This window comes from Carassius carassius, chromosome 16 (genome assembly GCF_963082965.1).
Source record: "Carassius carassius chromosome 16, fCarCar2.1, whole genome shotgun sequence".
Classification (NCBI taxonomy): Eukaryota; Metazoa; Chordata; class Actinopteri; order Cypriniformes; family Cyprinidae; genus Carassius; species Carassius carassius.
The window spans coordinates 16,907,305-16,979,393 of NC_081770.1; positions in this window are offsets into that span (position 1 = coordinate 16,907,305).

Below are 72,089 nucleotides of genomic sequence, written 5' to 3' on the forward strand. Positions count from 1 at the left end.
CGGTATGCATACAGAAAATGTGCATACTTGAGAAATGGTACAAGCACTATTAGGGCTGCCAATGCTCTCCATTGACTTTCTATTGCGGGAAGTTGCATTTTTTGGGGGGGGTGGGGGGTCGAAGTAGTTCCTTTTTTTAGCTTGTTTACTGTACACCTTGTCACATAGCAGATTTTAGGCATTGCTCTGTTTTTTATTTTTGTCAGAGATGACAAGAAGGCAGCTTCCCACAATAGAAATTCAATGGAGAGCATTGTATTGCCCCCCTCCCCCCACATTGGTGTGGGCGTGGCCTAAATACAGTCTGTTTCTATAGCGGTTGCTTTCATTAATTCAACGTGACTAATAAACAGATGACTGTGACAATATATGTTTATCTGAGTTTGTCTTATTATATATTTTTATTATAATAATAAAGTGTATAAGAATATAAGAAAAAAAATATGTTATTAAATGTGGTATTTTCACGTGCTTTCAAATGGAGCAGCATTCACTACACAGAGCCATAGTTCACTGACAAGCTCCACAAACAGCTTTCATAATAGTCCTGTTGCTCTATCTGAAAGTACGTGCTGGAGATTTACTACTAATCACAGAACCAGCTTTACTGACAAGATACGCATGACAATCACATTCGATTAATCGTGCAGTGCTAATTGACAGAAAACAAGGTAAAATTTGTCATTATATTTATAAATATATATAAATACATTTGATAAAAATATTGAAGCCAATATTTGGTAATAATATCTAATAAATTCTAAGCAATTTTTTGTCATTTGTCAAAAGTCATTTTTGACTCAACAAGTGTAACAAGATGGGGGTACAAAAGTTATCCTGATTGATTGATTGATTGATTGATTGATTCATTTTTGTGAGCAGTAAGGTTAGTCAAATGTTAACTACAATCAATGGGACAAAGAAAATCCACTCTGAGTCAAAATGACCAGAACACAACATGAGGTTTTAAAAAAGGTCATGTGATCCTGTTAAATGTGAGTTTTGTCCAATTATCATGATGATTATATATATTTTTTAATTAAGTTTTTGCATTTTTCAATTAATTTTGTGAAACAAAATGTCCTAGCATTTGGTCAAAATCAAATCAAGGGCATTGCATTGTCATAAACAATACTCCATGCTTTATTTTCTGTTGTATACCATACATTTTGCCAAATTTACATACATTGCATAGTATACTCTATGGGAATAGTAAGAGTAGTATCCTAAAATGCTATTCCGAATAAATCCATGGAAATGAAGTGTGTGCATATTTGCGAGAGAAAGGAAGCATTCAGGGTGTGAAGATTCAAATAGATGGATCCCATAAAATTTCCCATTCACCACGTCCTCCCTGTTCTCAGTTGAAACCCTGCCCGTGCTCCCCCCTCTTCCTCCAAGGTTTTTTTTTTTTTTTTTTTTTTTTTTAAAGTGCTGCAGCATTTGCTGATTGATGAGAGGGCGCAATTGGACTCATCCATCATGACTTGGCCAGGTTAGGTATCTTTCTCTCACTCACACCCTCTTTCATTCTCTCTCCTGCTTACAGCCACATGTCTTGATTGAACCTCGGAAGAAGCGGATGTCAAACTTTTCGCCTCTTGTCTGTTCGCCTGCTACATCTCAGCATCTATCACCAGACCTACAGCTCAAAAATGTAATCGCCGAACCTAAAGCAAGGCATCTTCCTTCCTTTCATCAGCTTTTCAGTCTTGCGCTCTGAGGAGAATTCGTAGTATTCATGCTATCGGATTCTGTATGCTTGCTGGAGTAATGCGGCAAATCATCGGACCTCATTAATAAAACACAAGCTTAACGAATTCATCCATAAATCCTCTGTAAAACCATTAACACATTAATCATTGAATTACGTAATAATGGTTTTTGAGAATGATTCACAGAGAAATTTGTTCTGCTCGTGTTTCATGAATGAGACCCAAGTGGGAGATATGAGGGTTGCTGCCTTAGTCTGCTTTGACTTACTAATGTGTCTTTTAATAATCCACGTTATTCAAAGACAAAGTGTTTAGATGCACAATGGGCTAAAAATACTTAAAAACTATGTATTATTTTTAAATTCTATAAAATAAAGTTTTAGCACACCTGCAGAGATGCAAGACATTTTTCACATGTCCAGTCTTTTTTGTGCATGTTTCATAAGTGCATATTCTAAAATGTATTTGTCTTTATAGTCGTTCATCAAATTTTTTAATGATTTTGTATTTCAGCTTATATAACCATTAGAATTATATTATATTCAGTTGTATATAAACTATTAAATTGTTTTAGGCTACAATAACATATTTTAATTGTTAATGCAGTTTCATTTAATGTTGGTTAAATATGTTAGTTTATGTTGAGATATATGTATGTTAATATAAACATATTAGTTATATATAATATGTTTGTTGCTTGTTAATCAAAATATCGACTTCTCTCTGGACTTTTTTTTTAACATAAACCTCATCCCTTTTTATTATTTACTCCAAGCCCGCATTCAAATCTCCATTCATCCAGTCGACCAATGCACAGAACAAAGTCGTACAAGTATTTGATATTTAAAATAGTAAATACAATACTAAAGAAATAATTGGCCACTATTTCCATTACATCCCAACTTTAAATTCTGGTTTATTCCTCAAGCGAAGCTATCTTTCTGAAGACTTGGAAAATATTGTAAGTTGTATGGACCACTTTCGTGATACAGTGTTTTTGCATATGAAGGTAAGTAAATTATGACATATTGTCTATATCTTTTTTTAATGGAACCATTCCTTTAATGTGACCAGATTTTATTTCCCATCAGGCAGTAATAGAATACTGACAGCAGAATTCGTACAGACAAATCTATCCCAGTGTGCAGTACCTGTCAAACGTGTAAACATAATTTAAAAGCTTGGCAGTATGATGTATCATTCTTTTCCTGCATTAAACCGATAGTGTCCATCAAACCATGGTCCATGTGGTAACCACATGACCCTCTACATCAACCTAAAGCAGCAGGAAAACAAGGGTGTGATATATACAAGAGGTCGAGATGGAGAACAACTCCATAATAAAGGCACGCGAAGACAGGATACATGAACACTCCTAGAAAAAGATGACCCAGCTTCCCCATCCATGCCTGACGTTAACAAAGCCAACGGCATTATGGGATATATGGGCCAGACAATGTAAAAAACCTCAGCCTGGTTTTCTCATTCCCATCACCTGCTGCTGTCTCAGGAGGAAAGAGGTGCTGGTTTTTACCCCCGCGTGATGAATGACCCTCGCTCTCAATTTCTGCCCACGCATCACCTCTCAGTCACTTGGCGTCAGACCATCATGCGGCTGGCAACGAAGACACCTGGGGCGGTGATAGACGGAGAGGTGTGAGCCGAGAGGAGGATGCTTGGTCAATAAATTAATCTGTCACTTTATTCTCCTCATTTCTCTTTTTCGTTTTACACCTAAGGGACGGGAGGCATGAATACATAACGGGCGAAAAGGGCAGCCAGTGCGATCAGAGTTTGACAGCACAGAGGAGACCTCTGATGCCCCAGAGATCCCCACAGATGACTCTTGTTCGTTCCAGGTTTTAAGGTTAAAAACAAGGGGGATACTGTAGATTTGCATATATTCCTATGTCACAGTCCTAATCCGTGAGCTAGCCTAGACATGTGAATGTGCTTAACATTTACCCAACATGTTCGACATCCTTGTTGTTCCTGAAATGACTGGGTTGAGTACAGGGGCCTGAATTAAGTCTGTCAACCTGTGCTTGCAAAGATAAGTAGTACTATTACTATTGCTCAGTAAAGATTGCAGTTTTTTTAACTTCCAGGATGTTTCCATTCACTGTTCCTTGTCGGTGGAGTGATCTACCTAACCGTATCCAGAATGCCGGATCCTTTACAGTATTTAAGAAACATTTAGGGGCTGTTTACACCTGGCCACTTCATGCGTTTTCTCAGATCGTATAGCTATCTGATTTATCAAAACGGTTCCATTTACACCTGGTCACATGAATGTGTTTTTGCGAAACGGATTTAAATCCGATCTTCAATTCCCGCGCTATATGCAGATTTAATGGAGTGCACGTCACCGAAAGCAACAGATATAAGCTGCATTTTATTGATCATCAGCTAAAATTTCAAAATCAAAGACAGCAATAAGAGAGAGCGGCAACAGCACTGGTAAGATCATTTCGTTTCTCTACTATTAATGATGATGATTGTGTGTTAAGCGTTCGCGACTTACTTTCACTTTGATTTGCGATAGTTTGCACGTTGGTTTAATGAATATATGCTCAGCTTCTCATCTGGTGGTGCGTGTTCCAGTAGCGTCGTCATATCTGGCTATAACATTACATATAGCCTATAACACGCCCTCACACGTTTATTTTTCTAGCATTTTGGGGAGGAGTACAATTTACATATGTGGTTTTAACAACCAGATGCATTTACACTTGTCTAGTTTTGTCTGGAATGCGGTCCAGACCACCTCCTGAAGTGGTTTGAGCGATCGGATTCAAATCCGTCTCAAATTCGTTTCGGAGGGCATTTACACCTGGTCTTTTCACGATTGGATAGCTATCCGATCTGAGAAAACGCATGAAGTGGCCAGGTGTAAACGGCCCCTTAGAGGCCGTGAGCACTTAAGTGCATCCTGCAAAACAATTTCTCATTTTATTGTGACTATTATTATATTCCTCCGTCTAGTTAGTAAAATTCTGGGGTGTGTTTCCCAAAAGCAATAGGGTCACAAGTTCCATCATTACCAATAGAGTTTGATGGAACTTTCAACCATAGTTAGCTAACAATGCTTTTGGGAAACACTCCCCTTGGCAGTGTTTGAAACTTTACATTGTTGGCACTACTCGTGTCTTGCCTCATCATAAAACACTTTTAGTATTCCACATTTTTAAGTTACTTTTGATTAAAGCCTCTACTAAATAATGAAAGTTTTACCTTTTTTGTAAAGGCCTTTGGCTTTCTTTGCATGCTCACTTTGTAAACAATGGGTCAGTACTTCTGCCTATATGCCTTAGTGCTTGATTACGTAAAGCTTTAGCTAGTGCAAGATGAGCATTTGTGGTTAAAAATTATATAGATTTGTATTTTCTTTACTTCAGTTTTTCTCTGGCATGGTATACAGGCTGGGTGTTGATCGTGTCGCAAGAACAATTTGATGTGTGTTGAGCAATGAGTTTGTAGTAAATGTCATAACCTGTTCAAGGCTAGAACTTCTCTCACTCTGGGCATGGGTCTGAGGGTGTTCAACTGCATCAACACATTTTAGGCATGATCCAGGCAGTTTGTTTTCTTGTTGTGTGGATTGCGGTTTTGGTTATTTATTTTGAGTGAGAGTAATCTTATTTTGCTTTACAGATTTGCGGGAAAGTGTGAATTTTTGAGGGTTCTGTTTTTATTGAATTTATTGGGGGTTTCGGTTTCTTTCTTCTCCTCCCCAAATGTTGGATTATCCCAAGGGATATTGATATTGTCAAGATACATCATTACAGGTATTGTACAACAGTATTGTATTTGTGATGTGTATTTTTCTAACGAATTAGTATTTTTTTTTTCATGATTATATTTTTAAGTAGCGGATATTTAAGTGTCAAATAAAGAAGACTGTTTGTGCACCTCTGTTTGGAAAACCTGTAGTTGTAGAAAAACATCTACATTACATGTGTTGCATCTTAGGTGGCATTGGCCCCCGCTCACATTTGTATGGTCTGTTTGTTCTTCCACGTCAACTCCTGTTGGCAGATCAATAGTTTTGAGAGAATCTTACTGAGATAGTTATGTGTAAAAATGCATAGATAGTTAAATGACAAGACTCAGTTTAATGGCAACAGATATTTGAAGGTAATTGCCCCTAAAGTACTGAATATAAATAGACTTTTTCTAGTCTCGCTCCACACTAATCTCACTCCACACCATTTTATACAGAAAGGAATTGCAAATCATAAGGAGACATGTGCTTTTACTTTTTATGTGACCTAGAATGGCCAATTAGACTTGCATTGAAATAGGGACCTGACCCATATCTTGGGGCGGGAATATCATAGATTGGACTCTTTCTGGGCTCTTTTTGACTCATGCTAGCAAGTAACCACCTAACAACCACCCAAAACACCCTAGCGAACAAATTGCAACACCCTGTCAACCAACTAGGATGCCTTCGAATTTTGATGGTGAGTTTTGCATCTGCAAGAACTTGTTGTCCAATCTTAAAAAAAGAAAAAAGAAAATCTGCTCATAGATTTTTTCTGTACTTTGTATTGTAATTTTAGCTATGAGTGTGTGACTTTTTTCAAGGATCACGTCCTACTTGGGTAAATAAGGTAGCATTTCTGTGCAATTAGTCGAAAGATGACGAATTGGATGGTTCCATCATGGCGTCAGTGTTGAAGAATCCTGGCTGACTGTGGGTCTGGACCAATGACCTCTTCAATTTCCCTTGGTCTTTAGTATGATGGAAAGCAGCTTATGGTTTCGCACTAACACACACACATACGCACACATTTCGACATCTCACCCACTCCATCTCTCTTTCACACACTCTCTCTCCATGTCTCCCTAGAGTTTACTCTGTCCTTGCCTGGAGCTTTCTTGCGATCGTCTCACGCAGTAAGTGATGACCTGAGAAATTAATCCTGCCAGTGGCTCATAGGCACCAGCTTTCTCAGAGCCCCTGAAATACTGGCTGGGGCATCGTTAGATATGGATGTTTTAGACAGATGAAGATGGAGAAGGAAGTTTGTGTAAACATACTGAACACAACTTAAGATGTAGAATTTTATACGCTATACTGTATTTTTTACATTTAGTTAGCTTATTTTGCACCCACTAGTGGTTCAACAAACTTCTGAGATGAATGGGAGTGGTAGCGATCAGCTTTTTTTCCAGGTAGCAGCTGAAAATAATTGAAATAAAAAAAGTTTAGCAGTGCAGCATTTTAATGAAACATTGCAACCACAAACATTTGTTTATTCTTGAATAATGTGTCAATTGTTCACAAGAACAACACAAATATGCATTGGTAAGTAGAATCAATTTCGATTTCATGTTGACTTAAATGAGTAAGCTACAATTCACAGCCACTTGCGGAAAAGCACCACAGCTTTCAGATTTGCTACATTACGGCTGTCACATATTTAATGTTCCTTGCCCTGATGAAATGAACCTTGTTTGGAAACCATTATAGCACAGGGAACATCAGCTCCCCGGGGGCGTAGGCATCACAAAAAACAAGCAGTGGAGATATTAGCGTTCCAATAACACAATATCGGCCACACCATTTAAAACTAATCAATTCATCATCAACTCCTTCATTTTACCATATCATCCCTATTCAACATGACAGTTTGAACATTTCTTGCAAGACCGTCAAATCAATGGCTAGTCCCATTGATTGTGTAATTTTGCAAGAAGTAACCATGCATGCAGCAGGTGGTAAGTATCCAAACCGCAGGTAAATGATCAATGATCATTTACAGAACAAGGGAGCGTCTTTACCCATAATGCACTGCTGTGAATACATAGCCTTGTTATGTTTGTCCCATTATTTCTGCATTATTTTTATGTTTCAGTGAGACATAAACGTCTCCTTGGATGGGCTGCCATGGAGAAGCACAACATTATTAATGTGTTGCAATGCATTTCGTGCGTTTCCATTTGTTTTATCTTTATTTGGCAGTGAAGCAACCTTTCAGCGGTGGTCTTCATAATTAGTTATCTCCAGGAAAACAACTCCGTGAAAAACAAGGCCTTGGTTTTCACTGAAACTGACATTGCTAGTGTGTTCCAAAAGCTTAATGATGCTATAATGTGCATATATGCCTCCACCGCACCAGAGAGATCATGAAAGATTAATATTTGAGTATCGTAATTGAGTGAATCATCAGTTGACGGTGTCGTTTTTTAATTAAATTTGAAGCATATGGTTCATAAACCTAGAGACCTTGTTATTACCAGAAACAAGGAATGTAAGAGTATCTTCTAAGTACTGCAGATATTGATATTTTGGGTCATTTTATTAAACAGATTTCTTTTTAAGTGTAAGTTTTGATCAGACAAATAATGTGCAAAAAAAATAAGTAAAAATATCTATCTGAAAATGTATTTACTTGAAGCAGCACTGCAAAAAATATTTATAATGTAGATTGTATCTTGGTGTATATAGCTTTTCACTTCACAAGATGTTAATTGATGGACTGGAGTTGTGTGGATTACTTGTGGATGATTGTGATATTTATATCAGCTGTTTGGACTCTCATTCTGACGGCACCCATTTACCGCAAAGCATCCATTTGTGCACTCCAAATCTGTTCTGATAAACAAACCTCAACCTGTAACTTTAAAATACAAAAAAAGAAATATTCAGAATAATGATGCATTCTCTCAGAATCATACAAAACAAGTTTTAATAACTTATACATTGTTACTTCTCTAATGATCAGGTTTCAAGGATTTTTTTAAATAGTTTAATTGGAAAATGAGCCAAAATACTCAATACACAAGTCGTGGAAAGGAATACATTACAACTTCTCCTTAAATAATTTACTAAGGCCAAAAACAAAACAAAAATTAATTAAATTGCACACTAGAAGAACACAATAGAATATATGTTGCATATAACTTGCAATTTCTATATTTTAATGACTTTATTTCTTAACTTTTAGAATTTTCACAGATCCTGTTCATCTGCGTATGGAACATTTTGTTAAACATCTTCCACGAAAGACAAGAAACACTGGGCAACATAAAGATGAGTTAATGGTTACAGATTTCCAGGTTATTCCTTCAAAAGAACAATTTCTTTCTATTTGATCTGAATTTTACGTTCCATTCCATTGATTCCAAACCTGTAATTTTATCAGTGTAATGATAACCCCCTGGCAGCTTTCTGACCTTCACCAAAAGGGTATTAAGAAGTTCTATCAAAGAATAATCTGGTATTGTCAGTGCAGGTCCACACTTTCATTAAAATCAATTACTTTCATTCACTTAAGGGGCGTTACTTTGTCCTAGAGTCATCCTGTAAATCAATTAAACTCTGCCAATCCATTAAAAACATCCCTGGAGAGCCAGGGCATAATTGTATGTTTAGCCTACGTATGTTGACGCATATATGCAACATTTATATTGATGGGTCTCCAGGTCCCAAGACCCGGAATGACGTTCCAAGTTGTCCTTCTCCCTGATGATGGCCCCGCTCGACCGTTTCCCAAAGCTACGAATCACTTTAGTGCAAAGCATTTATTTCTTGTGTTGTCCACTGACAAAAAAGCCAAACCCATCTTCACGCATCATTAAATTTCATTACCATTTTCGAATTGCCTCCCGACTGCATGTTACCTCTGTCTCTCTTTAATCGCACAAACGCGCAATCAGTCCCCGCCTGTCCTGCCGCGCCGACTGTTTATCTTGTTATTCACTGCCCGTGATGGAGGAGGTTCCCCGGGGACTGCTGAATAGTGCTGATAACACAATTGCCCATATTTAGATGCCTTCAAACAGGTAGGGTTGAAGTGTGTTTGTGTACATGTGCATCTTCAAACATTTTTCATCATGTTTAAGAATCTCTCGCCCAGACGGGAATGTGAAGGTTACAGAGTACTGAGGCCTAGTAGTTTCGGGTTGCTTGATATGATAAATAACAGTGAGACATTGCACTATGTGTCTTATAAATGTTACTGTTATGTACGCGGTGAAGAACAGATAAGAAAAGTACAGTTCAAAGACACAACTATCTGAAATGTAATGATTATCTCACAATATAAATAATGAATGGGGAATAATTTATGCAACAAATTGACATTCACCATAGTAATAACATGGTATCCTTGGAGGAATCATACCATGCTGTATAGATATCAGTACCATGGTAGTACAAAGTACCTTTTAGTATTACCATCTCTGTATTATGTTACCTGCAGTTTTTACTTTAAAAAAACTTTAAAGAAATTACTTTATAAAAAAATAAACAAAATAGCCTGTCAGTAGTGTGTTACCACTGTTTGTGGATATAAAACTGTGATAATGGTGCAAATGCATTGTAATATTGGTATAATAAATGTATAGTGTGTGTGTGTGTGTGTGTGTGTGTGTGTGTGTGTGTGTGTGTGTGTGTGTGTGTGTGTGTATGTGTGTGTGTGTGTTTTACCATACACCAAAGCAGCACATACATTTTGGTCCATTCTCCAATTTGACTGATTTCAATTTTAAACCAGATCCAACTTGATTGGCTCAGTACGTGCTGTTCCTAAAAGGATGATGATCCTGTTACAGTGCAGATAATGATAGACCTGTCCTTGATTCTCTCACACACACTTTACTCCCCATAGCTTCAGTTTCTCGCATCAGCTAGGCAAAATTGTGGTGGAATATGAAATCATCTTTTTAATTTCACAGATCATCTTGCAGTTTGTCCTAAAAATGTATGTGTAGTGAGAAAAGAGAAAGCAAGCCTGAGTGAGAATCTGTGACTCTGTGAGAGTGCGATCGTGGATGCTGACAGAAATGGCGTGTTTCGAGAGAGAGAGAGAGAGAGAGAGAGAGCGATGAGCTGGCCAGAATCTATCAGCTGCTGCTGGGTGCGAGACATCTGGAGCGGCCAGATGCCTGTCCAGTCACTAATCACACCAACATCTCATTATGACCACTGATCAATCAATCTGTCTCACCAGGCCTGCAGACCGCATGTTTATGCTTTACCAACAAGGGTGGAACGTCACCTCAAGATTAAGCAATATTTATTTGGTTTGCAGGGAGTATTGTGTTTCAAGGATTTTAAAAAGCCATTAAAGCTTTTAGTAGTGGGGGATAGTTCTCAGGGGACCATCTAAACCCAGAGGAAAATGTGTCTTGCTTTTTCATGGCTCTTAATGGAGCCTTAATAAAAGTTATTTTTCATTTATAAAACATTGTCTCTGTTGTTTTTGCTGAAGTTCTTTAGGGGAAATAAAATAGATGCAAATATGGCATGCAGTTATAGTATAGCAGTAAATCAAATGGTCTACTTTTATGATTGTTTTTACCCTTTAGCATCCTCACAAATGGTCACTGAAATGAAATAAATGCGCAAAGACAGGTTTTCATTTTTGTTTACTTTTTATTTTTTTTCCTGCAGAGGTCACCAAATCATGACATAGAGTTTACATTTTTGCATTACCAAATTGAAAAACCACAAGTCATCCATACCAAACTGCAACTAGATTTAAGAAAATACCATGAAACACGAAATTTTACGGCATTGTGTTTTAGGGTATTTGCATTCGGAAAACATTCCAGAAACGATACTAAAGTAAACAAAAATATGTGACCAAATCACAATGTGCATTGTTTGATTTTGCATGGCCAAAAATCAATAATACCAAACTATTATTTGAGAAATGTTTCTTCATTTTATGTATCTTGGAAATGAACTTTAAAAAGTGGCCTCAAAGTGTTAATATAACATGTTTACTGGATAACCAAAGCCAGACCAAACTGTATATATAGCAGCATGCTGTTCTTCATTAAATCTTAGTGCCCAGAGACAACTGAGATATTGAAGAGATCTAATTTGTGATTTTCTTAGTAGTTGGACTACAGTAATTATTGATTTGAGAAACCCTTTATTAAATATTACTTTCTAAGTTTCTTCAGGTCACTGAAAAGAGGAATCAAACCAGACTTGTGGGAAAGTCACCTCGCATCAAACTCAAATTCATGAACGGGGGCTGAATGAAGAATGCTTGATCTAATGCCTCACCTGCCAGCAGCAGTTAGAAAGCACAGAACAAGGATTGGACATTTGCTTCATGTTCCAGGGCTTGATCTGTTGGGCACTGTAAATACAAGCTACAGTTTCAAGAGAGACGCACAGAGCTTAGCCTGCGGCAGGGCCGATGTTTTCACTCGTGTGCAGAGGACATAGCTGCCCACAGCAGGACATGAAGTCCCCTGAGATCCAGCTTTCATTAAAAAAAAAAAAAAAGAAAATACTGCCGGAGAGCCTGTTATTATAGCCCAGGATGATACGGTGGGTAATATCAACAGGTGCATTCATATCCTGTGGGGGAACAGAAAATAAGTGGAAAGTGAGTTTCTAATCGTAGCTTTATTAAACCATTCATTATGCAGAAACAATGTTGTTTACTGAAAAATCACAGCAGTTCAGTGGAGAGAATACAAATACTACCACTCCAGATATCCAAAACATAAAATTAAAGGGATCGTTCACCCTAAAATGAAAATTCTGTGATCATTTACTCACCCTCATGTCATTCCAAACTCAGATGACTTACTTTTATTCGTTAGAACAAAGTTAAGAATGAACATTGTTTATAGGCATCTTTGGTTTCATGAAGACCCTTTAAAGGTATAGTCCAATCAAAAATGAAAATTCTGATGTCAATTACTCACCCTCATATCTCTCGTATAAGTGCAACATGCCCTTTTCTCAAATCAAGCTGATTTCAGATCTCAGATGCCTGTCTGTTTTACCTTAGACTCGCCCTGAGTGCGCTGTTATCCATCCTCCATTGTTTCACCGTCAGAGCAAAAGAATGTCTCCAATGCGATTGAGGTGTTTTGTTGTTGAATGAACATAGCATTCGTCATTTAATCCTGACATCTCAGCCGCTGAAGACGCAGTGGATTACCTTTGTTTTTGGAAGGAATGCATCATCCAATCTGCCTAAATGTGCTTATGTTCGCACAAATAATTTGTGATCCAGCCTAACCTACAGAAGAAGTGAATATAAGGTTCTTTATTAATTTTTTTTGCAAATCGCCTGTCCTAATAATGTGCTAGTTAGTAGTGATGGGAAGTTCGGGACATTTTACTGACTCTGACTTTTGAGTCTCGTTCAGCAAAATGAACAAAACTTTTTTCAAGTCATTTAGTTCATTTTAGCAAAATGTAATTAAAATGGTACGTGTTACTTCCCTATGGTTTCTTCCCGTACACATATACAACCCGAATTCCGGAAAAGTTGGGACGTTTTTTACATTTTAATAAAATGAAAACTAAAAGACTTTCAAATCACATGAGCCAATATTTTATTCACAATAGAACATAGATAACATAGCAAATGTTTAAACTGAGAAAGTTTACAATTTTATGCACAAAATGAGCTCATTTCAATTTTGATTTTTCGTTTAATGATGCGCCAAATGTTCTCTATAGGTGAAAGATCTGGACTGCAGGCAGGCCAGGTTAGCACCCGGACTCTTCTACGACGAAGCCATGCTGTTGTTATAGCTGCAGTATGTGGTTTTGCATTGTCCTGCTGAAATAAACAAGGCCTTCCCTGAAATAGACGTTGTTTGGAGGGAAGCATATGTTGCTCTAAAACCTTTATATACCTTTCAGCATTCACAGAGCCTTCCAAAACATGCAAGCTGCCCATACCGTATGCACTTATGCACCCCCATACCATCAGAGATGCTGGTTTTTGAACTGAACGCTGATAACATGCTGGAAGGTCTCCCTCCTCTTTAGCCCGGAGGACACGGCGTCCGTGATTTCCAACAAGAATGTCAAATTTGGACTCGTCTGACCATAAAACACTATTCCACTTTGAAATAGTCCATTTTAAATGAGCCTTGGCCCACAGGACACGACGGCGCTTCTGGACCATGTTCACATATGGCTTCCTTTTTGCATGATAGAGCTTTAGTTGGCATCTGCTGATGGCACGGCGGATTGTGTTTACCGACAGTGGTTTCTGAAAGTATTCCTGGGCCCATTTAGTAATGTCATTGACACAATCATGCCGATGAGTGATGCAGTGTCGTCTGAGAGCCCGAAGACCACGGGCATCCAATAAAGGTCTCCGGCCTTGTCCCTTACGCACAGAGATTTCTCCAGTTTCTCTGAATCTTTTGATGATGTTATGCACTGTAGATGATGAGATTTGCAAAGCCTTTGCAATTTGACGTTGAGGAACATTGTTTTTAAAGTTTTCCACAATTTTTTTACGCAGTCTTTCACAGATTGGAGAGCCTCTACCCATCTTTACTTCTGAGAGACTCTGCTTCTCTAAGACAAAGCTTTTATAGCTAATCATGTTACAGACCTGATATCAATTAACTTAATTAATCACTAGATGTTCTCCCAGCTGAATCTTTTCAAAACTGCTTGCTTTTTTAGCCATTTGTTGCCCCCGTGCCAACTTTTTTGAGACCTGTAGCAGGCATTAAATTTTAAATGAGCTAATTAAGTGGATAAAAGTGTAAAATTTCTCAGTTTAAACATTTGCTACGTTATCTATGTTCTATTGTAAATAAAATATTGGCTCATGTGATTTGAAATTCCTTTAGTTTTCATTTTATTAAAATTTAAAAAACGTCCCAACTTTTCCGGAATTCAGGTTGTACTACTAACGCAAACGTTGATCGCTCTACAAACAATACAAAACTATAATGCTATAAGACACAGAAAAGATTAATTCAATGTTTTCCTTGGATTTTTAGCCTATGATTAGCTCACCTCACCTCTTATCTGACAAACATTTGGGTTTGAGTCGTTCGTTCATCATGTGATGGCCCCGTGAACTTTAAAAAGATATACAGGTGCATCTCAATAAAATTAAATGTTGTGAAAAAGTTCATATATTTCAGTAATTCAACTCAGATTGTGAAACTCGTGTATTAAATAAATTCAGTGCACACAGACTTCATCTGACAGTTGTCCAGAAGACAATCATTGACCCCTTCACAAGGAGGGTTAGCCACAAACATCCATTGTTAAAGAAGCTGGCTGTTCACAGAGTGCTGTATCCAAGCATGTTAACAGAAAGTTGAGTGAAAGGAAAAAGTGTGGAGCAAAAAGATGTGCAACCAACCGAGAGAACTGCATCCTTATGAGGATTGTCAAGCAAAATCTATTCAAGAATTTGAGGGAACTTCACAAGGAATGGACTGAGGCTGGGGTTGAGGCATACAGACGTGTCAAGGAATTTGTCTACAGTTGTTGTATTCCTCTTGTTAAGCCACTCCTGAACCACAGACAACATCAGAGGCGTCTTACCTGGACTAAGGAGAAGAAGAACTGGACTGTTGCCCAGTGGTCCAAAGTCCTCTTTTCAGATCAGAGCAAGTTTTGTATTTCATTTGGAAACCAAGGTCCTAGAGTCTGGAGGAAGGGTGGAGAAGCTCATAGCCCAAGTTGTTTGAAGTCCAGTGTTAAGTTTCCACAGTCTGTGATGATTTGGGGTGCAATGTCATCTGCTGGTGTTGGTCCATTGTGTTTTTAAAAACCAAAGTCACTGCAAATGTTTACCAAGAAATTTTGGAGCACTTCATCCTTCCTTCTGCTGACCAGCCTTTTTAAGATTCTGATTTCATTTTCCAGCAGGATTTGGCACCTGCCCACACTGCCAAAAGCACCAAAAGTTGGTTAAATGACCATGATGTTGGTGTGCATGATTGGCCAGCAAACTCACAATACCTGAAGAATACCCCATAGAGAATGTATGGGGTATTGTCAAGAGGAAAATGAGAAACAAGAGACCAAAAAATGCAGATGAGCTGAAGGCCATTGTCAAAGAAACCTGTTTTTTTTGTTGTAATTGTTAGTTGGAAACTGCTGTTTATGGAAGCTCTAACTAACGTGACGCAAAATAAAAACAACCCAGGCGGGACGGTTTGGGAGCAATCTTTACATAGATTAGCATTTTATGTGTCATTGTATTATAGCTGATGTTACATGGTGGGCCCTCAAAATTTTGCAAAAAAATACATCTCTTGATTAATGTAGTAATTAAGTAGTTTCCTTTGAGCATTGCCATAGAAATGAATAATTTAGTCAGAGGACATGAACTGTGTAGGATATCCAAGTTATCCTGTAATTATGATAATTCCAACAAGACATGACTGTGGTTAACCGTTTGCACAGAGCAGCTATTTTAGTATAACTATAGCTATTTTGCATTCTTGTTCCACTTTAATGACCTTTAGATCAGAATGCATTAGCATGTTTGTTCAAATTTGCATATTATTACCTCTCACACACAACTGTATACTTGAAAACCACTGTATTCTTACTGTATCATTGTGAATAAGCCATTTATCGAAACGGTGTATATTAAAATACTCCTGTAATCCTGCCACAACATTGCCATTCAGGGGCGATTCTAGAATTTAATAAACTGGGGGGCACAAGAGGAGCCACAGTTAATACAGAGGGTTAATCTTATGTTATGCATTTGGTCACACTATATTTTAAGGTCCAAATATAGCTATTAACAAACCATTAACTATGACTTTTGTCTCAAAAAACATCTAATATGATGCTTATCAATTATAAGTAAGGTAAGTGTTAAGTTTATGTGTTAAGGAAGTAGATGGTCATGTAGAATAAATGCTTTATAATTAATTGTCTCCTTACACTTTACAGGATTTTCTGCTATTTATACTACTTATTGCAAGTAGTGGCAATATATGCACCTCAGTCTTGTAGTACATTATAAAACAGTGTGCAATAATAACTTATTGAGTGTAAATTTTAATTCAAAATATTATTAAATGAATGCCAACTTACTGGGGCAATAAAGCCCTCACACACCTACCCTAACCCTACTCGATATTTTATTTTCAACTTTTTGATTATTTCCTTCATTTTCATTGAAAATAAATGCGTTTCTGAATTTGAAAAAGTTCGCTATTAGGCAGATTCGAACCCAGGTTGGCCGTATCAAAATAAGCTTGACAGGTTTTACTATCTGTGCCACTGAAGCTAATGATAATTGATTGTCTTTTGCAGTTTGAATAGCTGAATCACACGATGGTGGGCAGAGTTAGTGTAAAGAGCCTCTGCAAACAAGGTTTGCTCGCTATCCTCAATCCTGGTTGTTGAGAAGCATCACGGAATCATTAATTATTCAAATGCAAGCTGAAAGATATGTTTTGAATTTTATTTTTTTGAGTGACACTGGGGGGCCAATCAGTTTTCAGGGGGGGCAAGTGCCCCCATGGCCCCTCCACTGTCTACACCACTGCTGCCATTGTAAGAAAATTGTCAGAATAATTGTTTGTTTCAGAAAGTAACTGGCAAACACTTTTTGCTGTGTAATCCTACGCTCATTTCCAACTTCCTCATCTGGTGCGCTTGATGTTCTGCAGTGGTACGTCTGGTCAATGTATGCGAGTCATTGGTCACTTGTGACGAATGGTTCACATTAGACAAAACACCACCTGTTCGGCACTGCCGCACAGCTGTGTGGAAACACCTCAGAAAATGGCCTAATAGCTACTGTTTCTCTTAGATTGTTGTAAACTTAAAATCTCGGACGTTCAGTTTTTTCTTCTTCTCTCAATTGTATGGAAGCCTATTTCCACCACTGAATAATAATATATTTTTTTAATTGCAACTTGCAATTCTGACTTTTTTTTCTCAGAATTGTGAGATTTAAACTCACATTTGCAAGTTATGAAGTCAGAATTGTGAGGGTCTAAACTCGCAACTCTGAGAACATAGTTTTTCCACCCTCAGAACTGGAATTTATAACTTGCAAATGCGAGTTTATGTTTCACAATTGTGAGAAAAAATTTTTTTTACATTGTAAAATTGTAAACTTTGTCAGAATTGCGAGTTTTTATCCCACAATTTTGAGTTTATATCACACATTTCTGAAAAAATAAATAAATAAATAAATAAATAAATAAATAAATAAATAAAAAGATAAAAACTATTCAGTGGGGGAAACTGGCAGTGTGCTTTATGACGTGTAACTCATAAAGTAGGACATAAGAGCAATTTCTTCAAAAATAAGCATGATAACGCTTAAGCAAAATTAAACTGGTGGCTGTAATGAAGAATTCTCTGCCATTACACTTCATTCTGGGAGCCACTCCAAACTTGGATAACCTCAACTGTTTCAAACTAATGCGCCTGGCAAAGAACTCAAACTACTTTGCACATGGAACTACATTGCTGATTAAACATCACATAAAGTTCTGCTTAGTCTGAATGCTGGTAACTGGAATGAGAATATAAGTTTGACAAAAACTCACAAAACTTTTGTGTTCCACCAAAAAAACTTTGGATTTGCTTGCAAAACTCAATGTTCCTCTGAGAAACTTTTGTGATTAAAATAATATGAGTTTGGAGGAAAAGTTATATTCATATAAATTAAAAACTATATTTCAATGCCTTTACGAAATGAATAATAATAATAATAATAAAAATCTCATGGGGATTGCAATACTTTTGAGAAATTTCTTGAGTGGAACATAAAAGTTTGTGAGCCAACACAAAGGCATTGAAATTTTAATTTTCCTCCCATCTCAATTATCATTATGTTTCCTTGTGGGTTTTGTACTACACAAAGTCTAGGCAATATATTAAATATTAACAATATATTTAATTTAAATTTAATTTGATTGTTCAGTTTCTACAGTGCCATGCTAAATTTGTCCATGTATAAATAATTTTTTTATTTGTTTGATTTTCATTTCATTCTAGTTTATGTTTTAGTTGTTTTGTTATGTGGTTTTGGATTTTATAGCTATTATATTTATTATTATTATTTTATTTATTTTTTAAACATACATCACATGTATTGTTCTCACATTAGTTACAGGCCAACATAATTCCTCATAATAGACATATTTATAAAATAATAAAATATACAATAAAGGAAATGACAACATAATTGTGAAATGCTACAAGATCATTTATGATCAATGATGAGTAAATACTGTACCAGTGTACTGTAGATGTTTGCTTCAAAACGGTCAGAGTTGTACTAAAAGCCTTAAAACCCCAGTTTTGATATCATAGTGTGTTTAAAAAGCTTATTGGAAACCTGTTTTAAATTTTAAAAATGGTTCATTATCAGAACTTATTTATCTCCCTTTGTGTTTTTTGGCAATTCAAATGTTCATAAAAATGACAGAAGTAAGCTATTTAAATACAAACCCTTCAATTACTATTTGCAACTGAAAACAAGTGTTTGTTTGCTATGTTGTCTTTAACATCTTTGCTAAAAGATAGTTTTCTTTCTTGGTTAAGAATAATTGTAATTGTTTTCATTGTTGTATGTTCGTTCCTTTGCACAGTTAAGTTTAGCATTTCCTTCCCTAAGCCTTGAAATAGGGCACAAAATCAGCATGGATCAGAACAATTCGTTTTGTGTACCTGTCAAAGAGGAACATCAAGATTGCAGAGTTCATATTAGCATATTTTAGCTGGAGAGGAAGTGACAGGGATATAAAAACTCTCAGTGTTTGAAGAATACATCCCAGCCTGAACATTGTATATAACATTATCAGTTTAGGAGCTCAAGGGTAGCCTGGATGCCCATGATGCAAGGCAGGGAACAAAACAAATGACAGAAGCACGGAAAGAAGTGTACTGGACTTGACACTGGTGAGCTATTATCAGTACCATCAGGGGAAAAAAAGAGACAACTAAGCCAACAAGAGTGGAGACAACAGATAACATGATGAAAGAAACAAAACACGAAGAGCAGGGATCAACTATATGGACTTTTCTCTTCCCTTTTTTTTCTTCTGCAGGTCAAGTCAGCTTTTATAACCTGGCAACATTAGTTACTGGTCCTACTATAAAAATACATACATTTTCGTCTTTATGAATGTGGAGATTTGTTGTTTGATTTATATCTTTTCAAGAACAAACTTGAGCATACCTCACATATATTTGTTCTTACAATAGGCCAACATAGATCTATAGAACATTATTAATAATTAATGGTGCAGTATTTAATAGTCAGCTAACGACTAAAATGGGTACTTCAGTCCAAATCAAAATATTGTTTCTCCCTCCCCATCCTCCTCAGACTCGATGCTTACAAAGGGTTGCCAGATTGAAGGTGTGCAACAGAAAGGAGCGCAGTTGACCCTTTGCAAAGACCCGCCCCCATTTGTTACTGTTGCTATGTATGACAAGCCATGCCATTCTCAAGCCTCATGCAGTGAAAAATACATTGTGGAGTAAAGAGGAAACTGACAGACAAGCAGGTTACTTTTGGTATAAACAAATGTTTCAAATTTAGTCTTTAAATTATTATATATAATTTTTTTTAATCACACAATAAATTCCATTTTGTGGCTCCATAACATGCCGTGACAGATCACTGATCATATTTTCCTCTTTACTAGTTATTACAGTTACGAAATAAACATTAACGAACATCAGAAGGTATCGTACTTCAACCACGGAAAGATGTCAGTACACACCATATTTTAAGTTTAAGTCCACTAAATTTAATCTACTGTCCTGTCTGGATTGTTTGTCTTACAGAAATGGCAAATGTGGCATTATAATTGTTCAGGTCACCAAGGCGAAGAGCCATATATGGTAATCTGACAAGTTCATTTTCTACATTTTAATATTCCACTGGTCATAGAGCTTTTTCAGTTGGGTAGAATCTGCAATCTCTGAGCTTGTTGGTTTGATAGCTTTCATGGCTGCAATACGGTTTGTTTGTTGCCAATTGGCTACCCAATATTACAAAATACTATTGGGTAAAGTGTGTAAAGTGTGTCAGTGTGTAGAATCACAGAGACAAAAAAACAAAAACAAAAAGGACATTCTGATGCTATCAGAATAGCCATAGCATCACCTTTAATAACAATTGGCAGACATTATTAAAAATATTTATATTTATATAATAATATAACATTCTTGGGTCATCAAGCCATCCTTACTTTTGAGTCCTATATAGGGGTGTAACAATTCACTCGTTTTCTCCGTGCATCGATTACAAACCTTGTCGATGCAGTGCATCAATCTAGAAACAGGATTTTTGAAACGTGAATCATCGATTTCGGACAATAATCTATTTAAAACACTAAGAATTGTGATTTCTATACACATTGAATTACTACAAGCAGAAATTAATGGAGACCTTGAATAGTGTTCATACCTCGCATCTCTCCTTCACGCGCTCCACTATTAACCATCTGTGACTGTCACAGGATTGCGCTCGTACTCCGTTCTTCTCACTGACACATTTTTTGCGCAGTTGATGTGTAATCTCTCCTTAGTACTCGTGGCCAGTAATGCTATAGTCAAGTAGTTTTGCTTTTCTGTAGTTTTTAATGGCTCTTGGTCATACCGAAGACATTACCTGAGCAGTCGAAGGCACATTTATTGCATGGACGGAGCAAAAATGTAAGTGTCTAAAGCATATGCAGTTCCATAGAATGATAAAAGTGTTGTTCAACCAAATGTACGAAGGAAACTGTTAAAATAACCACAGGATTAACAACAACCTTGAAATAAGACTGCAAGCTTTATCTGATCATCAGAAAGTATCGTTCGTTGCTATAGCAAACAGACACCAGCGCTTTTCCTTTCAGATTCGACATTCGCCAAGGGACATGAAAGTTAAATAGTATAGCCTTTTATTTTATGAAAATGAGATACAGAAGTTTTCGCAATGAAAGTGATCTCGCGCTCATAGACGTGCTAGGCTATATCTGTAGCCAAACTGAATAAAAAGCAGAATGAGTTGGTGAAACGTTAAGACAATAAACACACTAAATAAATAAAATTCATCAGTGATGCAGTGCTAATTGATATAGAATTGAATACAGTACAGAAACTATAAAGTATATATTTCTACCTTTGTCATGGTTGGTAAACCGTGATCTCGGGGTGTTTGCACTTTGTGGTGAAATCTGTGTGTTTCGCGTCTGCACTGATTAGCTTGTGGGCGTCTCCGTTAATTGTCATCAGCAACAGCTGCCACTCATTACTCATCCACTATATATTGGCTTGTCTCATGTCTTGTGTTTGTGAGATCGTTGTTACTTGTTTGATGTGGTTACCCTGTTCGTCTGGTTTTAGTGGTGTATGCGTTGGATGTCTATGTTTTCCCTAGAACCTCATCCACTCTCCGCACGTTCACTCAGCCACGGACACTTACCTTCGGCTCTATTCCCCGCAGTTCCTGTGCCATCCTCCCCTGCTGCCTACTCGCCGTCATCATCCGGACTACTCACCTTCTCTCCGCCATCATCCGGATTCCTCACCTCCTTTCCCACCACCACGAAGTGTCGTCTCCTCAGCATCTTTGTTTGTTTGTGTATTTGTATTCCTCTCAGCCCATTAAATCTGTTAAACTCGCATCTGCTTCCAGACTTCCTTAATCCACCGTCACAACCTAATTCTGTGCGGAAAATTGATTGTTTGTAGTATATAAAACGAGCATTTAAATAATCCTGTGAATGTACTTAAAGAATGTAGAAATGTAGAATCAAAACGAATTTAATAGTGAATAGAATCTAATTGAATTGTTCTGAATTTATAAAAATTGTTCTTGAATCAAATCGAAAACCTATGAATCGTGAATCAAATCGATTTGCTGTCTTCCCAAAGATTCACAGCCCAAGTCCTATAGCATCAGTTTCTAAGAACTGTATGCAGAAGATCAGAGTGCAGAAAAATGCAGTCACCCTGTCAAAAACTGAGTTTATAAGACCCAGGCCTAGCTGATGTGAGCTTATTAAGATTAAATAAAGGCCGAATGTACTTTAGGTATACACCCGGTCGAGACAGTGCCCGCATACGTTCTGACAGCACAAGAAAAATGAGCTGACTCCAGAGGAGGGGGACTAATTTTTCTCCAGCTAATGTTGGAGGTGACGTTGAGGCCTGGGAGGCCTGTGAAGGTCAGAGAGGAGGTAAGACCAGGCTGAACCCAGGAGAAAAACGGTTGTGGCCCCGGAGAACCGCCGCAGATGAGATGAAAAGGTGACTGAGACAGCTCGAAGTGCTTTGGATTGGACAGGGAAAATGTAAAAATTTTCCAGAGGAAATTGGTCACTCCATAAGGCTATATTTGAAGTGCTTAATATAATACAAGTCATTTAAGGACAAGCTTTACAATAATTAATGCAGGTTCTTTTAGTTTTCAGAATTCATAATGGTTTACTAAAATATAATAACCTAATAAATGTATGCATGCGGAACTCCACATTCACAAATGTTTGCTCAAATTGGGCGACCAGCGAGTTCATATAGCAAAAAAACAACAACAACAGATAATCTGAACGAATTGGCATCAAACATGAAAAGAACCCTAATTTTGGTGTTTTTGAATGATCCTTTGTGTAAAATAATACCATTTGCTACAAGAAGAAAGGCTAAAACAGTATTTTTTAAGTCAAGTCAAATGTATTTATACTGCGCTTTTCACAATATACATGGTTTCAACAGCAGCTTTACAAAACTCATGAAATTGAAATAAAGTGTTTATCATTTCTATATATTTTTTGCAGCAGTACAAGCAATCAAACAGTTGAGATTTGCAATGTAGTATAAACTGCCCTATGCATGTACTGTATATATTCATAATTATATATCCTTCTGTGACGAGTGGGGCGGGGCCGAGGGACGTGGGAGCGAGGCCGGTGGAGTGATTGGAGATGAACTACACCTGTTCGACCCACCGGTCTCGAGGCCCACGGAGGAGATGGAAGGATATAAAACTGGAGCGACGACAGTGAAGGACGAGAGAGGACCAGGCCTGGGTTTTAGTTTGTGTTTTGCTTTTTATTTTGTGCGCATCAGTCGTCCGTGAGGGGCTGGTGCGCTGTTTTGTGTTTATTTGGTAATTAAAGTTTCATTTGCTTGTCCGCCAGTTCCCGCCTCCTTCTTGCCGAAGATTATGAAGATTTAACTCATTACAGTGGTGCCGAAACCTGGGAGAAGGAGGGACGTGCTGCTGAAGATCCCTCGCCGCTGTGGTGAATCCGCTGTGCCATCGAGCAGGCGAGGAGTGTGCCGCTATGGACGCTCGAGGCGGTGGGCTGGAGTGAGTTGCCGGGGACGGGCGAGCTCGCTGCCGGCCGCCCACGATATGGAGGGGCGGCTGCCGTCAGTGAGGGAGCGGAGGAGTCGGCGCCGTTCGCCAGGTGGCCGGAGCCTGCTGCCATCCGCCGGAACGGGGAGGAGCAGGGAACGGGGGACTCCTGCCGGCTGCCCAAAACCGGAGGAGCCGTCGCCGTCCAACGGGCGGCAGAGTTTCGTGCCGTCCGCCGAGGGCCGTCCAGTGCCACCGCCAGGCACCGTGGAGGAGATCACCCAGCTGGTGGAGGGCCGAGCAGCAGTGCGTCTGGGAACCGGAATTTTATTTTATTTTTCTCTCTCCCCTCTCTCGTCTCTGTCGCTCCTCCTTCCATCTCCTTTTCTCTCGCCTCGTCTGTTCTACCCCCAGGTTCCCGCAGGTCCCCGTGAGCGGTCCCCCACCAGAGGGAGGGGGGGGAGTAGAGCGCAGTCTCAGGAGTACCCCCCGGCCTGCGAGGGGCGATGGGGGTATGTGACGAGTGGGGCGGGGCCGAGGGACGTGGGAGAGAGGCCGGTGGAGTGATTGGAGATGAACTACACCTGTTCGACCCACCGGTCTCGAGGCCCACGGAGGAGATGGAAGGATATAAAACTGGAGCAACGACAGTGAAGGACGAGAGAGGACCAGGCCTGGGTTTTAGTTTGTGTTTTGCTTTTTATTTTGTGCGCATCAGTCGTCCGTGAGGGGCTGGTGCGCTGTTTTGTGTTTATTCAGACCGTTCTCATCCCGAGGCTTCATATACTGACCCTTTTGACATTTCGTCAACATCCTACGCACATGGCACCCTCTAGCGTCAATATTAGAAGCAGATAAAAATGGGCCAGAAGGCGCCTCCTAGCGGTCTAACCCTAACCCTAACCCTAACCCTAACCTTAACCCATAATCTGTGTCATATTGACACTAGAGGGTGCCATATGCGTAGGATGTTGACGAAATGTCAAGAGGGTCAGTATATGACGCCTTGGGATGAGAATGCGTTAGTTTATTTGGTAATTAAAGTTTCATTTGCTTGTCCGCCGGTTCCCGCCTCCTTCTTGCCGAAGATTATGAAGATTCAACTCATTACACCTTCTTAATATAAAGAGCTGAATTAAAAAATAAATGAAAAATATCTCAAATCTATTTCTGGCACCCCTTTAATAAATCAACCACGGAGCGACAGTTTTGCACTCCAAGACGAAAAAATTAACTCCAAATAAGTGTGCAAAAATAACCATTTCTAGGCCACATGTAAGCTGCTAGGCCCCGGCATTTAATTTGTCTCGATAAGCATGACAGTCCCATTCTAGAATGAGCAGCTTCTGTAATGAAACTAATACCAATAGCAGTAATTGTGGTGACATTTGGAGCTGTTTACTTGATTCTGAATCAATTCTTTTTTTTTTACATCCAGGAAAGATGCACCCGCCGATGCCCGAAGCCTCAGCCAAGCACGGAAATACTACGAGTTTTTTCATAAATAGCAAATTCTCCACTATGGATAAACAGAGCGGGAGCTAAGAGTAAGCCCTGGATTAATTCTGTCTGCCAAACAGAATGGACGTCTCAGCTGCGATGCGTCGGGCCTCTCTTGTCGCTTCTCGGAGAGGAATCGTGTGAATACAGAGAAAAAAAAAATAATGCTAGGAAATAATCAGCCAGAGTTATTCTGTCCAAGATGTGGGGAGAGTATCATTCTCATGGCTGCTTCTTTATAAAAATCATGTGACAGCCTGTGCGGGCTCTTTCCACTTGCGGATGCCTCCGAGGAGCTTTCGGCCTGCCTACACAATGAAAAGAGACACATACCTGTGGGCAGAGCTTTATAGGTGCTACCAAACCAGGCATGTGTCAGTTAAATCCGCTTTGCAATATGCGCTCACGAGATTAGACATATCACCTGAGATGGAAGGATGTGGGTAAAGACTGACTGTTCTAATGTGATTTCAGCGCTCAGGCGGGCAGAGACATCCAACGGTGATCTGTTGCAATTGGCGAGAACCCATAAACGTATCATCTGGATCTGAATGGTCTTATTATATTTCCACTTCCATTCAATGTAATCGTTTTAAGATGATAATGTTACTCGGTATGCAAATGTCAGGGCGGGCACCACTGTTACTATTGCTCATACTTTCATTCAATTTAAACAAACTATGAATCTCAAGTGGTAAACCTGGCATTTTTCACCTGGTGGATGTTAATATAGGATTTTTTTTTTTAATCTATGCTTAGGATGGGCTGTTTGTGTTCTAGCAATCAAGTTTGCTGGATTTAAAGGGGTTTTGGGCACTTTTCAGCTGGTCAGGCTGGTTTTGTTTGCTGGTTTAAAAGAGGTTTTGTCATTTATGTTTTTAGAGGGGTTTCGGACACTTGTTAGCTGCTCCAACTGGTGTAGTTTGCTGGTATTTAGTGAGACTTTGACAGCTATAGTACTTTTAGATTGGTCTTGTTTGGTAATTTTAGAGGGCTTTTGGGTACTTGTCTTCGTTGATGGTTTTAAATGGGCACTTGTCCGGGAAGATGGTTTTCAAGGGTTTTTGGACATTTGTCAGGTATTGTTATTTTAGATGGGTTTGGGGCAGTTTTGATCAATGATGGTTTTCCAGGGGTGGGTCTTTTGTCAGCTGGTCAGACTGGTTTAGTTTGCTGGTGTAAGGATGAAAGAACCTGAGATACTTTGATCTCCTGAGAAACAGACAATACAAACATACACGGGCATCTTCGAGACACCCCACAGAGTGGAGGAGCAGGAGACCTCCTCCCCTTCTGGCCATTTGTTTGATTTTAAATCCCTTCACCCATTCTTCCTTCTACTCAGTCTGCTCAAAATGATTACATGAAAATGTCAATGCAAGTGAACTAACACTCATGTCTAGTATCATTGGAAATGTCTCAGTGCAACTGGTACAATGGTCTCAATCTTACAAAAGTAGATTAGAAGCTAATACAGATCCGAAGAGTCAAGAGATATCTTGATTACTGTGATGGGAGTGCCCTTTCCTAGGGTCCTCCATGTAAATTACCCACTATTCCCATTGAGTTGTTAAACCACCCAGGCTTGGGACCTGAGTTAATGCAAATTCCAACTGTTAGTTCCTGTCTCCATCTCGGGGGATGTTTGTCTTGGTCTGAGGTATTTAAACGATTGCAGCAAGAGGATCAGGGCGATTTCTGTAGCCAGAAAGCCCGTAGTGTTTTGTGTGCCTCTTCACTTCATACTATGTATTTTCTAAGGTCAGGTATGCATATGTTACTTTTAGATTCATCTTTGAGAATTTGATGTTTTGTATTGATATGATTTGATATGTTTCAATTGGATATGTAATTGGCAGAATACATATTTACCTGACTGATAATAAATTGTTACATTTGATTTTATTCTGTTTTACTCTGTAATTATTGACTCGAATGAACAAGTTAATATAGAAGTTAATATACAAGTTAATATTCTATTTAAATAGAATAATCAAATGTCAGAAGAATAGGCCTACTAATTAGAAACAGACGTACAACCATTTTTCATTCCAACCTTAATTCGAGGTCATAATAAAATGGAGTCAGATTAAATAATAAAATGGAGTCAGATTTGAGTTTAACCTAAATTGAATAACTCTACGCGCTGAAAGACAGAACACGCAGGAAACCTTAATCCAGCACGGATACCTTCCTTGGGCCGAGTGCCTGGACCTTACACTGGTGTTACAAGGGTTTGTGGAATTTGTCAGAAATGATGGATTTGGAGAATTTGTCAGCTGCTTAGGCTGGTCTAGATTGCCTATTTTGCTTTTTTTGTATGCTTGTTTGTTTTGGACATGGACAATTTTGGACATTTTTTAACTATTGTAATATTTGATAGGTTTGGGGCATTTTGTCAGCTCTCTTGTCAGCTGATTGTGCTGATCTAGTTTGGTAACTTTAGAGGGGTTTGGGGGCACTTGCAGTGATGGTATTTTGCAGGGGCATTTTCAGCTGCTCAGGCTGGTGCTGATTTTTTCAGGTTTTGGTCATTTGTCATCTCTGACAGGTTTAGAGGGGTTGTGGTCATTTGTCAGATACTCGGGCTGGTCTACTTTGCTGGTTTCTTTCCTTTTATAGGGGTTTGGGGCATTCGCTAGCAGTGATGGTTTTTGAGGGTTTTTGAGAATTTGTCAGCTGATTGAAATGGTATAGTTGCTAGTTTTAGAGTGGTTTTAGCATTTGCCGAATAATCAGGCTGGACTGGTTTGCTGATTTTTAGAGACTTTTTGGCACTTTGTCTGGTCTATTGTGCTGGTCTCTCTTGTTGATTTCATTGTGTTTTTGAGTACTTTTCAGCTGGGAGATTTTTTCAGCAGGGTTTCGAGACATATTTAGAGACAATAATTTAAGTAACCACCTAGCAACCATCCAGAACACCAGCGCTGTGGTGGTGAGTTGTATACTTCTCATTTTCTTCAGAAAATATAATATTAGACATCGACTATAAACCCTTAACTGAACAAATCACGGACACGACTAAAGGTAACAGTCAGATTTAAAAGTAAATCTACATGAGGCTACTCATTTACTCTTATGCTTCTTATTCCCACAAGCACTGGTGAAATGAGAAGCAGGGAGAAAAAGAAATGGAGAACAATGTCAGGTTAGATAAACGTAAATGTAGGAAGGCTGGGTAGAACTCAATTGAGAGGAAGACCCACTTATATTATTTACACCAAAGAAAAGGAAACTAGCAAGCACCAAAAACAAGCTCACCAGTCATTTCTTTAAGCAAACATCACAAAATAAAACAAAGACAATAGATCTTGTTATTAAATTGTCTTTGCTGGACATCCACAACAATAAAAAGAGAGTCTAGTTCAATTAGCAAATAAATTACTCTTAAGAACTGGTTCTTTTTTTAAGAATCATTTAAAATAAGTCATTAATCAGAATCAACTCACGTTATTCGAGGTTTGTGACACTTAATTCAGTGTAGTTGTTTATATTTGTTAATACAAATAATTGTTTAAATATAATTTTTGAAAATGATTGTTTAAGAATTGTAAAAATCCTTAATGGGAACATTAAGGAACTGGAATGCTCAAACAAATGAAAAACAACTGCTCAGTTCCTACGAATGCAATCTGTAGCGCTCACTAGCATAAATATGCCCACATTTTCTCATTTTCCTGCCCTCTCATTTTGTCCTCTTTTTCAGGAGCTCCACGCCAACACTTGCACTTGCAGTGTGATTCTTTATTCAAGGATGGGCCTTTGAAGTTAGCAAGGAAACCCAGAACTCCTTGGACTGTTCCTCTTCAACATTTCCATATCAAAGCCTCCTCATCCTACTATCATTTGTCAAACAGCAATTAAAATATCACACAATCAATCGAAATTAGACAAATTATGGACTCATGTGGCATCTGTATACATTCATGTGATCTACATCTGTTTGACTAAGGTATGGTTTTTGGATATTTAACTAAACTGTGAAATTTGTCATTACTTCTATAAAATTATGTTTTGTCCCTCAGGTGTGTTTGTAGGTGAGAAGACAGTGCAGTGGTTGTGTTTGATCTGTATGTGAAGGTTCTTGGTTGTTTATCAGCATTATGAGAAAGTTAAACACTCCCGTTCAATCTTTATCATATTTCTGGTTTCATTTTTCAATGCTTGTATTGGACTTGCTCAGAACTGCAAATTCAACAAAATATTTCAATCGCAATATATGCCCATAGGAAAGAAAAATCACAAATGAGATCTCTTTAATATCTCGTTTGTTGTGCATGGACAACAACGAGAATAAATGGGGAGTGTTTCTGCAGTTTTTTCTTCTTGAGAAAAAGACTCCACTGAACTGACACGCTCTCCTTTGCAGTTTTACAAGAAATGCCTTACTTTGTCTGCAATAAAATATTTAATACCAGCTGACATATTTCTCATCAAAAACTAAATTATTAAAAATAATGAAATAAATATGTTATCTTGTTTTGCAATAATACAAAAAAACTATATATATTTAAAACAAACCAAAAAAGTTTGAAATTGTGTAAGAAGAGAACTTTCAGAGAGTATTGCATCATAGGGTTTATTTACATTTAAAGTATATTATTTATCTATATTTTCCTAGGGCATTGGCAGTAAGTAAATAAATGTATACATTAAAAAACCCAGTATGTTTATATATTATGCTTAAGACAGACCGATTCAATATATATTTTCAGAAACAAGTGATAATCTAATGTGGTATGCTTCTCAGACACATTTTTCTTGTTTAAGGATGTTAAGATATTTTTATATTGGAAAACTTTTGTCTTGTTTGCATTGTGTTATCCACACTTATTTATTTCTCCTTGAACTTTAAGGAAACTTAAGCAGCAACATCTGAGACAACATTTGCATATTAATGAATGAAAAATAGGTAATTTCACAAAGTATTTACATCAATAAAATGCACGCAGGATGAGCAAATAATAAATATAGTGTGTTGTCAGACGGGCAGACTGCTATCTCTTCAGCGGTATCAGAGTGCCATAATGTTCCCCTCATTAGAATTCATTAGTTATTGTTCTAATTTTGCAATATTCATTCAAAGATTTGTTTTCTTTTGAATAAATTATGATTTCATGCCTGTCAGATGGGCTCCTTTGAAACTGGGGAGATGAAGAGGGGTTTCGAAGAGGGGCTCAGTAATTACAGCTACTTTGGTGGATGAATAGACTAGAGGCAGGTTTCTAAACTGATGCCGCCATCTGTAAATAAATGCATTCGGCCGTCTGTTTGTACTTTGTGGCGAGAGAGCGATTTCCATTGCGAAAGTTGCAATTTACATGTAAATGATTTGGCAAGTCACAAACTAATTGGTTCACAGAGGTGCTAGGTTTTGTACTGCACGCTAGTTCATAATTGAGAACCGACGCCGTCTTTATCAGAAAATAATTTTGTATACTGTTCGCTGGCTCTCAGTACAACATTCATTATAGACCCCCAGATATGTTTACAGCCAGACCTCAATTTAAAGATGTGTGTGCGGCGAAGTTTGACATGCTTTATTAATTAAAACGAATACCAGATTAAAAATGCAGTGCCCTTGGCTAGCATATGTTCAACCACGGAGCAAAAACAATACAAATAATCGAAAGAAAACAACTACTTTGAAGATCTGATACAGGCCAGAGATGAATATCAAGGTATCCTGCAAATGTGTGATATCAAAGGTACAAGGCATTGCTAGTGAGATATTGTGAATATCAGAGTACAAATCTGGACTTTGGTGTTCGCAAACTTTGACGTGGCCTGTAAATGAATGTTATCGAAGCGCGCAAACATCTTATCAGGTGTCTTTTTTCTCAGAAATACTCAAAAGCAGCAGGTTGCTAGCTCTCAAAGGCATCACTCTCTTTAGGCTCACGTTTTGCCGTGTTTATTCACGATGTGAAGTCTTTGCTGATGTGTGAAGTCATTGAAACATGCCGTTTGTTTTTGCTCTCTCAGAGAAATATCAAAACACTTCAAGTCTTTAACGTTCTACCAAAGAACCTCTTAATGGAAACAGACGTTAAACAGACTTAAATAGACCAGACTTAAAACACACCACAGGGAACTGTTTGCATTTCAAAGCCCAACACTCAAGTTTGTAAATCATAATCTGATGTTTGGGTTTGAGATGCTTTTCTTTTCATAGTTTGTTTGGTCTCTTTTGTTTCATGTTAACGGCTGTATTAGTTCATTGCAAGTGAGGAAAGTTTCAACATTTCGGGGCAAGCACGCCAACTTAAATTGGTTGTTGGTACTACTAACCCTTTTCCCAAGGTACCCAGAAACCTTTGAACATATTCTTTGAAGATGTTTTGAACTGTTCTCTGATGGGACTTGAGGTTATTTTATAGTTTTTTTGTCATGGAGGCAGGGATTCTTAGCCATTTCATCCCCTTCAAGTTTGATGAATAGCCTACATCTCCAATCACACACATAGTAGCCATGTAAACACAGAGCTTGTATATGTAGATCATGGCAGAGGACAAACATCTGGTTACATAATGCAAATTTAGCCCCTAGAGGCAAAGATAGTGGGTTTGTGGGAAGGATGAATTGGTCAACATTCAGATTATCCATCTTGTGTCCCAGTGGATACCTGCTTTAGCCTTCACGGTCAGTCACACAAGAGATTTATAGATTTCAGATCCTGGGTTTCCGGCAATGAGAACAAGTCACTAATCGTGACATTTAGACAAATAATGTTTGTGATCACTGACATGGAAACACAGTATAACCATAAATAATGTCAGGGAAGTTAATTAAATGAAAGACAAACAGTGCACCAACATAAACAGCCACAACAAAGCTCCACCTCCACACACTCCACAAAACAAAAAATGTAATTGTGAAGTTATTTCTCACAATTGAAATTTTGTTTCACACTATTGTGAACCTATTTGTCACATTTGCAACTTTGTTTCTTATGGCTGTTGTGGCTTTCTCAATTTTGACTGTTTCTTACAATTGCCACTCTGGTATCTCACAGTTGCAACTTTGTTTCTCATAATTGTGATTTTGTTTTTTCACAATTACAATTTTTTTTTTTCGCCCACTTGTGACTTTCTCACATTTGCAACCTCACATCACATTATTGTTGCATTGTTTCGGCTTAATTATAACTGTATCTCATAACTGCGAAACATTCATACAGGTGAAACTTTGTTACTTTTTTCACAATTTCAAATTTGTTTCTCACAAGTCCAAATTCATATCTTAGAATTGCTACGTTGTTTCTCACCAGCCTGATCTCACAATCAAAACGTACATATTTAGACGTAAATTAAAACTGTCCAATACGTATGTGCCTTTACGTATTTACAGTGTAATTTACGTATTATCTGGACGTAATTACAGGTTCGTAATTTACGTAAAAACAACCTCAAATACGTACAGATAGAACGTGTTCTCTGGCCAGTCAGTTATCCATAGAAATTTGCTCATGAAGCTGCTTTTCAATGCGTATCGGAATAATTTTTTTAATATTTATGTATATTTTCCCTTTTTATAATTTTTTTTTGATAAATGTAAGATCTCTATAACTCACCCGAACCTAAACCTACCCATTTTATACAGAATGTTAAAAGAATAAAACATAATAAAACACAATTTTAGTAAAAATATAACATTAAAACGTTATTTTGAGCCACTAACGTTAATCTTACACCTACCCCTAAACCTACCCATAACCATTTCTTAAAACTACATAACGTTACTGTTATAAATAAACAAATAACAGACAAACAAACATAATGTTAATCATTTATTTTTTGCGAAAAAATATCAAAAGTGGTACCAAAAGTAGTTCAAATGATAATGAGTTCCAGTCGTAGTCCTCTCTGGAGGTAATAGTTTTTATAGGGTACAGAGCAGAATTTAATTTATTAATCCGTGAAATTATGAATCTGTCTTCTCTCCATGAAGGCGCACTGGCGCAGTAGCAGTACTGCTGATTTCAAATGTCTATCAACTGAAACACGACATGTCGCAATCTGTGACGAATTATGTGAGAACCATAGACATATGATGAGAACCAATGAGAGTTCGATATTAGTGCCGTAAACCATGTCGTAACGTTCCTGTGGAACGAGCGCAGGCTTTGACTGTGACGGACGCTGTTGCTGAGAATGAAGATGAAGATCGATTGATATGGATATGTTCCTTGCAAACATCTGGATTCTAAAGATATGGAGTACAGCAAACAAATAAAATGGATGTGATTTGTAATTTTATACTGTGCTTTTGTGTATCTATGGTTTGCAGCATGCACAGAAATGTTATTTCCTATTAAGTAGATGAGTAAACTGCTTTCAATAAATTCAATAAAAACATTTATTGGTATGACAATTAAATACAACAGATTTAAATCATTAAAGCCACGATTTGAATATTAATACATGGGAATTCATATAAATTCACACTTTACGTTAGAGTATTTACGTTTTTTTAGCTGCTAAAACGTAAGTATTTGTACGTTTTACTGCTATAAATACGTCTAAGTTGTACGTTTTTATGTGCATGAAAACGTAAGTAAATGTACGTGTGGTAGAACCACATTTAACGTAAAAATACACACGTATTCTCATGAGATCACATTGTTCTCACAGTTGTGAGTTTGTTTCTAATAATTGTGACTGTTTTATTCACAATTACAAGTTTTTCACAAACCTGTGATTCTCACAATTTCAACTTCATACTGCATTATTGTTACATTGTTTCTGATAGTTATGACATTTTGTCTGAGTTGACTTCCCCACAGTTACAACCTTGTTTCTCGTAGCTGCAAATTGATTTCTCACAGTAGTGAATTTCATACAGGCCAAACTTTGTTTCTTGTAGTTGCGACTTTGTTTCTTATAATTGTGACTTTTTTTCACAATTGCAAAAAAAATTAAAAATTCACAGTTGCAGCTTCATATCTCTTTGCTACATTTTTTTCTCATATAATTGCAATTTTTTTTCATAGTTGTGATTTTGTTTCTGTTGATTTAGACTTTTCTGACTACTGCACAATTGAGCCTTTCACAATTCCAAATTTGTTTACCAAAATGTAATTTTTTTACATAATTATTGTTTGTCTTAATTTTGTAACTTTCTCATAACTGTGACTTTCTCAAAATTGCAACTTTATGTCTTTCCATTGCAGATTTTTTCCTCATAATCATATTTCTCATAAAAGCAGTGTCTTTGTAACTTCATATCTTATTTTAATCTCTCTCTCTCTCTCTCTCTCTCTCTCTCTCTCTTTGTCTTACTCTGAGTCACAAAAATGTTTCCATACATGGTGTTTTACAGAAAACAAAAAGCTTATTTGTTTCAATTATTGCCTGTTTTTGACACTAACAGGTAGATATTAAAGGGGGAAAAGGCAATTCTACAGATCCCAAAGTTGAAAGAGAACCTTGAGCATTTCCAGCAGGGCATTTTCAAAATGAAGATGTCACTCAATGTCATTTTACCTACGTCGAAGAAAGCTCTGCAGATTTGAGCAGGACCCTACGGGACCCTACCCTTTATCTGGCACGGCTGTGTTCTCGACAGCGCGTGGCCCACTCAATAGTACTGATTGATGTCTCCGCTTCTGGATTTGCCTTCAATTTAGCGGGAGGCATGCAAAACGCAGATCCGATTTCCGCTCAGTGGTGTATAGAAACGTCCAATTATGGTGCCGCTGTGACATTGTGAGGGAAGTTTCCAGCTGCGTGGTGTGGACCATAAGATGAGGTGCATAATAGATGTGAAAGTCAGCACAGTTTCATCATTCAGAGAAAAAGAGAAAAACGTCAGCAAAATTATATAAGGAATACAATTGTAACAGAAATGTCTTTTTAGGGAAGATATTGAATCCATGCAGTTTTTTTTAAAAATGGTACTTTTTTCTCCCCAAAATATGTTTTGCTTTTTTTACTTGTTAGTTTAAGGGCTTTTGGTTACTGGTTAGTGCTATTTAACTGTATATAAGTGCTTTTGGGTCTTTTGTGAAAAAAATAATTAAACGTCTGTTTCTCACATAAAGTTATCATATGGCTTCAAAAGACTCTGAATTTAGTCTTAGAAAATATTTCATTGGTTATTTTATAGTGTTTTATGTCCATTTTCAGCTTGAGTGACATGGTTGAATTGCTGTTATATGAAAAGAAATTAAATTAAAATTAAATTAAATTTGTGCATTTAGCAGACGCTTTTATCCAAAAAAGCGAGTTACAGTGCATTTAGGCTATCAATTTTACCTATCATGTGTTCCCGGGGAATCGAACCCCCAACTTCGCGCTTGATAGCGCAATGCTCTACCAATTGAGCTACAGGAACACTAAAAACACAAGAGAAGCAGCATGAATATTGTTCAGATTTTCTCTTTTTGTTTTCTGCAGGAAAACTAGCAGCATACAAGTTGGAAATGAAACAAAGGTGAGCAAGAAATAACAGAATATAATTTTGGCGGGTGAATTGTTGCTTTAAAAATGTTATTGTTTCAGCGCCAATAGCCTTGAGGTTAGTGCACCAACATATAGTGCAGTTGTGCTCACAGTGACCCAAGTTTGATTCCCTTCTCGAGGTCCTTTGCTGAATCCACTCCCCTCTCTCTCCTCAGTATTTTCCTGTCATCTCTCTACTATCCTCTCCAGAAAATATAACTTTAAAAAAATGCCATTGCACCTGTTTTATTTATTTTTATTTTCTTTTATTTGTGGGGAGGCTCAGTACACACAGCAATGTGTCAGGACATATGCATGTTTAGAATACCATTATAGTTTAATACAGTACTACCACCTGGGGTTCGCAAAGCCTACTTTGGGAAACCATGATATAGGCTATATGATATATTTATTTATTGTGAAAATACTTTTCAACATTGGTAAAATATATGTATATAAAATCTGAAACATGCTGTGACAAGAAATGTTGATTCCTACATAGATATGCTAACGCTCTAGCTGGAGAGATGTTTTTTGGTACTAAATGGCTTTATTTACATAGAGAGCCTAGAGATTTGGAGCTCAAAAAATTTATATTCAAACTAGCTGGCAGATACTTGATTCCACCGTATGGAACACCCCCTACTAAGATGATAAAGCACGCTGTTGCGTAGTATGAATACGCAATTAGCATTGCTTGCTAAGCTGCAAGTTAGAAGTTTAAAACGCTCTAATTGAATATGTATTGTGGTCTCAAACACAGCGATTGCAAATTTCTCATCCCATGGCTTAGCGCTAGCTCATACCTCTGTCCTTGTGCCGTATGTTTCTCAGAGATGCAATGGCAGCCTGCGTGGCTCTAGCATGTATCTGCAGCGAGGAGATAAAGGCCTCTCGTGTCCCGAACATGACACGTGGAATATAATGCCCACTCCCACCCGCTGCTCTGCAGACCCCCAGTCACGTTCACTCGACAGCAATCCATGGAGCCTTTTTCTTTCCCGGTCAAGGACGGGTCATTTTATTTTTAGAGCCTGCCAGCCACTGGGGTTGGATTTACCTGGTAATATTTATTTAATGTTAGCTGGTAAATGTAACATAAAATGACTTATTGACTAACAAGTCCAACAGCTTAAGTGTTTACCAACTTACACGATTCCGAGCACTAAAATAAGGAGCCCAACCCCTTCCCACAAGTCAGTTTCTCTGAATTACACACTTTGACCATTTAAATGGAGTCACGTACATATATTTCCTACTTGCGTTTTAAAGCACAATTGTTTATGCGTGTGTTTTGCATAAATTTGCACTTAGTGACATTTTAACAGAGTAATCAGGGATGGGTCATTAGGCGAATGGGTCCAAGCTTTAGTGGGGATCATAATGACATTTTGATTATTGCTGGTGCTGTGTACCTGTGTATCTCGTTATGTCGGCTAGTCATTTACATTGTTAATGATTCAGCGTCTGGTTGGCTCAAGCTAAGGTCAAGAAAGTTATTGAAAATTTTGGGTGACAGGATACACTTGGTCATTTTGTTGGGATTGCAAACCAAAATATAGATGATAGGCCTACAGGATATTTAACAGTAATAGTATATATGCAATTATGTAGCTAAAAAGGTACATACTTTCAACTTCACAAATTAAAATAACTTTGTCAGTAAATTATTTTATCTTTTTATTTGGACTTGATGGATGGAATCAAAAGATCAACAGTATTAAAACTAAAAGGCAGTTGTCTCCTCGCTTGTGGGAAAATGTCATGTAGCTTTGTCACTGAACTATCTAAATGATAAAATCGTCAGAGTAGCGCTAACAACATTAATGTGTGTGCAAACTGAATGTGTGTGCTTCTGTAAGGGAAAAAGATGGAAATAATCTGTCGTTTTTATCCTATTGTTTACTGTATTTATTTGTTTGGCTAGTGTCATTGAGGGTTTTGGGTATTTTGCTGTTGTAAGACCTTTGAAATAACTGAAATCATTTTGCAAGTGCTGTCTAGACCTTCACCGTGCGTTTCCCTGAAAATAATTGCACACCTTAGCACATTCATCAGCCAATCAGATTCAGTAATTCAATGGCCCCATCGTATAAAGATAAAAACATTCACATTTAAAGCTGGCAGACATCACAACTTAAGTGCATTCATATAATAAATACCATTGTCTATTTGTCTAGATGCTAATATAGTTATAGTTACAGTTATAGTTATCGTTCTTGGTGTGAATGGATCTTTACATCTAAAAAGCTTTTCATTTAATCTTATCATTGCTCTAATGCTATATACTAGGCAGTTTTAAGAATCAAAGATGACTAGATTCAGTGTTTGTTTACACGAGAAAGCGGCATATAAATGTCCTTGGAGTGTCGTTATCAACTTTTCATCTCTTGTCAGAGGCCAGAGCGAACACTTCAACATTAACTGTACTCAAAAAGTAGTTTGCGCCGCATGGGCGAGAAAAGAAGGAAAGTTTTGAATGACTTGGTTGCTCCATGACATTTGCTAATGTAACCAAGTTCCCCTGAGTGTACCTTCAATCTGAAGGTACTTGCCTGCAGCCACACACTCAATTTAGTTGGCGATAAAGTAGGCTGAAGTTATCTAGAATTAAATTCATAATGCAGAATAACAATAAGATATTCCCTCAGCGGGTGTGCTTTTTGTACCTGCAAATCAAACATTGGGCCATTGGAGGGGTCAAATATTAATAGAGATATTTCATAGTTGCGCATATTACGTTTCTTACTGAAAGTGACCTACAATGACGGTGGAGCCGGTGACCTCAAGCAAATGGGGAAAAAAGATTCTCTTCTGTTTTAAATTAAATTACTGGATTTTTCTTGTGCCACAATTTTCAAATAGGATGAGGTACCGCCGTCGGGTTGACCTTCAGATGTTGCCTCATGGGAAATCGGCTTATAAAGAAATGAAAAGACCAAAGGCCTTCGATACATGCCGACTGTTTAATTTTCAGGCTTTAGATGGTCAATTATTTGTTCTTGTTTAGCGCGAAAGATGAGTCTTCATTAGATAAAGGTTTTACAATTGAGACCGACTTCAAAGAGAAATGATTTCCTTCATCAGGAAGTAATAGGCCTTTTTCCAGATAGTTGTTTGTGTCCAGCTTCAGATATCTCTCTAGCCTCACCTGTGCTGATTAATGAGATATTGTATGCATAATTAAAGCCTGCTCATTGCTAATAACATATGCTGCCTTTAATAAATGGGGCGTTTCTCCTCCTTATCTGCAAGGTTTGTATTGTTGTCAATAGAAATCCTGGCTGCAGATATTCAAGCATTTCAGTATTAATGTTGTGAATTAGCATTTATTTGTATTTTTTCTTTTTCTTTTTTTGTGTGTCTTTTTTGTCATTTTTGTAGGTTATTTATGTCTCAATACATTGAAATGAAATGTATGTTGTGGCCCCTTGAAGTAGATTTTTTACATTTAGTTGTGATTTATATTTTTAATGTTAAAATATTCCCTAAAAATGTATTAGCATATATTTGAAATACATTTCTGCAAGTATTTGTTTCTTAGTTTACTGTCGGAAAATATATAAAAAGAAATATTGTTTGGGGTTTGTAAACCTTCTAAGTGTTTTAAATCTTCAGTTAGAACCCCTTCACCAGAGTTCAACAGCCTTTAACCTCTGCTGTCGATATACAATAATAATATACCATAATGGAGTGCTTGGTAAGAGTGTAACATGTAACTAGGGTCAGTGTGTTTATTCTGATGAGGGCCAGGGCAGAGGGACGTTAATACCCCGTGAATGAATTATTCAGTGTGCAAGGCTATGCTTATCTACTTCATTAATTTCATTCCCTGAATAATGAGGTTAATCCCTTCTTTCAATGGCCGAGACATTTTTAAAGTGCAGATTGACTATTCAATTGATTATGAACAAAATCCAGTTCATTATAATTCTCAGCCAGGCACTTGTGCAGATTGTGGGCATTTGATGAACACAATTTTATTGATGGTTTTAGAAATGTGCCATAAATGCTGTAATTTGAAGAGCTGTGAAAGAGTTATTCAATGGATATATATATATATATATATATATATATATATATATATATATATATATATATATATAGGGTTTTTTCGCAGGTAGTGTATATTCTGTGCACATATGTACATTTTCTGTGTGCACTGTAAAATGTAACGAGTTGAGTTAACTTAAAAAATTGAGGAAACCGATTGCCTTAAATTTATAAGTAAAGTAATGCATTACTTTTGAGTTGGTAAAACTAAATAGTATTTGTAAATTAAACTTATTCATTAAGTATAGTATAGTATTCATTTTAAGTTGGCAAAACTAAATAGTATTTGTAGACCAAACTTAATCATCGAGTACAATTAAGTACTGGTGACTCAAAAGCATTAGTTGAGGTAACTTATTATTAGTGTTCACTTTACTAGTAAATTTAAGGAAACCGATTGCCTCACATTTTTAAGTAAGCTAAACTAACAAAAACGAGTAAAGCAAAAAATGAACTATGTTGTCAAAACATTCATTTTATTGTAACAGTGTACAAAAGTTGTTTCTTTAAAGCATTTTTAAAGCAAAAATGGTTGATGGTGTGTGATTAAAACAACCAATTAATCAACCCTACAATAAAACATTATAACTGATTAAAACAGACATTTTTGTTGTGGGTATAGGGATTTGTCACCCATCAATCTGCATACAACACCCAAAATGCAAATATAGACCTAAGACAGTCTTGTTTCTGCCATTACAAACATATAAAAAACAAGTTTCGTTACTGCAGTTTTGGGTTTTGTATCCAGGCGGACAATTGATTAAATAAAACTCACAAATTACATCAGAATTGCAACAATTACAGTTTTGCTTTTTAGGATTTGTATCCAGGATGACAAAATTATACATCCAAAGTTTAAAAACAAGACAACAGTCTTGTTTCTGCAATCAGCTCAAATCTGATTAAAACAGATGTTTTTTTAGTTGGATTTGTTTTGATCAGTCACTCATCAACCTGGATAAAACACCCAAAATCCAATAACAGACAAGACAAAATCTTTGTTATTACTAACAAACACATCTTGACTAAATAAAGTTTTGGTTTTGCATCCAGGTTGTTAGGTGTCTGATTAAACCTATACCAAAAAATGCAACAACAGACCTACTGCAACACGGTCTTGTTTCTGCCATCAGAAACAAACAACACACCTTGAACAAAACATCCAATTTATGCAGCAATTACAGTTTTTTTTATAGGATTCATACCCAAGTTGGAGGACTAAAAAAAAAAAAATATTGCAATAGACATCCAGTAACAAATTCTTGTTTCTGCAAACACTAAAGATTTTAAATAAAACATTTGTTTTATCTGTCATCCATCAACCGGGATAAAACGTCTAAAGTGCAACAACAGACCTACAATAACTTGGTCTTTTTCTGCCATCAGAAGCATAAAACAAAAACGGATAAAAACATCAAGGTTAAGTTGCAGGTATTGAGATTTTTAATCAGTCACCCATGAATCTGGATACAACACCCAAAAGGCAACAATAGACCTAACACAATCTTGTTTCTGCTATTAAAAACATATTGAACAAATTCTTGACTACAAAGCTTTTAGTGACTGGAGTTTTGGTTTTGTATCCAGGTTAGAAGGTGACTGATTAAAAAAAAAAAAAAAAAAAATGCAACAACAGACCTACAGTAACATGGTCTTGTTTCTGCCATCAGAAACAAACAAATACATTAAAACAGTAGGTTTTTTAGTGATTGCAGTTTTGGCTTGAGAGATTTGTGCCCCAGGGAAAGAAAAACCCTTTGAATGAACTCAAAAGTGTTTTTAAGCTGTGAAGGGTACTCCATATTTAAAGCATAGATCAGCCCAAAAACAAAACACATGGAATGTGGAACATTCTCAAGTCCATCCATTGCTATTACACTCTCCAAAATTATTGCTGTATCAGTGACCTCCAATGGCAAACCTTGTGGAGACATGGGGCTGTCCTCTGGCACCACAGTGAGAATTCCTATTGATACTTGAGGTGCAACAATATCAATGTCCTAAGAAAGACAGAAAAGCAATATTAAAGTACATTCTTATATTCCAAACGCAAACAAGTGCATGTTCCTTTTAAAAATTTAAACTGCTTAAGGTGCTGTTAAGTAACAAGTAGATTTGTAACAGGGCTTCAGTGGGAATTGTCAATGATAATTTGGATCTTTTCAGCAAACGAATCATTGAAACATTTAATAGCAATGTCTTTAGTAAAACATATACATCCATCCCATGTTCGGTTTGGTTTCAAACATTCCTCAAAATATTATGCTCAAATGTTCAATTGCAGGTATGAGTAACGTTACTCATGTAAAGAGCTTCACTCGTCCATCACTAATCTGAAAACAGTTGTTTATATAATAGGGCCTGGACTCGATTAAAAAAAATCTAATTAATTAGAGGCTTTGTAATGAATTAATCGAAATTAATCGCATTTTAATTGCATATATATTAGGACTGCCAATCAATTAAAAATAATTGTGTTGAACATGTTATTGAAATAATGTTCAAATGTTCAAAGGGTGAGCATTGAAATAGCTTAATTGTGCCTAGCAAATAATCAATACAATACAATTGAACATTATTAAATTATTGAACATTATTAAATTATATATTAAACATTAAATTATATAAGTCACGATGTCAACGTTAATTCAATTTGCAAAAACGAAGCATAATTCAACATTGGTTCAACGTCGACATACAATCTTCATTCACCCATATTGAAAGAAGAGACGGTGAAACAACGTCACGATTTCAACGTTGATTCGTTTTGCACAATCGAAACATAATCCAACATTGATTCGACCTTGGTCCCTTACGTTCACCGGTGAATCAACGTTGAAATGCCGGCTGTTTTTAAAGTAAATGTTCCCATCAATGATCCAGGCAGCGCCAGCGTTCTCGTCTCCCTCCTTCATTTCAGTCTAATGGTGGCTAGAACGGCTCCAGGTTCAAAGGTCAATACGGAATGGATTAATCGCGTTATTTTTAACGCGTTATTTTTTCTCTGATTAATTAATCGAAATTAAGGCGTTAATGTCACAGCATGTGTCACAGCCCTAATATATAAACGACATCAACACTAATTATAAACTTGTTACTTTTCCATTGCATACTTTTTCTTACTCAAGTAATTATTAAGACTAGAACTGCAAACTAATAATTTACACAAGTTTTTGTTACTCTATCCACCTCTGTAACTTGTCTGTTGACCTAGCCTAAAACACGTTTATCTTAAAGCGAGACGATTACCAATTGTTAGATTGAGCAATCCAACGTCATCCATCGATGTTATATCAATATTTTAACAAATACTACTGTTTATGAACTTTGATTGGTATATTGTTATTTTGTAATGAAAATGTAGCAGTTAAACTATTAAAAAAAGACACTCACCTCATCATGCTCTCATCCAGCCAAGTGCAAATTAATGAACGGCTATCTGAACCCGTCTGAACCACATGTGTAGTCTTCTTCTTCGTCGTCCAATTAATGAGCTCTCACTCCTTTGGAGTATTATTACCGCCACCTACTGTATATCTGATGCATTCACAATACTTAAACATTTAAGTTGAGCTAAATGAACAAGTTGAGTTTAAGCACTTTGTGTGGGGAAAAAGTTGGAATTACTTAGTTTAACTAAGTAATGTCAACAAACTTAACAAAGTAAGTTAAGTTTACTTGATCATTTTAGTAAGCTCAGCAATTACATTTTACAGTGTGCCTATGGAACGATGGTAGTATGCAACCAGTGCACACTGAGTGAAATACTGTATCCCAAGATGGAATGCATTGCTTTGACCTTCTGTTTTCAATTTGATGAATGAGTAGGAACCAAGATATTGACTGGCCAAGATATTCTGACCCAAAACTGAATTGAAAATGCAAAATAACACACTTTCTAAGAATTGTGTACATTTGTTTGGCTAAATATTTAGTATAATTTGTATTTCAAAATAAAAACAATTGAGTAGTGTTACGAATCATATTTAACTAACTATAGTAGTTTACAAATTTTCTCACCAAAAAAAAAAAAAATGATAAACTTGAAATACACTGTAAACACAATTCTGAGAACTGAAAAATATAAACTCGAAATTACAAGAAAAAAGTAGGAATTGTGAAAAGTCACAACCATTTTTTTTTCCTTGGCGGAAATGAAATTACGAGATGTACACTCAGAATTGTAAAAAAAAGGCTGAATACTGAGCTTGTCTCACAATTCTTAATGTTTTTATCAGAATTGTGAGATAAAATGTCAAAGTTACCTTTATTCCATAGCAGAAACACAACCAAATATAATTCAACATCATATAAAGTATAATATATATATATATATATATATATATATATATATATATATATATATATATATATATATATATATATATATATATATATATATATTATTTTTAAGCAAGATGTAAACTCAAAATTCTGAAATATAAAGTCATTTTTATTTTATTATTATTATTATTATTTTATTTTATTTTTTTGTGGCAGAAATGGGCTTTCATAAAACAAATACATCTGTGGCTCCTCAAACATAAATAATATCTGATTCTCTCCCTCTCTCTCTCTCTATCTCTCTCTCGCTCTCTCCCTATCTCTGTAGATTTTTCTTTCCCCCTCAACAGGCCATTTGGCGGCCGTTCATCTCTGCCAAATCCGGATAGCCAATCTTGGCGGTTGGATTGTGTGAGTGAAAGTCACTAGAAGTCAGCACTGTCCCACATCAGTCAGGACGTGAGGGGACACAGTGTCAGCATTCCCACAGCGGTTACAGGGGCGGAGACGAACAGATGGCTTGTGGGTGATTACTGGGGGAGAGCGAGTGGACGAGAGAGAGAGAGAAGAAATGAGTTTTCAGAGCAGACGTGAAGTTTTCGATAGTTGAACTCCATGAAAAATGGGACGCGCGCGACACACAAACAAACACATCGCAAGTCGAACACACAGGCGGAATTTGCTGATGCAGTGTTGTGCGGAAATGTAATATCTTACAGTTGTCAATTAACTTTTACTCTGGAGAGAAGGGGGAAATATGTCTCTTATAACCTTTTCTTTGTGTATACGCCGTATTCACCGGTCACCCCCGGTGGCTTTAATGAACTCCAGGCTGCAACTACGCAGTAATTTAGTGATGAGAATGACAGCGCAGTGAGAGGCAACACTATAGCGAAGCAAGAAAACAAACATAACATACGACCCCGCAAACAGAGTCTAACACTGGCAATATGTCACTCAGTTGGAAGCCTTCTCCTATTTTATTCAAACTGTGCAGGTCCAATAACAAATGACGTCAAGTGTCAGCAAGCTGCTGTTGATAAACGTCCTTTTTCCCCTAGAACACTCTTGAATTACTTTCAAGCTTTAATAATTTGCTTCTTATTAGTGTGACTTTCTGAAATTTCCAACTGTGACTAAAGGGGCTTTCTAAGTGAAGCTTAGTAGCCCTACTTGAGTAGGCCTACACAGTCTTAAAAAATGAACATTGCCAGTTTTATGTTGACTTATGTACAGTAATTTGGGAGATATGTTTTTTTTTTCAGTGCAGCGTTAAAGATATATATTTATCTGTTAGTGTTTTAAATGCAATCAAACCCATTACCTTGTCATTGTGTGTGTGTGTGTGTGTGTGTGTGTGCGTGTGTGTGTGTGTGTGTGTGTGTGTGTGTGTGTGTGTGTGTGTGTGTGTGTGTGTGTGTGTGTGTGTAAGAAAGGAACTCATACAGGTTTGGAACAAGTTGATGGTGAATAAATATTGACAAAAAAAATGGGGGGGGGGGGGGGGTGAACCACCTCATTAATGCTACTGTATGGAGTACATTTCTATATATGTATGTGTAATGTATTTGTATTAGATTTTCCTGTAAGAATTTATTTTAATTTGTTTGGCAAACATGTCTCTCCATAGCGATTGGCAATGCATTCAAGGTCGACATCCTGTCATTATCGGAATCAAACCCTTGGCGTTTTTTCTCAACACGCTACAGTATATAAGATACTCAGCCAAGACCTTTTTTCCATATGACTTTTCATTTACATTAATCAATTTGGTCCTCATATCTATTCAATGTGCATGTAACGTCATTTCATCTCTATATGTATTTCCTGGGAATTGAACCCATGACCTTGGCATTAAAGAAAACATGCATATATGGTTATTCACATACTGTCAGTAAAAATAAAGTCCATAAACTATACTTCATTCATCCGGGAAGAAAAATAAAACAGAAACATTGAAGCAAGAACACAATATAAAGACCACCATTTTGGAAAAGTGGGAATTTTCGAGAGCTGTGAGTGTGTGAGCCTGATGAGATTTTAAGTGATGCTCATTTCACAGCACCACATCTCACCGCAGATTCTTATTCTCCTATCTCCTATCCTTCCAATATCAAGCTCCGGATCTCTCAGGATATTAAACAGACAATAATGAAGGCCTATGTTAGATTGGCAAGGAAAACAGCCACCTGCGGCCACAAATGTTCACTGATCCAGAAAACCCAGCGGCGAGAGAACATGGAGAGGGTTTGCTTGTGGGCCGATAATCAATTAACTCATTGATTTCAGGAAGAAAGATCACTTTTTAACAGTCAGATTTTAGCGGCCATGGCATCAGACCTCTGACCGAGGGTTGATTACGATTGTGAACCGTTGCGCAAAACAACTTCATTTCACACAGTCTCTAAAGGGTTTGGAAAGTGCCTGGATCCACAGATTACTCGCTGCACTGAGAACTTATTTGGCAGAATGGACTCCGCGGAAAAATGTTTTCTGTCAAGGTGGATTGGTAGCAGCTTTATATAAATACACTGGATTGCTAGGGTTGAAATGTCTGAAAATGTCCTCAAAAGAACCGACTTGTGCCAAATGTTATATTTATTATCTTACAAAAAGACATTTTTATGTAAAGTAAATTATTAATTGGAATAATAAAAGCAGAAGTATTCGATCGAGGGAGAAAACAATACAGCCACACCATACTAAATGTATTTTAACTGCATTTTATGGTCTAGGTTAGCGTAAAGTAATTACGATTAGGAATGATAAATGTGAATGGGAGTTCCCACTAGGATATAAATACAAAGCTTGTTTCACAACAATTATAGATCCACCCAGAGGAACAATTCATTTTATGGTTTAAAGTTTGCTCCTTTTTAGTTCAGCAAAGTTCTCAGTGTTCTTTGAGACTTTGTCTCGGAAGATTCTTCAGAAAGGCATTAAGGATGAACATGAACAGGCCTAATGTTTGACAAATTTGATCGGTATAGAACTATAAAGTGACTGTGAATTACATAATCATAAGAACTTGAATAAGATATGTTTGAGTTCATAATACTGAGATTTGACTCTTGATCTTAGACTTTTTTGGCAAATCTGAGCAGAGTTTAAGACTATAGACTTGATAGGAGATGGCATTAGGGTTGTTTTTCAGGAGATTAAAGCAGAATCTTAATTTGCTCTCTATTTGATCTTGTTTGTGTTTTGGAGAAAGAGTTAAGCTATTAAAGAGATCTAATCTATGATTATTCTTTTAGGAGATTTGTTATTTTTATGTCCTGTCCTGTTTATGTCTTTTATCTTAGAAGAATGATTTGAGGTGCAGAAGACTTGCTATTGGAATCCACATTTGTTTTCTATGTAATCTTATTGTATTATACAGACCTCGACTGTGAATTTTTGTGTCAATTTCTTTTTTTTTCTAGAGGCTGGAGAACATGTTGAGAGGATAAACATGATATTACTAGGCTTGTTTCAGGAGAAAAATCTGAAACGTATGCAAGACTTAAGGTAACATTTCTGTGTTATCTCTATTTAATCTTTGCTGCCTAGGGGAACAAAATGCAATATAGAAATTACTTTGTTATGTTTATCTCCAGATATTTATAAAAGTCTGAGCACAGTTTGAGAGGTTGTTGAGATATCATATTGAAAATAAATGCAGCCATTGCTTTCGGAGGTGGATGCCTACTGTTTGGGAACGCAGTCCTGTAAGACATACAGAAATACTTCGATGAAAGATTTGCTCAGGCATTGAAGAATGAACATAATACTTCAGATGTTATGCAATGAGATCAGTCAGCTGGTTATGCCATCATAACCTTTTTTTAATGTGCATTGAGGAATTTATACGGTAAATGTGTTTCCATCTCCCATATTAGCATGAACTCATAGTCCACCTCAAACCAATATAAAAACATTTGGTTTTCATAATTTGACATTTCCGTCACTCACTCTTATCTGATGCGAGACTATAAAATGTGCATAAAAACAGGATGATGAAAACAGCTATTGAGGTCTCTATTCTGTGATATTGTAAGATTCCTTTATCACAAAATAAAAATTAGAGAAGCTTTTAATAAAAGTCTCCAGTAGTCTAATTACTGTGATTCGGGAGTAATATATAAGGAGTAACTATATTGAGTAAACTCATTCGTCATTTTACAGGAGAGTTTATCACCAATAACATCAAAGCAATTTATTGATTCCTGTAAATGTGAAACGGTAAAAAGACACCACTTTATTTATCTTCCTCAATATATTTGATTCATTGCGGACCATTACAGATCCATTTCCACGTTGTCTGTTGCCGTTATGGAAATACAAGTCTCGTATGTTTTATTACTTATGGGTTATGCTTTCATCTGTGGTATTCATAGAGCCCATGTTTGCTCTAAACGCTCATGCTCTTCCCATCCCGCTCAACAAATGAGAGTGGTATCACGCTGTGTGTTTTCATTCCGAACAACATTAATATTGCAGCAGGCCTCATCTGTGCATTTAGAGTTGTTCAAGCCCATTAAAGGTTCATCGTGCCCTGTAAATATTAAATACGCCTGCTGTTTCGTTTTGGTGCGGCTGGACATGAGAGTAATGGATGGATGCTCTGGTGGCGGCTCAATGCAGAACGCTAAAAGGTTTTTGGCCGTGGCCTTGATTTAATGCAATTAGTTCTGCCAATGAAATGTGCAGCAGGATTGGTCATTCCCGGCCATGTTTGTTATTGCAGAAAGAAGATTAGGTTTGTGAAACACCTGATTTTGACCTTTTTGTTTTTCATCGAATGCCCTCTTTCCAGAAGCATAGAAACAAACTTTTTAATTACAAATAATAATAATAATAAAACTAGTGATTAAATAATTTGAGGTGAAATGCACCCAAAAGAACCAGGATTTGTTTTTTAAAAGCAGGAAACAGAGAGATTTTGTTGAATTTAATTAAATCCTATATCTATAATGCTTAAATGCATTTTTAAAAAGTATGCATAATGCATAATAAACAAAAAATTATCTTCTTCTTTTTTGTTGTCTTCTTATTTGATCTTATTTACATAACCCACCATTTAATCTTAAGCAACATTACAATTGCGTTTCCACAAAAATATTAAGCAGCTCAACTGATATTGACAACAATATAGTCTCTTGAGCTGCAACTCAGCATATTAAAATGATGATTACACTAAAACCTGCAATAATGATGCTGAAAATTCAGTTTTGCATCGCAGAAATAAATTAAAATTTTAAGATAATATTCAAATATAAAAGTTATTTTAAATTGTAATAACATTTTTTTTGGTATTATTGTATTTTTACTGTATTTTTTATTTTAAAAAAAATGCAGCCTTGGTGAGCTTAAGAGACTTCTTTAAACATTTAAAAACATTTTAAACATCTTACCAACCCCAAAGCTTTATAAAGGAAATGTTTAAATTATGTAATGACTGGAATTTTTTTTACATTATCATTGATTTTGTGTAATATTTTTACACACCGTTTTTAAAAAATGGCAACATAGTTAATCAAAACTTAACCTTCATCAAAGTACATATAATACAGTAGATGACAGTAACATTTTCCCCTGGTTTCACAGACAAGGCTTAAACCTAGCCCCAGACTAAAGTGTAAGTCTGTGCTTTCAACTGAAAAAAAAAAAAAACATGCACTGACTGACATAAAATATATGAGTGTCTTTGTTTTGTCTCAAGATGCACACCAGTAAGGTTTTTTTTTAATTTTATTTATTTATTTTTTTCCTATAAAGGCATGTTAATAAAAATTACTTAAATGTCCTAACTAAACATGGCCGAATCCTGGCTTAGTCTGATTCCAGACTGTGAAACCAGGCCTTTGTTAATTATATAAAGTCAAACTCAATCAATGCCAAATTAAAGAATTTATTTAAAAAATTTCATTTTAATATCTTCTGTATAAGATCCTCTAAAAAATCAATTTAATTCAGAGCTCATTCAGCACCGTGTCTCTTCTCATGTCTCGGGCTCTCAGGTTGAAATATGGGCCTTCCACCTGTGCTCGCATGAGACAGAGGATCATAAAATGCAAAGTAGCCTGGGCCCTGTAGAGTTTACTCAAGGGTGGAATTTGATTCCGTGCTCTAAAGGGGACAAAATGATGAATGATTTTAACACGGAAATTATTGAAGCAGGGGTCATGTATTAAATGGAATGATTCACACCCTTTTTCTCCCATTTTCTCTCTCGTCCATCATTTGTACACTCCGTCCCACTTGATGAAGAGACCAAAATGTCTGATTGTCATCCAATCTAGGAGACAAGTTGTTCTTCAGTCATTATGTTCACAACTTCCTTTTACATAACAAGTACGGCTCATCTAGGCCCGCTGATTTGAAAGAAAGATAATTTCCCCACCTATCAAATCACTGTCATTCTAAGAAGCTGAGTATTTAAAAATATTCCGGTGCTTTAAGAGCAGTTCAGTAAAATGCAGTGTAGGCGGCTCAGAAAAAGAGTAAAAAGGCATTTCAAAACATAATTAAAGTGTAGATCTCAGTAGAAAAGTCATTACTGCTGATTCAAGGAGAGCCATAATGGAGGAGTTTTAGAATTCAATTCAATTCAATTCAAGTTTATTTGTATAGCGCTTTTTACAATACAAATCGTTACAAAGCAACTTTACAGAAAATTATGTTTCTACAATATTTAGTAGTAGCTAGTAGTTTGTGCACGTTTGATAGGATTTTAGAAAAATAAAAATAATAATAATAATACAAGACGTAGTCAGCTAGATGATGAACTATCAATATTATTAATTAATAGTAATTATATGATGCAGTCACACATGTAGCAATAATTGTTAGTTCTGTTTGTTGATTCAAGGTTAGGATCATCTGGGGTCCTCTGAGGGTCAGCATCATCTCTTCTCACGTGTTCTGGATCCAGACTGGAGCTTGTGTAAATCCTAATTACCACGGGATGTAAATCCCGTGGCAAAACATAGAAACAAAATAGAGACATCATTAGCATAGCTGCTGATCCAACAAAGTAAAATTAGTTTAACCCAAGCTAAAGAATAAAAATGCAGATGCAACTACACTCACAATTTAAGAGATACATTATTCGAATGCTTGGCGAAAGAGATGCGTTTTTAATCTAGATTTAAACAGAGAGAGTGTGTCTGAACCCCGAACATTATCAGGAAGGCTATTCCAGAGTTTGGGAGCCAAATGTGAAAAAGCTCTACCTCCTTTAGTGGACTTTGCTATCCTAGGAACTACCAAAAGTCCAGCGTTTTGTGACCTTAGGGTGCGTGATGGGTTGTAGCGTGGTAGAAGGCTAGTTAGGTACGCAGGAGCTAAACCATTTAGGGCCTTATAGGTAAGTAATGATAATTTGTAACTGATACGGAACTTAATAGGTAGCCAGTGCAGAGACTGTAAAATTGGGGTAATATGATCATATTTTCTTGACCTGGTAAGGACTCTAGCTGCTGCATTTTGGACTACCTGTAGCTTGTTTATTGACGAAGCAGGACAACCACCTAGAAGTGCATTACAATAGTCCAGTCTAGAGGTCATGAATGCATGAACTAGCTTTTCTGCATCAGAAACCGATAACATGTTTCGTAGCTTGGCAATGTTTCTAAGATGGAAGAATGCAGTTTTTGTAACATTGGAAATATGATTTTCAAAAGACAAATTGCTGTCTAATATAACACCCAGATTTCTGACTGTAGAGGAAGTAACAGTACATCCGTCTAGTTGCAGATTGTAATCTACAAGATTCTGTGTGGTGTTTTTTGGTCCAATAATTAATATCTCTGTCTTATCCGAATTTAATTGGAGAAAATTATTTGTCATCCAATCTTTTACATTTTTAACACACTCTGTTAGCTTAGATAATTGGGAAGTTTCATCTGGTCTCGTTGAAATATATAGCTGAGTATCATCAGCATAACAGTGGAAGCTTATTCCGTATTTTCTAATAATATTACCAAGGGGCAACATGTATATTGAAAATATAAGGGGACCTAGGACGGATCCTTGTGGCACTCCATATTTTACTGATGATAAATGAGATGACACCCCATTTAAGTAAACAAAATGGTAGCGATCGGACAGGTAGGATCTAAACCATCTTAGAGCCTGCCCTTGAATACCTGTATAGTTTTGTAATCGATCTATGAGTATGTCATGATCTATGGTGTCGAACGCAGCACTAAGATCAAGTAAGACTAGAAATGAGATGCAGCCTTGATCTGACGCAAGAAGCAGGTCATTTGAATGCTTTGAGGTTCCACTTATTTGTATGCATGTGTGTTGTCCTTGGGCCTCACAATGAGCTGTGAATGTAATATAAAAATGTTTAGTGGACACCAATAACCATATTAATTAAGTGAGCAATGCGGTGACCTGCTATAACTGGGTGAGAAACCTGCATGGTGTTCATACATATGAGGAGAAAGAACACACATATTGATGCATAAACACATAATGAAGCTGCTGCCCTTTTGCATTTTCTCAGGTTGTTCGGTTATTGTTAAGCATGTAGAAAGCCACCAATTTAAAGTCATTGTAAAGCCCCAATATCACGTACTTCCATGTTAAACTGTATTTCCAAAAAAACAAAAATGTAGGGCAGGACTTTTATTCACAATAAACAGATTAGATTGGCCATTACATACTAAAATTGAGCCAGATGGAATGCTAGATCAATGTTAAGCTCACAAAAATAGGAACAGTAGCACCATGCTAATGTAAACAATGGCCATGGAGAACAATTGTTGGGTCTTGGTCAATGGTTTGTCAGCTGTAAAAATGCTCATAGCTAATTCTCATAGCATTAATAGCTTAATAAGCTATTAAGGAAGTATTTTACTCACAATTTTTTATTTTATTTGTTTGCTATGCTAGCCTGATTTCACATACTTGTTACCTGTTTTCTCTATTAAATCAGTTACGAAAAATAACCATGGTTTTATTATAGTAAATCTTTAGTAACCCATGGTTTTTTGGCGTGTTGACCACCATTTGTATAAATACAAATTTACTACAAATACCATGGTTAAACTATGGTTAATTTAGCAAAATGATGGTTAATTTGTGGTTACCATGGTTTAACTATAGGGGAGAACCGGGGCGAAAGTAACGCGGGACGAAAGTAACAAAGCGATTTTCTCAGAGCCTATTACTGCATTTGCATTCCCAGCTATGACGGTATATTCAGCATTCAATCCTTGATGGAGCTGAGAAATATCACGTGATTTCCTCATCATTTCCCGCAGTTAGGTCGGTAAAACTGTTTTCGAGTACAAAAAGTAAATTATTGAAGCGGTAATTTTTTTTAATTAGTTGTGTTGTTTTTTTTGTTTTGTGTGTCACAGTAATGATCAATCTAAAGGTTATTTAGTGCTTTAACACATCCTAAAGTTTGCATTATCAAAGTTTTTTAGTATAAAAGTAAATCAGGTTTAAATGCCAGGAGTTTCTGTCGGGACGAAAGTAACAGTTGTTACTTTTGTCCCGCTACAGTGACAAGAAGTATTTATTTTGTTCCGGTACATGCTATTCTGTGAATTTCTGTCTCTTGCATCATTTATTAAAATGTTTATGTCATATTATACCAAAAGAATATGTCTGAGTGAGGGTCAGAAAGACAAACAGTGGTCTGGTTTTATCCAGATGTTTATGAGATAGCGTTTCTGGACATAGAGGAACATCTGGGCAGCTCCTACCTCGCATTTACCTTAGTTATATTTAGGTTTAGCCATACCTTAGCTTTTACACCTCCAGCTATGAATTTGCAGTGTTTCCAGATGTTTTAATGCACATTTTGAATTTATGCATAAAAACAACTGGATGGAAACATGAATAGGCCTACTGTTACATTATGTTTAGAATTTATATTATGCCAATGTAATTTAATTATTATATTGTTCATTCTGTTGAAAAAATGTTTTATGTTTTATAAAAATACACTGAAATAAAAAAATAAAAAAATAAAGTTTGTACAGTCGGGTTTTAAAACATTTGATGAAACTTAAATTTAAAATAAAAATATAAATATGTAATTTAATAATTTTTTTTACAAAAATAAAAGACAGAATATGTTTGCAGTTACATATTTACAAGGTCATAGTCAGGTATACTTAATAAAAATAAGAGTAACAGAAAATAAATCTAGCTTATATTGTTGTGTTACTTTTAACCCACCTGTGTGTTACTTTCGTCCCAACCGATGGGGTCAAAAGTAACAATGTGCAACTTATGTTCAAATTGAAATTATACTGAAGCCTTTCTACATTTCTACAAAATACCACCTGGTATTGATAGACCACACTTCTGAGTTACTGACCACAGCAGAAATATATCTCTGTCTACAACATTATCTTTTAAAATGATGTTTTTCTGAAAAATGGTACTTTCGCCCCTGCTCTCAGTAACCATGGTTTTTTGGTTTTATTTGTAGTAAAACCATGGTTAATTTACGTAAGGGTTGTTATGGTGAAGCAAAAACTGAGGAAAATGTTCCTCAGCATGTTAGCTAAAGTAAGCGTCCTAGCATGTTTATAGCTAGCTATAAACTCTCCGTCTCCGTCTTGAGAAGGCCTATGGTTTGCTTATATCACTGCAAACGTGAGAACATACTATATGTACAAAAGCACTGTACGCTTTAAATATGTTATAAATTAAATGTGCTAAACCCAAACTATACTTAAGTTTTTGATGCGAATGCTTAATGTTTCTGTACAGCTTCAACGTGGCCTTTCAGAGTAAATGCAATCTCAGAATGTACACAAACACAGGCACTTTACACTAGAAAGTTTCATCCTGGTTAAGTTTGTGCTAGTTCTCTCTGAAAGTAAGCTATAAAAACATTTGCTAGTGGTGTTTATCTCCTTACAAAGGATACCAATGCAGACAGCTGCACAACAGTTTTTGAAATCTATTGTTGTTGCAAGTAGTTTGTTTCACTAAAATTGTTTGAAAAATCTGGCTGTACGTGTACAGTACACAAATATTATGGTTATGATGGTATTTAAGTCACATGCACCTTTATGTATATGCTAGCAAACGCATAAAAACCAAAGTATAATTCCGGTTTTACCTTTCCCAAACATTTGTGCCTGAATTTTTTTAAGTTTTATGCCTAACTGTATATTTACTTGTGTTGGTGGAGCATATGTTCGTACAGATCAACTACCATCTTTTTGTGAGAGAATAAACGTAAACTTGGTGGAAAAATTTTTAACTGGTAGCAACTTTTATAAATCTATAATATCTACTTACTTGTCCTGTTTCTAAAGAAACCTTTATTGTCATTATTTTAATATTTGCCCTACAAATTTAGTCCTTACTTGACATCTTTGGACCCAAAAGTGATTATTTGCTAAGTTTAAACCAAGCTAGCTAGATTTATTCAGCATTTAGCTGATGATTATACGTACAGTTGTCTTGATGAGCCTAGAGAGCCCACAAATTGCAGGAATATGTAGGAGTTAGTGTCCTTCATTCAAGATACTGGTCTCATTTCACATAATTAATAAAAATACCAACACTGTGAGATTTTTATGAACTAAAAAAACTTCACAGGGGTCTGACTGAGAGACAGAGTTTGACAGTGCACCTTCTACCGATTTGCCTCATTATTCCACACATTTGTGATAATTGTACCTTAGTTCTTGAGTGATATGAAGAGAAGTTGAGTCATCAGTCTCTTTATCTGTCGCTCTTTTCATACATGATGAATGCTTACTATATGCACTTGCTGAAGGGCTGCCAAGCAGCCAATTATCACATATTTTTATATGAAACTGTTTAGTCAGTCAAGCCTTCTCAAGGTAAACATTGGTATAGCTGCGAACCACCAAAATTGCTCTGCTATTTGATCATCTAAAATATGGAATAAGGGACAAAATCAGTTTGTTGAGAGAGAATATTTGAAACTTGTTTAAAAACTTCTCTATCAGGTCCAAATACGGTTATGTCAAGGTAATACTTTATTATACTACCCGACTTATCCAGTTTAATTCATTCAATGAATTATGTGATGTTTTCACATTCTTTTCCATTAAGGTTCACTCTGGTAAAATAGATTTTTCCAATAAAATACCATTTGCAAAGAGACACTTAGCATCATGCTATGAATGTAGATTTAAAAGCTGCATTGAACATCCTTCTTATGAACAAGAGTGACAATCTCCTCACTATGCTGTCAAAATTAGTAGTACTTGCGCCACAAAAACGTAAATGCAGACATCCAGGTGACGGAAGGAAACGTACGCCTCCAGTCGTTAGAAACTGTCGAAATTGCTCCTGCTGAGTGGATTTATGGGACAATAAATGGCCTCCACGTCTATCATTCAGGTAAACTTCTGGAACTATGGTAGACAACGTTATTAGCCATTATTGTCCTACTGAGTGCTATTTCAGACCTAATAGTCCTCTCAGCATGGGTTTTACAGACATTCACGAACGACTACTCAATATAGGCTACCCAAAGAGAAATGTTTGTGAAGTCAATCCCACAGATATTCAGAGAATAATATAGCTGGAAATAGACCTCAATGGTTTACTGTAAATGTGGACTACTAGGTATAGAGATGCTATTTTTACTTACAGCTGCCCCCAAAAAAGTATTTAGACACTTTCTGGTTGTTGTTAGTGGACTTGAACTGGCTTCCAACATTCACTAAAAGTCACCTTGGGACCAGTTGGTTAAATGTAATTGTGAGAATAGCTATTGTGAAGTTAGTTCTTGCAACTCATATTGATTTTATTTTTTAATCTAATGCGGTGATATTAATACATTTTTAAGTGTGAATTAACACATTTTAGAGCCCCTGTATATGTGATTGTTGTAGAATTATGTCAGTATTTGTCATTACATGACACATCAGGCAATAACACTGAAGATCAAAACGTGATTTTTTTACGAAAAGAGGGTTTAGCGCCTATCACAGTTAATTCTCTCCTCAAAGCCGAGAACTCAGCAGGAGGTAAATCGGGGAGCGTGAAAGACTCTTTGTTCTCATGCGGGAATATACTTAGAGATACAATCTGAAGCTACACAAACACACATTTGAAAAACTTTTAACAATGCAAAATTGTAACATTTCAGTCTGTTTTACTGAAGCCAGTATATCTTGTTTGCCGTGAGTTTTTAATATCCGAGATAGTGAGACATAGTCTCATACTGTTGTTCGGAACAGTCGCGCAGAAATCAAACTGTGCCCTTTCATTTAGAAAAGTGTGGAGGAGATTGAAAGCATTGTGTCGTTAACATGTTTTTAAGCCTTTGAGTTTATAGTGGCTCAGAATGATGAGGAAATCCCAGCTTTTGGATCCAAGCGATTGCATCATATTGTAATGGAAATTTTGCCGGCCTGCAGGGTCCAGAATCCCACAGGCTCGCTAAATTAATTCATGTCATGTTGGAATTCAGAGACATTTCTGTTACAGCTGTCAGTGTAACATTTTGATGAATTATTATGAACATAATGTCATTAAAATAACGCAATTCAGTTTTAAGCAGATTTAAGCAGTTCAGGTCTGAAGTAAGTTTGAAGGTGACTTTCTTCGGCAAACCACACAGGACATATTTTTGCATCCATTCGTACAATTGAACATGCAGCATCTTAAAAACCCAATGCCATATGAAATTTAATAGCAATTTCTCATTGAAAATTGGTTCTACAATATATAATTTTTCAGTATGGAAGATATCTTGTTTTCCAGTAAAAAGTTTATACAACATTCAAATTTCCTTGAGAAGTAAAACTGCACAAGAACTTAAGACTTGTCTTCAATTTGTATTCTTCGGTTTTTGCCTATCCCATGATTACACTTTATTTTCCTGTTGTAGGCATGAATCTGATCAAATTTTGTGATCCTATTGCATTCTATTCTCTTTCATCATTATTTTGAATAGATGAACTGCCTCTAGACATACTGGCAAATTCAATGAAATGGATCGCTGTGTACTGAAGGTCAGTTATATGCTGATGTTCAGTGATAATGGGAATAAAACAATCAATATATTGTCTCCTAAAGCCACTTTTTAGTATGTCTATGTAATTATGTACTCATCACAATGATGTTATATATATTTTTTTAGTTGGAGTAATTTGAGCATTTCATATCAGATCAATTCTGAATCAATTAATTGCCCGAATTTATGTGTAAATAATCTGACTTCAGTGGTTTAGTCTAGACTCCAGCCAAACTTTCTCAAAGCCGGACCCTTATGAAAAAACTCCTTTAGGCCTTGAGTGGCGTGGATTCTGATTGCTTCCACTTGATACAACCAATTCTGATGGTGGTAAATCCCACACCATGATTGCTGCCAACCCGTCACATCAGTCCTTGAGCAGCCCTAGTGAACTCCTGCTCTGTGAAGACATGCAGACATCCAGAGGAATGAAGCCGGCTGGCACATCTGCGTCCATCTAAAAAAGGTTTGAAATCACTTCACAGCACTGCAAGTTTATAGTAAAGAGTTCTACATCTTCTGAAGATAATTCATCAAATTTATCTACTTCTGAAATGACTCATGTTAAATTTACATTCTGCTTTTTACAATCCAAGCAAGTCCTGATAGATAAACTCAAGTATATCCCAAATTATTTCCAGCTGAATATATATTTTGTTTCAATATGTCACGTTACCAAGGTTAAACGCATTGCGAATGCCATTTTATGTCTTTTAGATGGGAGGCCTTTCCCTCTTTTCCTCATCGAAATGAGTTCAAACAGCTGCAGAGTCATCCAGAAATGAAACATAATGGTAATTAAGCTCTTCACAAAACGAGCCCAGCGTGTTTAGTTAATCTTTTATTTTGCGAGTGTTTAAGCGAATCTGCGGCTTGAATCCCTTGGCTGCTCTCGTCGGGACGGAATTACAAAACCGGTCCCTCATGAGGCTTCCATTTTCTCTCACATCTCTCATTTTATTTCTCATACTATTGTTTGGTTTCATCATTACTGAAGTCATGATGGGCCAGGGCTCAATTTCCCACATGCCCAAATGGCTCTGCTATGGTTGGCGGTGGTGAGGTAATCAGAGAGGGACAGCGCGATAGTGAGGTCATTAATCTGAGACATTACTTGTGGATGGAGATTGATAACCCATAAAACCCAAGATGGCGTCATGGTGCCGCAGACCGAGAGGGCTTGTGTTTACAGCAGAGAAACTTGGGCGAAGCTAGTGTGCATCACAGAGAGAAAAAATGCAGCATGGTGATGTTGAAGTAAGAGGACATAATAGATCATTTGTTCTTTTGAAATAAAAGATTCTGACGTACTGACAATTTTATGCCTATATAAGAATATTTCCTCCACAGCAATAAATGTATTAGATATTTAGCTTTTTCTGAGTTTTTAGTGGTTCCTAGACTTTTGTGAGCATTTGTCAGGGTGTTGATTTTGATGTTTTGAGTTTTAGCACTATGCTAATGCACTGTTGTGGGTTGTTGGCTAAGGCATAGCTATGCAGTTGCTAATGTGTTCAAAATATTTACTATCAATATTTGCACTGTACTATGCACTTCCTAAATTGTTGTGGGCTTTGGAATGGTTTTGCAATGCAGTTGTTAATGTGTTCAGAAGATTTTTAGAATGTTGCTGTGCAGTTGTTAAAGTGTTGTGCTACAAATTGGCTATGAGAGTTTTGCCATGCACAGTGTTGTGGGTAGTTGTTAAAGTGTTGCTGTGCAGTTGTTATAGGATCAGAAGGCTTTTAGAATTTATTTTTTTATTTTTTTATTCTTTCCATGACTACTCGGAACATGATGTTTCTTAAGTGTTTTAGATAGTCGCCAGGGTGTTGCTATGCAATTGCTTATGTGTTTGGAATATTTCAAAAATCTCAGCTTTCTCTGTTCACACCAAAACACAAGCCCAGAGTTTTCAAACTAAAACGGAGTCTGCATCGAAAGTCTTCCTTGAAAACTCCAGAGCAGTGTAAACAACAGGTGTAATCAAAGCAGAAGTTATGCGTTTTAAAACAAAACGCACTAGTGTAAACAGCCTAAGTTTCACATCTGTGCAGTGATTTGGAGGGTTACCAGGGCGTTGCTATGCCATTGTTAATATGCTCTAAATATTTTCGTGCATTGCTGTGTGGTTACTAGAGTGCTGGGGGTAGTTGATAAGGTGTTGCTATGCAGTGAAAAATGTGCTCCGAATATTTTTTCGAGCATTACTATGTCATTCCTAGGATTTTACGGGTGGTTGCCGGTGTGTTTCTATGTGTTTGCTAATGTGATTGGGTTTTACTTTGTTGCAATATGATTCCTTTACATAATGTTGTGGGTGGTTTCCAGGGTATTGTTATGCAGTTGTTACTGTGTTCTAAATATATTTGGAACACTGTTATGCGGTTCCCAGGATGTTGTGGGTGGCTGTCAAGGCGTGGCTATGCACTGATGCAAAAGTGTTCTGAGTGTTTTTAGTGTTTTACGAAGCAGTTTCAAGCACTGCTTTAAAGTTATAACAGAGGTCGTTTATATATGGATATTAAAGCTACATTAGTAAAACAGTCTGTTGAGTTGAAGGCTATTGTATGAAACAAAAATGTAAATATAATGAACTTTGACATCATTCAAATTTGGCTAGAAAACGGTATATTCTGGAATCTTTTGCTTTTTATTGAACAGAGCGCTTGTTTCCTCTACAGACTGCCATATGCATTTATTATGGATGTGACAGAATATCTCTAAGGACTTTTCTGATAAACATTGATTACATACAACAACAGACACGGAAGCACAAGGGATTGCAATAAACAATACATCAGCGTATGAATATGCAACAAAGAAGCATCTATTTCTGTTAATGGGAAAAACAGAATCATCAAATGTATCTTTCAAAGCTAACATGAAAAAATTAAGATTAGAACCAAGACTCGATTTAATTAAGGCAAGACTCGTTCAAACGGAAGCTGTATCTCCTGGTACTTTGTTTGAGGCGCTTTATTAAGAATAAGAGACTTAGCACAGGCATTTAGCGCTAGATTTGTATCAAAGTGAGGTTTCGTGACGTGTTGCTTAATTTTTAAAGGTTTGGAGAAAGCCTTGGAAAGAAGACTGCAGGGCTTCCTTTGATCTGTTCCAGCACCCTCCTGATATTTTTAGTGCATATCAGCTCAGGGTCAACCTTTGTGTAAACTTCTTTAATAAATTAATTTACATTATATTAGGTCTGATTATTCACTCTTTAAAATTCTCAAAGCTCGTTTGAAAATGAAGCCGGTAATGAGATTCCAATAGAGCATTTAATCTGCATTTTAGACTCGTTGCTATTAAATAAGAAAAGACTGTTTTTTAATATTCATTATATTTTTTACTCTTAAGTACAGAGAGAGAGAGAGATAAAGAGGCATCGTTTTCATCTGAAAAGGTTTTGTAACCCTTGCTATCTGAATTTGATGTCTCTGTAAAGGCATAGACTCATTTTCTTATTTCATATTCTCTATTTTATGTTACCTTTTTTGATACATGATCACATGAATGTATCCAACATTACCATGACTAAATCTGCATGTTTTGAGCTCTGGAGATTTAGATGAAACATAACTGGAAATCTCTTCAATTATCAGCTTTATCTTAAAAGTTTCTGAAGAAATAATGAATAAAATAAAATAATTAAAAATAAAAACAGCTAAGCTCTTTATTAGATTTTCACTTAAGATAAAAACATTTAATTAATATATATATATATTTTAAAGTATAATAATATATAAAAATTTTATATTAGTATAAATTGTTTTAAATTACAATAATGTCCCTCCCTACTCTCTTCTTGAAAGCCAAGCGTTAATATATCCTTTTGAATGTCGTTTTTCTTCTTTCTTTTTTTTTTGTCAGAAAGAAAATAGATAAAAATACTATATTAAAAAAAGTATAATAATGTAAAATAATATAAAATTACAATAATAATATATAAATGTAATGTACATAAATTATAAGTTTTATAACATATTATTTAAAAAAATCAAGCACATATAATATATTTTATTTTTTAGTTAGCCAATTTTGGAGGGACTTATTTTTATTATTATTATTCATTTGCCTCAAATTTATTTATTTTTTTTTTTTTTGTTTGTTTATAAAATGAGATCATTATATGTTAAATTCACTTTACAGAACGTGCATTTCTTTTCATTTTTACTTATAGTGAAAATTCATGAAAAATTTGACATGCTTAAGTGGAAGATTTCAACCCCCTGATGGAAAATAAACACTATTACAATGAAAAGTCATGATTTTCCCACTATAACCAGTAGATGGCTGCAGTGGATCGCTCATTGTCTCATTTACCATTTCCACTTCATAATATTGTTCTTTTCAGGTTTTGCTTTTGGATTTATATTAAGACATTTAAAAAAGTTCAACATTGTTTTGTACTGAATAATAAAGTAGCAAAATGTAAAAAATGTGTTGGATGTACACAAATAGCCTATTTTGAATTCATAGCGGCAATTTTTGTCGAAAGCTGACTAGTCTGCACCCTTGTTAACAATTTTCTCAGATTTTCTAAAATGTAAATCAAACGCCAGTTCGCAAAAATATAACAACTTTGTTTGTTTTGTTTGTTTTTAGCAATAGAGATTAACTGATATTAACGCTAATCCCTTTTCCCTCTTTGGCAAAAACATTACATTTTGAAATACTTCATGAATTTGACGTTTTTACATTTTATGTGGCATGAAAAAGCTAGGCTAAATCCGATCTGACCGGTCAGACTGAAAGGGATTTGCATATCGCGCCACATAAACATAAAACCATGTCTGCATTTGTGATGAGAGAAATGACAAACAACAAACGCTACTCTACACTGTTCAAAATTCTTTAAACATGAAAACATACTTACAGGATGTGAGTCAAAAGCGCCAGACTGTCTTTGCAAAGTTGTAATTGCCCCACTTGTGCACAGCCTTCACAGGTTCAGAAGATAGTCCTCCGAAAAATGTGCTGCACACATCTGAATATTTGGGTTGAACTGTTTTGCAACAGTGTTGTAAATACAACTTAACCACTGATTTATAGTTGTGTTCTCCCTTAGAACACCAAACAAAGTAGTTTTGTTTTCACAATGAAATATATGGCATCTTCACGACATGGCGGCAGCAGCAACAATACTACAGTGGAAATCAAAATTACACCTTTCTTTGCATAAACATTTGGGCGTTTTTATGCTAATCTTCCAACACAGTGACATAGGCATGTGGGTTAAACTAGGCTTTTTAGGAGGGCGCAGACGAGTCTTAACTTTTATAAAGAATATCTCTTTGGATTTGAGACTTTAGTCTTTGCAACTTTAGTGATCTTATCTATTCCCAAACAGCTAGTAATACTCCAAAGAGAAAGGATAATTTGTATCATATGACCCCTTTAAGAAATGAAATGCTTTGTCTTTATATTTTTAGTTGATAAAATTGTGCAAAACAGACAACACTGTGTCTGAAACTACACAATATTAACTTGTTACTTACTTATTTGTTACTAACTTGTATGAGATAAGTATTACATTTGCACTAGAGTGATATTGCCCTTAGCCTATTTCTCATATGCTTAACTATATGATAAAAATATGAGACAAAAACTCAAATGGACATTTTTGCCCCATACTTGAATTTTAGGGACATTCTATTTACATTCTTTAGGCTCCATCATGCAGTAAGTTGTTCCCCTGCCTCATATCTGTCATCATTCAACTGTATGTATATGTATTTAATTGGTCAACTGTAACACGTTATTTTTTTGCTTTAATTAATTAATCAATCTAATTAAAGTGTTAAATGACCAGCCCTATCATATATGTGTGTTCCTGTGGCTCAGTGGTAGAGAATTGTGTTAGCAGTGCAAATGGTTGTGGGTTCAATTCCCAGTGAACACACATACTGGTAAATATATAGCCTGAATGCACTGTAAGTTGCTTTGGATAAAAGTGTCTGCTAGATGCATATATATATATATACACTACATACATATATATGAGACTATATATATATATACAGTCTTTATTCCCTGATAAATGTCTCCATTCAGCTTTTGCTCTGTATGTACATTGTCAGATGACACAACTCTCTAATTCTTCCAACCGGTAAACCCCTCCTCCTAAGCCAAGGATTGTGGTTAACGACTGGGATCAAATTTGATCATCATCGACCCTGCTCTCTTCTTCAAAGCCAAAGGCTTGTGTGTATTTTTGCAGCTGTGCCTTTTTATTTCGCTTAAAGACTTTTTGATGGGCTTTAATACATTTAAAGGCCCCTCTGCTCGAAAAGAGTGGAAAGATGACAAAATAAACCATCTTTTCTAAGAAACCATGTCCCAGAGGAGAATACAACCTCGACTCCATCTAGCCACGCGTCTGATTGTCCTCTCTCTCTCTGTGTGTGTGTGTGTGTAGGTGTCTCTGTGGCATCCCACAGTCACCCTAGAGAGTCGTGTAAATGGACACGGCGCTGTTGAGATGTTTATCTTGTGGACAGCAGGAGCTGAGAGATCTCGCACAGACCCACTGCAGTACTGTGAGGACTACAAGCCCTGAACAAAGATACAAACAAATCTGTTACCAATTTTAAGCTTTTCATTATTGATTAGATACTTATTATTAATGCGTTTGTGAGTTACATTTCATGGCGGAAAGAGGAATGTGTGAATTGGACTGGTTAAAATTGAATTTGACTTGTAAAAAATGCCTTCCACAAGAGGAAATGAGAAACACTAGCTGTACAATTGACTTTGGCCTGTTTGAACTGGACATCTTTTTGAAATGTGAAAATACTCAAAAGTATTGGGGGGGTAATAAAATTCACACACTTTTTCTGTTATTCTCAGTGTTGAAAACAGTATTTGCTAAGCTGCTCAACAGTCTGAGGTAAGTAAGAAAGAAACAATTACTTGTAATAAAAATAAAAAAATTAAAATGAAAAAGACACATTAAATTGGTCAAACGTGACCAATTTTTTTTTTTTTTGTGATGGTTGTTCATGAGTTCCCTGTTTGTTCTGAACAGTTAAACTGAGCTCTGCTCTTCAGAAAAAAACTTCCATGTCCTTCAGCATCTTTTGCATATTTGAAACCTTCCCAGCAGTGACTGTATGATTTTGAGATCCATCATTTCACACTGAAGACAACTGAGGGACTCAAATACAATTATTAAAAATGGTTCAAACATTCACTGATGCTCCAGAAAGAAACACAATGCAATAAGAGCCGGGAGGTGAATTTTATTTATTTATTTTTGTCTTGTGGACTATATGTAAAACATAATATTCAGGACAGTACTAAATAAAAAATAACATGCATTTTGTATGATCTCTCTTATTTTGTTAAAATGATTCACATTTCCAGATTCTGCAAGGGGTTCCAAAACTTTCGCATGCTACTGTATATGTATGTATTATCAGTAACTGATCTCCAATAATTTGATAATTGATAACTAAGCATTATATCAGCATATTAGATTGATTTCTGAAGGATCATGTGACACTGGAAACTGGAGAAAGCTGCTGAAAATTCAGCTTTGCATCACAGGAATAAATTACATTTTAAAGTATATTTTCAAATTCAAAACAGTTATTTTAATTCATTTAAAAAAAATTTAATAAATATTTTTAATTAATAATTGTATTAATTAATTGTATTTTTAATAAAAAAAAATCCATCTTTGGTGCGCATGAGAGACAACTTTCAGAACAACAATAAAAAAATAAAAATAAAAACTTTTTTTTTTCAAAAATTTGACAGTATCTATCTTTTACATTCCACTGTACTGTACTGTGAATGTGCATATTAATATTTCACAGACTTTACTTTGGCTCACGGATAAATCGCAAACTATTTTTAAATTAGGTCACGGTACGGTCTGACTCCAGGGACTGTTATTGCTACAGGCGTTTCTGACCTCGACCAATCTGACTTACACAAGAACAATAAAGCCGAGCAGCAGAAAGGCACAACAGAGAAACTCCTGTTATAAATAAACGTCAAAACTTTTGAGGAAACCATTTATAAACCTGTCATCAATCTCCTTCCAAGGTGCTCTGAACTCAGTAATGAAAACGATAAGGAAGCTATTCTGATACGGCACATGTAAGGATAAAATTGAACAAGGGGTCACAGATGCTTTCATGTGGGTAGGTGTGTGTATGGGTTGTTAATGTGAATCAGATTTTTCCCCCATTTGAACAAACTGCAACACATGATTACATCTACTTTCACAATCAAATAAATAATTCACCAAAAATTTTAATTTGCTGAACGTTTCCTCATTCTCGGGCTATTCAAGGTGTAGATGAGTTTTTCTTCAACAATGGATCCTCTGCAGTGAATGGGTGCAGTCAGAATGACAGTCCGATAAATCATCAAAGTAATCCACAAGTAATCCACAAGTAATCCAAACCACTCCAGTTCATCAGTTAACACATTTTGAAGTGAAAAGCTACATGTCCATAAGAAACGATCCCATCAAGACTTTTCAACTTTTAACTTTTTTCCAACGTATTTGTTTAAAACTGTTTTGGTTTGTAAAACAATGCTTTATCTTTGCATATTTTCAGGGGAAAGTCGTGGCCTATTGTTTTAGAGAGTTTAGAGAGAATCTTGGGCCGGCAATACCACGACTGAGGTGCCCTTGAGCAAGGCATCGAACCCCCAACTGCCCCCCGGGCGCTGCAGCATAAATGGCTGCCCACTGCTCCAGGTGTGTGTTCACAGTGTGTGTGTGTGTGTGTGTGTTCACTGCTCTGTGTGTGCACTTTGGATGGGTTAAATGCAGAGCACGAATTCTGAGTATGGGTCACCATACTTGGCTGAATGTCACTTCACTTCAAATTAGTGCTGCAACGTCGTGCGTGAAATGCGTCGACACGTCACACTGCTTACATCTCGCGTAATGGCATACTGGGAATGGAGAAAGTTGCATTCTATCACAAAAACAGAGACCACTGTTATCAAAAGTATGGGAATACTTCAAACAGAGGCCAAATAAAATGGCCATTTGTTCCCTTTGAAAAACCGATATGGTGTACCACGGCAGCACAACTGCGATGCACGAGCACCTCAGAGGAAAACATCCTGGCGCTCTCCGGTGTTACGGTTTAACTGGTTACCGTGTGATCTGGTGACCAACTTCCTGGTTTAGGTCTCTGCTGCAGATGTGATGGAACGACCGCAGCAGATTCGGCGATTCTAAAAGCACAAACTGATGTGATATTATTAAGTGTCTAATAAACGCAGACTTGCTCATTGCATGATTTTGATATTCTTGTAAAGATTACAAGTTATTGGTATGATCACCCGTAGCGCTGAAGTAAGGATAAAATAAAAAATAAAGTAAGTCTGTGTTGGTGCGGGTTTCGAACACGCGTTAGGGGCCGTTCACATATCGTGCCTAAAATGCGTGGAAAACGCAAGTCGCGCCGCTTTCTCCTTCTTTCCAAAGCGCTCGGGCAGTTGCGCCCCTGGGATGTCTGCCGTTGCTAAGCAACCATGACGTGCTCTCTCCAAGAAGACGCGGAAGTTGAGATGTTTTTAACTCGATGCGGTGCGGACGCGCCTGTTTTCGCGCGCGCGTCGCGTCGCTTCCATTATGAGCACGCATACCGCGCGCCTACATTGGAAATAACGAACTTGAGCGCAAAAGACGCGATATGTGAACGGCCCCTTAAAAGACAGCGCGCCTTGAGACAACAGTCACAGACCACCAAGGTACCCAGAATCAGCTCCAGATCTCTGGAAACCATGCTCAACCATAGCAGAACCCTGACTACATTTTATGGTTTTGTGATGCTAAAGAACATTTCATGATGTCTCAGACAACTGTAAATTTGTGGCTACTGTGGTTTAATTATAAGCGCTATCGTAAACTCATATTTACCATAGTAAAATAATTTTCTTTATTTTTCTCTTTATTTTTGTATACTGTAAAAACTTCAACCACATTGGTTGAAAATGAATAAAGGTTGAAATATTATATTAGAAGTTGTACTTATATTTTTTTGTAAAGTTATCCAAAGGATTAGCTAATCAAAAAAAAGAACATTAGATTAATTATTTATTGTAATAAAAATAATCGTTAGAGTAGTCAACTAATCAAAAAAATAATCGTTAGATTAGTCGACAGAAAAAATAATAGTTAGTTGCAGCTCTACTTCATATTTCTCTCCTGATTCAGACAAGACAATGTTTTCAATGAAAACAGCAATGTTATGGATAGAGGACTTAATTTAAAAAAAAAATCTTAATGAATGAATAATGTGTTTAGTACAAACATTCAAGACGCGGATTGCTTACATTACTTGTGGATTATTATGATGTTTTTATCAGATGTTTGGACTCTCATTAAATTTCTCCAAATCTGTTCTGATGAACAAACACACTCATCTGCATCTTTGACTGCCTGATGGTGGATATATTTTCAGCATATTTCCTTTTTTTTCTGTGAACTATTGCTTTAAATTAAATGTTGTGTTGTGCCATTGTTTTTAAAACAATTTACTGTAGAGCTAGAAAGAGAAACTGAAATGCCGTAAACAGTGACACATAATTCAAGTCTTGCAAGGAAAGTAAATGCTCCTTTTAAGATAAAAACTGCAAACACTATAGTCATACTAAGACATTTCTGGTTGAAATCACAGCATTATACGACTGACCTTTCATTCTGAGGTCAAAATCGCTGCTGAAATCCGGGCTTGTCTGCTTTGGAGAAAATCACATCTACACTTTGGGGTTAACCAGACTCAGCGTCCAAAATAACAGCGCACTTGTTTGTCGAGCAAGCTGTAAACAAATATTGCACTCTGAGACGGCACGGTTATATCAGAAACAGAAAAGCATAATGAATTCGGAGAAGAGCCACTCGTGGAATGCAGAAAACATCATTTCGGCACAAGAGCTTCCCATTTCCCTCTGTCCTGTGGGTCTGCTCAAGCACACGCTGGATATGAGGAGAAATTTGTTGTGACATTTTGGAGTATTGGCCCTTGTTGTGTGGCTCGGTGTGACAGATAAATTTCTGTCATTATTTCGAACCTTCAGCTACAATTCTTTTTAAGGCAAAACGGCCGAATCTGGTGTAGGAAGAGATGTATCAATGTTTAGGAGAAGACAACAAATGGGATAAAATAATGTTTATCTGCATGGGGTGTTGATGCGAAACAATCGTCCAGTATCTACACATTTACATAGACCAACAATTCAAAAAGGACTGCTTTTGACAGCTTTAAAATCACATAATTAAACCATTTAAATTAAGGAAATCGTCTTATGCAAATTTATCATAGTAATTTCTTTATAAAATAATGGCAGGGAAATAGCACTTTTGTGGTGAAATCCCCTTTGGGAGTCATCATGGTGACTGGTGGAATAATGGGATGGCATTTATGGGTGGGCTCCAAGGGGCCTGCCGGAGAGCAGGGTAATCTGTAAAAAATAATATAAAGCTTCTTAATGTAAAATAAGCACATATATAGTATTATATAAATAGAGTTTTTCAATATACGTGGACCTCTTTGTACTGTATATATGCATAAATATATTTAGAATATTTATATTTTTTTATGCAAATATTGTTTAATTATATTTTTTTTTAATATTAGTTAATTGATTTACAGCCTCTTAAAATTAAATAAACAAGCAATTTAAATCTTGGAAATCTGTAAAGATGTAAAGATTAAAAAATATATATATTGACAACAGTATTGTAGTGATTTTTGTTAATTAATGCCAGAAAAGCAGCTTTTTTCTTTCAGATTTCTGCAGCAAAATTCCCATCGGAAGTCATCATGGTGGAGAGTGAAGACTAATAAAAAAAAGCACATATATTTTGTATTATATATTATTATAGTATTGTATACATAGATATTTCCAATATTTTTGGACCCCACTGTACTGTGTATGTACATATGTATTTCAAATAATCATGTTTAAATGCAGACAGACAGACAGAGAGACAGACAGATAGATAGATAGATAGATAGATAGATAGATAGATAGATAGATAGATAGATAGATAGATAGATAGATAGATAGATAGATAGAAAGAGAGATACTGTAGATAGATAGATTATTAAAGACAATTAAATAATTAAACAATTTAAATTAAGAAAATCTTGCAAATATATTCATTGAAATGGTGACAGAAGATATCTTGAAATTACTATAGTAGTCATTTATTTTAACTAATTCCAAAGAAGTATCTCTCTTGTTTTTTTTTTCAGATCTCTGTGTCGAAATCCCCATCGGAAGTCTTCGAGGGAAGAGCCCACTAGAGGTTCTTATTGCTTTTCAGATGGCACTTATGTGTGGGCTCCAAGGGTCCTGCCGGAAAAATTAGGAAAAAATTATATAAACCATCTGATTCCTACAGTAAAATAAACACATGTCCATGTCCAATTTTACCTCTTCAGATGTTTTGCAGGACATTCATACGTTCTCCAAAATAAACATAATATACAATTAGGTTAAAGGCCTAATGAATCACTGGCCTGTAAGTAATTAAAATGACTTTGTTTCCGCCTCCCCGTGAGCAAGGGCAGGTGCTAATGTAAGACGGCCTGCTCTCATAGAGGTCACTCACAGGCTGCTATAGGTTGCGGTAGGACATCTGTTCTCACTGCTGGGGTCTTTGAGCTCCTGGGGTTACCGTTTTCATTCTTACAGACATGTATATGCACACACACACTCCCCTCCTTCCATCAGGGTGGTCACTGGAGTCAGCCGGTGTAAGTGAGTTAGGAATATTTGCAGGTGAGCTAATTATTCTTATGCTGTCATTTTTCCAGCCGAGCGTGCAGGACTAACCCTGATATAATCCCCTGAACACAATCAGCCTTTATTTAATTTTGCTTCTCATATCGTGTGCATCCATGCAGCCCCAAGAAAGCATCTCTGCTCGCTTCTGAGACCCCTTCCATTTTTCTTCCCATTTAAACAATGAACATCACATAGAGACAGAGTTGAGGAAGAAAGAGAAAAAAAGATTGCCGCATGGAAATCCTGGGGACATTTTTTGAAATGGGGTATTTATAGTATTTTCTGTACAATGTTAAACAGGTTTACATTTGTGGAATATGTAATTGTTTTAGAAGGCGTAAATATGAGGATTACAGTGTCTAGCCTCAAATGCTAGCCTTTTATTTCTATATTTTCTTCATAATATATATACTGTATATATACAGTGGGTACAGAAAGTATTCAGGCCCCCTGTAATGTTTCACTCTTTTATAAATTGCAGCCATTTGCAAAAATCATTTAAGTTAATTTTTCTTCCTCAATGTACACACAGCACCCCATTGTGACGAGTGGGGTGGGGCCGAGACACGTGGGAACAGGAGCGAGGCCGGTGGAGTGATTGGAGATGAGCGACACCTGCGACACTCACCGGTCTCGAGTCCCACGGAGGAGATGGAAGGATATAAAACTGGAGCGACGACAGTGAAGGACGAGAGAGGACCAGGCCAGGACTTTATTTTGTATTTGGTTTTTATTTTTTGCGCGTCAGTCATCCGTGAGGGGATGTCTTTATTTTGATTATTAAAGCTTTAATTTTGATTGTCTGCCAGTTCCCGCCTCCTTCTTCCCGAAGATTATGGAGTTTTTATTGTTACACCCATATTGACAGAAAAACACAGAATTGTTGAAATTTTTGCAGATTTATAAAAAAAAGAAAAACTGAAATATAACAAGGTCTTAAGTATTCAGACTTTATGCACAGTATTTAGTAGAAGCACCCTTTTGATCGAGTACAGCCTCTTTTTGGGAAAGATGCAACAAGTTTTTCACACCTGGATTTGGGGATCCTCTGCCATTCCTCCTTGCAGATCCTCTCCAGTTCTGTCAGGTTGGATGGTAAATGTTGGTGGACAGCTATTTTCAGGTCTCTCCAGAGATGCTCAATTGGGTTTAAGTCAGGGCTCTGGCTGGGCAATTCAGGAACAGTCACAGAGTTGTTGTGAAGTTACTCCTTCATTATTTAAGCTGTGTGCTTGGGGTCATTGTCTTGTTGGAAGGTGAACCTTTGGCCCAGTCTAAGGTCCTGAGCACTCTGGAGAAGGGTTTCGTCCAGGATATCCCT